The sequence below is a fragment of the Stegostoma tigrinum genome, chromosome 11 (assembly GCF_030684315.1).
Source record: "Stegostoma tigrinum isolate sSteTig4 chromosome 11, sSteTig4.hap1, whole genome shotgun sequence".
Taxonomy (NCBI): domain Eukaryota; kingdom Metazoa; phylum Chordata; class Chondrichthyes; order Orectolobiformes; family Stegostomatidae; genus Stegostoma; species Stegostoma tigrinum.
In genome coordinates, this window is record NC_081364.1 from 18,901,871 (window position 1) to 18,973,959 (window position 72,089).

The following is a 72,089-nucleotide window of genomic DNA, read 5'->3' on the forward strand; positions in this document are numbered from 1 at the left end:
CAATGTAGAGTGGAGAAGGGCATGCCAAGAGCAGAACCAGGAGTAACTAAAACTAAGGTGTCAACCTGGAGAAGCCACCAAAGAGGACCACATATAGTCCCAAAAGCATAAGCAGCAAGTGATTGAAAGAGCTCAGTGATTCTATAACCAGTGGATCAGATCTAAGCTCCGCAGTCCTGGCACATCCAGATGTGACAATTAAACACTCACTGGAGGAGGAAAATCCACAAATAGCCGTACAGTCAATGATGGCACAGCCCAGCAGTTCAGTGCAAAAGATAAGGCGAAAGTATTTGCAGCAATCTTCAGCCAGAAGGGCCAAGTCCACCTTGGCCTTCTCCAGTAGTCCCCAGCATTACAATTACCAGATTTTGGCCAATTCGAGTCACTCCACGTGATATCAAGAAATGGTTGGAGGCACTGGATATTGCAAAGGCTATGGGCCCTGACAACATTCCGCCATAGTACTGAAGACTTGTGCTCCAGAACTTGCTCTTTCCTAGCCAAGCTGTTCCAATACAGTTGTAACACTGGCATTTGTGCAACAACATGGAAAATTGCCCAGGTATGTCCTGTACTCAAAAGCTGAAATAAATCCAACCCAGCTAATTACCACCCTGTCAGTCTACTGTTGGTCACCTGTATAGTGATAGAAGTGTCTCCAATAGTGCTATCAAGCAGTACCTGCTCAGCAATAACCTCTCAGTGATGCCCAATTTGGGTTCTGCCAGGACCATTCAGCTCCTGATCTCATTACATAGACAAACAAGCTGAATTCCAGAAGTGCAGTCAGAGTGACAGCCCTTGACATTAAGACCACATTCAACTGAGTGTGGTATCAAGGTGCCCGACCAAAACTGGAATCAACAGGTATCAGGAGTCAAATTCTCCCTTGACTGGGGTCATACCTGTACGTAGGAAGATGGTTGTCGTTGTTGGAGATCAGTCATCTCAGCTCCAGGACATCTCTGCAGGAGTTCCACAGGGTAGTGTCCTAGGCCCAACCATCTTCTGCTGCTTCATCAATGACCATCCCTCCATCATAAAGCAGAAGTGGGGATGTTCACTGAAGACTGCACAATGTTCAGCACCATTCACAACTCTTCAGATACTGAAGCAGTCCGTGTCCAAATGCAATAAAGTCTGGATAATATGCTGGCTTGGACTGACAAGTGGCAAGAAACATTTGCACCATACAAATGCCCTGGCAATGACCATCTCCAATATGAAATTGTCCATCTACCATCCCTTGACATTCTATCTTGTTACCATCACTGAATCCCCTAATATCAACAACTTAGGGGTTATCATTGGCCAGAAACTCAACTGAACTCACCACATAAACACGATGGAAACAAAAGCAGGTCAGAATCTAGGAATACTGCAGCAAATAACTCACTTCCTGACTCTCCAAAGCCTATCCATTATCGGCAAGACACAAGTCAGGAGTGTGATAGAATACTCCCCAGTTGTCTGGATGACAGCAGCCCCAACAAGACTCAAGAAGCTTGACACCATCCAGGACAAAGCAGTCCACTTGATTGGCACTACATCCACAAATATCCACTCCCCCACCTCTGACGCTCAATAGCAATAGTGTGTACTATCTGCAAGACGCACTGCGGAAATTCACCACAATCCTTACACAGCACCTTTGAAGCTCACAACCACTTCCACCTAGAAGGACAACGGCAGAAGATACATGGGAACACCACCACTTGCTAGTTCCCTTTCATGCGACTCAACATCCTGACTTGGAAAGATATTGCTGTTCCTTCACTGGGTCAAAATCCTGGAATTTCCTCCTGAATAGCATTGTGGGTCAATTCACTGCAGAGGGACTGAAGCAGTTCAAAAAGGCTGCTCACTACCAACTACCACTTCTCAAGGGCAACTAGGGATTGGCAACAAATGCTGGCCAGCCAGAGATGCCCACATTCCGCGAATGAACAAAAACAACAGCATTCAAATCACACAACCCACTCACTTCTTTTGGTTTGTTTGGATTTAACTTCATTAGTCACTTGGATGTTCCAATGAGGTCCTTCACAAGCTGAGATAACACGACAAGCACCCATCAGATCAGGTGAAATGCATGAGAGGAGGCACAGACTGGTGCTTTTACTTTCCTTCTTCCCATGGTGACAGTATTCACCTTCATCAATATTTCCTTCAGATCACACAATCAAAACCAGAACCTCAGCATTTGAGGAATGGTAGTCCTGCCATCCTTCATATATTAGAGTGTCCAGTGTTACATCACTCCACTGTTGTTACCAATATCCTAACTTCCCTTCATTTAAGTTTTGATTTTGAATAAGAAAATAAAACCTTATAACTAAGAAACTAGAAAAGTTTTATTAATACAAGACCCTTTGGCTTATAATCAGTAACAAATCTACATTTCAGCATACACTGAGCTCACTTATTACATGTCAGTGACAAATCAGCATAGATTGTAACTAGTCAGTACATCAATGAAAATGCAAACATAATGGCACATTAGCCTTTGGAAAATAATCTTATTTCTAAGGATATTTTTTGCTGTAAAGGTTCATCAGGATGTTTCTGTTTATTTCATTGTTGTTGCACTGTAATTTTTGCCATTGTGTTTGTAATTAAATGAGAAGTTGGTTAACCATTTTCAAAGGGAGAGATGTGGTTGTACGATTCTCCCTTAAATTAACAGGAACTGACTCCTCTCAAATGAACTGAACAAGCCCAGAATATTTACCATTATTTAACATCTCCTGCAAGTTACTGAGTACAATCATTGTAATAAACGCCCTCTCCACAGAAAGTTATAAATTCAGTGATGATTCACTGCATGAGAATTCCTCCCAAGCATTACCGAGCTCCAGGAGAAATGGCTGCAATTTAAGAATACCACCAAACCCCACTACCATAGCTGCCAAAGTTGTCAAACTCCAGGAGAAAATACATGTACTTAAGCTGCAGTACTTTCCACTTACCTATGAATCTTTCAACAAAAATAAACTCAACCAGATAAATTTGTTCTAGCTAAGCACAGAAAATTAAAAAAAAAGCACTGTAAGTACAAAGAAGAAAAGTGGTTATGAAAGGAAGCAATCTACCTAATCTAGTCTAAATTAACCACACAGTCATCTGAATACTATCTAAATGGATCGCTGGCGATGGCAACTCAAGTTAAGCGGCCATATTTGGGCATAGTGAGCAGGAACAATAAGCTTCAAATGGACTTGAATATATTGCTTGGCTTGGAATTACCATTGCCATTAAAGTATATCAGTGAAGTCTTTCATGAGCAAGAGCTTTTCTTCCAAGATTAGAGCATTCTGGCAGGCTATATTCTCACTCATATAGTAAGATTTCAATTCACTTAAAACCCTTTAGTCAAAGTTAAAATCAGATCCATTGATTTTGATTACCCCTTCAAGTTCTACTGTGGGAAGTTACTCAAAAAATAACAAACATATAACGTGGTACTGTTTCGTGATATAATTTTCATGTATGTCATGTGTTCCCACTCATGAGGGAAGCATTACATCTCTTATGTTTAGTATATTACAAGCGAGCCTACAATGTTACAGTTTATGGCTGATTGGTTTCTTGACTGGTTTCTTTAGGGGTCGCTTGCCAGTGTCCTGTTTTACGTTCAACTTTCCTCTCTCCTTGTTCTGTTCCTTCTGTAGGATCTGCTTCATGAGTATTGCTTCTCTCTTGCTCTCTTTTTTCACCTGTCGAAGGGAGCGCTTAATCCTCTTCACCTTCTCACGCAGATGGTTGTTGGCTTTTTCAAGAGATTTCACTTTCTGGGAGAGCTTCCTCACACGATCTTCCTCCTCATAAAGGGCTTTCTGCACCGTTGAGCATAGGAGCTGAAGGAGACATTGAAGACATTTATTAGAATACAGAACATAAAGATGTTGCAAAAGACACTTTCCTTCCAACAATAAGATTATTAGGATACACAGATAAAAAAAAATGATGGCATAGATATCTACTTAATATTAAGACGATGAGACTCAGTACTTGATTTTAACATTAGCATTGCCCTTTTAAAATGAATGGTTTAATCTCCAATTTTAAAACATCACCAATTCAAACATTTTGGTAATCCGTAATGAGTTGATGCCTTTTCCAGCAGAGAGGTTTGTGATTTATGCTGCAGCCTATTGCCATGCCTAAGAATCTTCAAACAAAGCTATTTGGAAACATTTGCATGCTAAATTTCTGTGTGGTTAATTCAAAGCGCACATTCTCTCTCGCGACATAACTGCTTACTCAGGTCCAAATCTGAGCATTTTATGAGATTGAAGAGCAGAAAACTCAAAGCACTTGCAAGGTAATGATAGACTTAATTCAACTGAAAGTACACAGCTTCTTGAATTTAGAATACGAGTAATCTTCCATCTGCAAGTCAGGGCCACCTATCCTTTTAAATGCTGACTGATAGTTTATTCTTAAGCCAAACAGAATGAATTCCAGGCCCATTCCATTAGGTTTCATTCACAAACATTTGTCATTAACAGTGCCTGGAGTACTGCAGACTTGCATGCTTAAGATATTGGGTTCCAAGTTAACATCATTGGGTATATCATTTTGCAGAGTCCTCATTACCAAGTAGATCCTGCTTACATTTCCACTTCAACAACTAATATAAACTAAACACCCATGAAACTCAATCTTTAGAACCTGGAATTTGTGCATCAAAGCCGCTATTTCTGTGCCAAAATGGTGTAGTCACTGCCTGTATACTTGAGTCACAACCAGTGCTGGATGCCATTTTGAGGCAGTCAGTAATACGCATTAGGATATATAGACTAGGCAGGTCACACTGAGAACTGGTATATAATATTGATTTTACAGCAACACTGCCATTTAGAACCTCAGGAATCTGCCTAATACCTGCTTTGAAATATACGCAACTAAACATGTGACTAGCAGAAGCAAGGATTCTCCTCACTAACCCTATTCAAAGTGATCATTAACTATTAGGTTAGCTGGTGATTACTTTCCACTGACTGAATTTGGATAAGTGTTTGGTAGTTTGCCAAACAGTTGAAGGCTGGTGAAGTTGGCATGGAATGGTACTAGATGTTGAGAATACTCCAGGATTGTAGTTAGATCTCTTGCTCTCTTTAATGTACTATTTGTAGTTACCGTCTCTCATTGTCTGCAACATAACGGGAGATTGGGCGAAAACAGTGCAAATGGGAGCAAGCTACCCAGCTGCAAAGGGGAGAAACAGAGAGGGAGAAGAAGACCAGCTTCAACCAGGGTCTTTCAGGAGCCTCACCCTAAGCCAGAAACAGAATGTGCACTGTAACTGTTTGATGAAATGAATGCTCATGAAAATCGGGAAGCAGACATGCAGCTTCAAAGCAGGCAGCATAGATAGTGCTTTCTGTCATATGAAGGGGGCTGTGGATCTGAATTTCTTTGCATCAGGATCCCTCCATGCTTGAGCAGGCAACATCTGTAACACCTTCAGGTTTGCTGTCCACTGCTGTTTCAGGAAAGTTACTGACTCTGTTTATGCCAAGGCAGCTGAGTTCATTGCCTCTTCTCTTATCAAAGATAAACAGCATGAGCTTTGACAGGCCAGTGGGATTTCCATGGGATGCTATTAATCATGCACATATGACTTTGCAACTGTGCATTTGAATGCAGAGATATATTTCAACTGCAAGCCTCCACTCACTGTAGTGACCAGATGGGATATCATGCACTGGAATGTCCATAGACATGGCAGCCGTCATGATGCACTTACTCTGCTCCAGTGGACTATTCCCTCAATAATGGAGTCAACAAAGGATAGCTGCTGGATGAAAAGGGTTGTCCATGTGTCTTATGACTCTGCTGAGCAAGTTAACCAGATATGGCCAACATGTGTTGCGTTGACAGCCACATGACCATGTGAAACATCATGGGGTGTATTGGCAACTGTCCTGCTGTCCGGAATTAATTTTGTTTACTCAGGGGACGTGAATGTTGCTGGCAAGCCAGCATTTATTGCCCATCCCTAGCTGCCCTTTAAATGAGTGGCTTGGTGGGCCATTTCAGAGGGCAGTGGAGAGTCAACCACATTGCTGTGGCTCTGGAATCACATGTAGGCCAGGCCAGGCGAGGACGACAAATTTCCTTCCCTGAAGGACACTAGTGAACCAAATGTGTTTTTCTGACAATAGGCAATGGTTTCGTGCCCATCAGCAGATTCTTAATTCCAGTTTTTATTTTTTGTTGAATTCAAATTCCATCAATCAGCCATGGTGCAATTCAAACCTGGGTCCTCAGAACATTAGCTGAGTTTTGGGATTAATACTCTAGCAATAATGCCACTTGGCTATCAACTATTCCACTATCCTTTTGGAGACCTTGAATACTGGCCAGATCTTGTGCCTTGATCCATGCTGCTGCGTTTTGCCCTGCATAACTTTCCAATTGTGATGTCACATCCTATGGCAAGCAGCAAGAGCTGGAGAAACAACAGGAGAATGAAGAGGAAGGGCAGGAAGGATCCAAAAGGCAACCAGAGCATCCCCCTTTTGGCCAAAGTCTTCAAGATACTTCATTCAACAATGATTCTATGACAAATAAACCCCAATCCCTATTCTAAACCAAGCCACAACAACCTTCACTGAATATCACAGCAAGCATTCCAAAACAACTTTATCAAAAAAAATCTGCAAAATACTCATAGAATCACAGTCACACAACACAGAAATAGACCCTTTGGTCCAAATCAGCCATGCCGATCAGGGATCATCACCTTCTTTCTTCTATCATCAAGCCAATTTGGTATCTAGTTGTATCAGTGATAATGGGAACTGCAGATGCTGGAGAACCCAAGATAATAAAATGTGAGGCTGGATGAACACAGCAGGCCCAGCAGCATCTCAGGAGCACAAAAGCTGACATTTTGGGCCTAGATCCTTCATCAGAGAGGGGGTTGGGGTGAGGGTTCTGGAATAAATAGGGAGAGAGGGGGAGGCGGACCGAAGATGGAGAGAAAAGAAGATAGGTGGAGAGGAGAGTATAGGTGGGGAGGTAGGGAGGGGATAGATCAGTCCAGGGAAGACGGACAGGTCAAGGACGTGGGATGAGGTTAGTAGGTAGGAGATGGAGGTGCGGCTTGGGGTGGGAGGAAGGGATGGGTGAGAGGAAGAACAGGTTAGGGAGGCAGAGACAGGTTGGACTGGTTTTGGGATGCCATCTACAATCCACCATCTACAATCCGACCCCACCACCCAAGACATTTTTCCATCTCCACCCCTGTCTGCTTTCCGGAGAGACCACTCCCTCCGTGACTCCCTTGTTCGCTCCACACTGCCCTCCAACCCCACCACACCCGGCACCTTCCCCTGCAACCGCAGGAAATGCTACACTTGCCCCCACACCTCCTCCCTCACCCCTATCCCAGGCCCCAAGATGACTTTCCACATTAAGCAGAGGTTCACCTGCACATCTGCCAATGTGGTATACTGCATCCACTGTACCCAGTGTGGCTTCCTCTACATTGGGGAAACCAAGCGGAGGCTTGGGGACCGCTTTGCAGAACACCTCCGCTCGGTTCGTAATAAACAACTGCACCTCCCAGTCGCAAACCATTTCCACTCCCCCTCCCATTCTTTAGATGGCATGTCCATCATGGGCTTCCTGCAGTGCCACAATGATGCCACCCAAAGGTTGCAGGAACAGTAACTCATATTCCGCTTGGGAACCCTGCAGCCCAATGGTATCAATGTGGACTTCACCAGCTTCAAAATCTCCCCTTCCCCCACCGCATCCCACAACCAGCCCAGCTTTTCCCCTCCACCCACTGCATCCCAAAACCAGTCCAACCTGTCTCTGCCTCCCTAACCTGTTCTTCCTCTCACCCAGCCCTTCCTCCCACCCCGAGCCGCACCTCCATCTCCTACCTACTAACCTCATCCCACCTCCTTGACCTGTCCGTCTTCCCTGGACTGACCTATCCCCTCCCTACCTCCCCACCTATACTCTCCTCTCCACCTATCTTCTTTCCTCTCTATCTTCGGTCCGCCTCCCCCTCTCTCCCTATTTATTCCAGAACCCTCACCCCATCCCCCTCTCTGATGAAGGGTCTAGGCCCGAAACGTCAGCTTTTGTGCTCCTGAGATGGTGCTGGGCCTGCTGTGTTCATCCAGCCTCACATTTTATTATCTTGGTATCTAGTTGGCTTGCTCTCCCTGGATCCCATATGATCTAACCTTACTAATCAGTTTACCATGTAGGACTTTGTTGAAAGCCTTGCTAAAGTCCCTGTTGGCACTCTGCCTTCATCTATCTTCTTGCAAATCTCTTCAGAAAACTCATTGGTATCCAGAGCTGCATCAGAGAACCTTGAAACATACACTCTGCTCTGTAGCAGCATGTTCAATTTTCTACCAACACAGACTCTATTTCTAAAAACTGATCCGGTGCCTGATCCCCCTTAAGTAGTGCAGTCAGGCTTTAACTAATTCAATCAAGTTTTAATTGATGTTCGCACCACACAAGCATAGACTCTTAGTGAGTCATGTAGCCACTAAGTTGCATATTTAGAGTTAGTCTGAATTCTATTCTTGTCTTTCGCAGGCAGCATCCTGTTTGTATGCTGCTTGCATTACTTTGAGTTGACATGTGTATCATAATTCGTCTGCCACTGTTTTCAGTGGCAAGCAAATTATTCAATTTACATACAATTTTCTATTCTTCCGAAAATACCAAGTGATTTGCAACACACGCAACGCCACTCTGATAAACTTGATTCTCTCTGTTTGAATGGCCGATTCAGTTCTCCACACCCGCCAGACAAATTATATCAGATGATTAGCTTGTCATGTGACAACATTGATTCAGTCCTCCATATTGAAGTGACACATCAAAATTCCCCATGTTACCATTAATGAGTTCTCCCTCTGTTACAATGAAATATGCAGTCCTCTTACGTTGTAAGTTTTGGCTCAGTCCCATATGATAATGAATTGTTCTATCTCCTAGTAATTAGAACGGCTGATTTAATTCTTCAATATTTGCAAGTTGAATCTGATGCATTTCCAATTAATTATTCAATTGCTCCACTTTCCCCATATCAAAATGTTAATTTAGTTCTTTATGGTCAGAAACAAGAAAGTTGTAGCCACATTACTGTATGTTTTTCAAAGATTCTTGATAGTTTTGATAGGACTTTCTGGAGCTGAAATTAATTTATGAGCATCTATGTGCAACTGTGCTCGGTATTTAATAAATAGACAGTCAACGTTTTTAAGTAGGATGTGACCAACGCACATTCAGTCAAGCAAAGATAAAATCAAAGACAAATGTTTCCTCTTAAACATGTTGATCCTTATCAAAGAAGAAAACATTCTGTATGAACTGCACAGGATGCCTACGCTGCAGCCAAAAAAAACAGGATTGACATTTTCCATTTTCTTCACAGTATTTTCACATCTTTCACAGAGTCTGGCTTTTTATGAAACTATATGTATTTTTCCTGGCTTTTGGACTGTACTGCCGACACAGGTGTGACCCTCTATTCAATGTTCTTTATGAAGATAAATTTCAGAGTTCTAGACTGGAATCTTCAGAGAACATGGGGGTTGCTGGTTTGGGATTTGCATTCTCTCTGAGTGTAGATGTTTGCTGCAATCCAGACAATGACTGTAGCTGTCAATCCTACATTTTACATAAATTATGGTTTTGACAAATGAAACAACCTTTAGTTTTGAATGCTCAGTAGCTATGCCATTTTATACTTCATAAAGAGAAGGGTAGAGCCTGTGTGAAGGGGCGCAGCAGCAGAACATAAAAGCCTATCAGAGCCAAAGTGTGACGTCACAGGAAAACAGGTATTTCATCTGTCTCATAAATCAGGAGCGGGTAATACAGCTGCAGAATACAATCAGTAAATTACTTGTAAAGTATTTAACATCCACATTTTTTAATATTCTTGGGAATAAAATTGGTTCCCAGACATTCTTGTTTATTTGCAGTGATATTAATAAACCATAACGTTAATAAAATATATCTTGAATCAGTCTCACATTGGAAACATCACACAAACATGTGAGTGCAATGGCTTCAATTTTATGCCCAATTCTCACTTTGCCAAAGTGCTGGTGAGTTGGGGGAAATGGGTGTAAAGTTGAGTGGGATGCAGGAGGTGCTGTCACCATGGCCTGCTGGTATTTTGTTGAGGCCTTTAAGTGGCTAATTAAAGGCCTCTTAATGGATTTTCCTGATGTCACTGGTATCTTTCCTGTCAGCAGATAGACTTCGCCACCATGGAGCGGGGTGGGGTTAGGATCTTCCCCATAAACCCTAGCGACTTGTGGTACAAGAGCATCCCTCCCGATCAGACACCTTGTGGCACACAGAATGTCTCCTGCCTCAATATGGGCCACCTCTGCTGGATGAATCCTCGCTCCCACTGCGAAAGATCCCCTTTCTGCAGCTGGGTCTTGTCTGATGATCCCTGAGCCCAGATACCCGCATTCTGGATCTCTTCACTAGCAGCTGCTGGGGCGTCGGCTGCAGTCCCAGAAGTGGTAACCACAGGTGGTGGCACTGCTACAAGCGAATTGCCGCAGGCCCTCGCATTGACCAGCATATCTAGAAAGTGAGACATCTTGCTTTCGAGGGGTGGAAACAGAAGAGCATTGAGTAGTAAATTCCATGGGAGGACATGGTAGGCTCTCCCCTGACGTTGCAACCAATTGGTGAAGCCAGCACCTCCACGTGACACTGCAACTACTGTATCTTTGCTTACGACATCTGTATATCAAATTTCTTTTCAGTGTAAAGTTTACATTTATATAATGTTTCATGATGTCCCAATGGCATTCTTTTAAAGGGCAGTCAGTCATTTATGAGCTGAAGAGGCAGCCAATCTACACTGCAAAAACTGACAAGCAGCAATTGATAAATGACTAAATCATCTGCAGTTAGCACTGCAGCCTCATAGCACCAGGGAGCCGAGTTCGATTCCACCCTCAGGCGACTGTGTGGAGTTTGCACATTCTCCGTGTCCTTGTAGGTTTCCTCCAGGTGCTCCAGTTTCCTCCCACAGTCCAAAGATGTGCAAGGTAGTGAATGGCCATCCTAAATTGTACATAGATGTGCAGGCCCTGTGGGTTAGCCATGAGAAATGCAGGGATACAAGTACAGAGATAAAGTAGGGAGGGTGAATCTGGGTAGGATGCTCTTCAGGTGGTTGGATGTGGACTTGATGGGTTGAATGGCCTGATTCCCCAGTGTAGGGATTCTTTGATTCTATGTCTTGGAGAATGGACAAATTTGGGCCAATGTGCTGAGATAAAAATCTCCTGATCTTCTCTCAATATCATCTATATAGAATGGTTAAGGTGACTTAACCTGCAGGGGAGGCCACTTGCCCTATCAAGTCGACAACAAGTCTTTCAACAAGCAATCCAGGTTTACAGCCCTCACAACATATCTGTGCCCTGGTTTTTACCTCTTTCAAGTACTTAATCAACTCTTTAGAAAGGTACTGTTATACCTATGTCTACCACGCAACTAGGCAATTCCATCCAATCTCCAACCACCAATGTAACCACCAATGGTTTCAACAATTCAGCCATTGGAAGCAATTGCTCCCTATTTACTTTATTTACATGCCTATAATTTAAAACAGCTTTATAAAATTGCCTCTTGGCCTTCTCTGCTTTAAAGAGAACACCAACAAAGGATTATTTTGTTCTGGTTTTGCAAAATTTTCTGGCTTCTGAGCTCTGTTTCCAAAGCTTGGCAATTCTTCATAACATTTATAGACACTAAACAAGCAAGGAATATGGGAAGACAGCAGGAGTATGGCATTAAGATTGAGTATCAGCCAAGGTCATAATGAATGGTGGAGCATGCTCAATGGGTTGAATGGCCTACTAACGCACTTATTTCCTGTGTCCTAGGTTTTATTAACTACTTTGCAAGCTGATCATGTCACCTTCAAACTTTTTTATTGACAGACATCCTATTCCCTCTATTTTTCATTCTCTTTAAGATGGTTTAATTTAGCATGTATCGTCTGTCCTCAATCTTCCTGTCAAAAAGTGACAGCTCACACTTTCCTGTGTGGGATATGATCCATCCTAAAGGACCTAATGGTCTATTCCAGCTCCTACTTTCTATGTTCCATTCCATCATTGCATTAAATCTGCTTGAGGTCTCTTAGTACGTTCCTCAGTCTTTACTGCACTTTCGAGATTGGTATTACATACAAATTTTGTAATTGTCTCCTATATGCCAATCTCAAGTTGTCAATATATGTCAGAAACAAATTGGTTTTAGCACCAAATCCTTGGGGATATATCACTGAATGCCTGCTTACGGTCTGAAAAACTCATCTATTAACCACAACTCTATAGTTTCACTATCTTCACCATTTTGTCTGCTACCACCATTTTATCCCATGAACCTCAATATTGCTAACAATCCTAACATTTGGAACTGCGGGATCTTTAACATCAGGCTAAAATGGCAGTAATGAACTTAGATCATCGAATCCCCACAGTGTGGAAACAGGCCCTTTGGCCCAACAAGTCCACGCTACCCTCACAGCAACCCACCCAGACCCTCATAACCCACCAAACCTACACGTCCCTGAATACATGGCCAATCCACCTAGCCTGCACATCTTTGTACTGTGAGAAGAAACCAGGGCACACAGAGGAAACCGACATAGACACAGGGAGAATGTGCAAACTCCACACAGACAGTTGCCCGAAGGTGAAACTGAACCCAGGTCCCTGGCGCTGTGAGGCAGCAGTGCTAACCACTGAGCCACCTTGAACATCGGAAAGATGGTGCTTGTAAAGAGCCAAACTAGATGACATGGTTCAGTCGCGAGTGGGACTTGAATTTACAAAATCTGTCTTGTAAGCAGAGGAGAAACCATACAATGTGTTTCCATGGAGCCCCTGGGATTTGGCAAAGACTTTCGAAGGCTTTTGAAATAATTGTTGGCTTACAGGTGGTCTCTCCTGAAATGTGGGATTTAGTAGCCCATTAGCCTATTCTGTCAATCTAAAAGTATTGATTTTCTTTTTAAACCTCCTCCGTCTCCAGTTTTCAAGGATCTAGGCCACAACTACCAAGTGAGATCGCACTTCTCAGGCCTTTGTGTCTTTCAGTTAGTCAGTGTTATGATGCAAGGGAAGCAACATATTTAAGTTGACAGAAAAATACTATTTGGGCAGGGTGGCTACTACATGAGGACGATGTGTCATTTCCAAAGTAGCTGCCAACTTTTCCTGATTGACTTGCTAACAAATGCACCTGAAAGCGTACATAATTATATGATCTGTTTATTCATTTCCTCGAAATAAATCAAAGATCATTTTACCTGCTGGGGTCATGTTCTTTCTTTCTGTGTATGGCAGGTGAGTGGTGGGTGATACCGTCAGTCACAGGCTCAATCATTTTTCAAGCTCAGAAACGAGCTTGAAAAATGAGCTCAGGAACAGGAGTGAGCCATTCAGACCCTCAAGTCTGCACTGCCGTTCTATAACATCATAGCTGATCTGCCTCAGGTCTTAAATCCTCTTTAAGAGTAGCTCCTTATGGCTTCCCATTAACATTGAAAATGCATACTGTTATTTACAGCACTAACAGTTAGCTCACTATGTAGAAGAGCAGGAAATCCCCTCTGGCAAAAAATTCCAGAACTCCTGCTCTGTGTAACTGGAGTAAATAATCCTTCTAGGTGGCACTGTAGTTGGTTGCTCCATCTTTTTTAATTCTTCCAGGGGATATGAGTACATCTGCCAGCGTTTGTTACTAATACCTCAATGCCCTTGAAATGACTGGCTTATTCAGCTAGGACAGGTAAGAGACAACCTCCCACAGTCTCATTAAGGTCTGACCAAATAAGAATAGTAGATCCCCTTCTCTAATGGATGTTTGTGAGCTGGAGGGGACTTGACAACAGCCAATCATCGTTTCAAGGTCAGATTATTTTTCAATTCCGGATTTTTAATTGTTGAATTAAAAGTTCACCAGCTATGGTGGGATTTGAACGTGTTCCCAAAGAGATTAGCTCAGGCCTTTGGATTACTAACCCAATGATATTACCACCACACCACTTTATTCTGACCACAATGTGTGGATGGGTTGAGGAAATAGCAGTGACTCCTGATTTAAAAGAAAGTAGCGTTTGAGTTAAAATATTATCCTCATTGAAATATATTTAGCAGAATACTGCCAACTTTTGTCAACTGCTTGCGTACTTAGATTGAGGTCCACCTGAAAATTGGAGCAGGCAAAATTCAGAGGTAAGTCAGGGATTGCACATTCTTTTCTCAATTTCTGTCCACTTATCTCATGTTCAAATTGAAAAACAGGACAATAAAGAATAGTTTTTTAAAAACCCCAAAAAATTGTGGGTGATGGAAATCAGAAAGAATATTTTTTCTGTCCCTGGGAATATATTTCACTAATTTCTTTTGAAATATTTCTATTGCTGATGTACTCTCTCCCACATTTCCACCCTAAACCTTGACAGCAGAATAAGATCACGAGTGACATCCCAGCGCCCTTACATGGCTCCAAGTTTAAACTCAGTGCATCAACTGAAATTAATAGCTAGAAATGCTGAAAGTTGAGGTCAGCTGTACAGAGACGACGAGATGGAATCTAAAATAAGGCTCTTCACAAGCAAACCAATTGTTTTTTCAAAACGGAAGGCCATTCTGCACTTGAAGAACATTCTTTTGAAATTTGGTTTTAGCCCTTTGCTTTGTGAATGTATGAAAACCAGAGTTCCTGGTGCCAGATGACGAGTTTATTGAAATTCCACAGCGCTGTGGAGCAGCTTCACATGGTTCAGCTGCTGTCAGGGACCTTTTGTTTTGGCTGAGTTACTGCGCGGCCTGTGTTCAGCATGTCACGCACAGCATTGCAGTTTGGAGAGACAGACACTATGGAGATAATTATCGATTCCCCTCCCCTCAGTGTCTTTAAAATGCGTTTTAAAATAGTCTCTTACCTGTTTTAAAATAGTTAAAATAAAACACCACAATGCTTGCAGAAAACACCAATATTTCCTCTCCAAACCACCAATTCTCAGTAATATAAATTATACGTTTCTCTTCTTCTTCACTTCATGAGAAATTTGAATCATTTGGGTCATTTGCACATGCTGATTGTGTGCTTTTTATGCAAATGTCAGGAGTTCAATTGCTGAACTTTCTGCTGTTTGGTCACTTTTCACTGGTACCATTTGTTTGCAGTTTTTTAAATTTGTTAACATTGAAAGTCTGCTAATTTAGTCGCCAGCTGGTTGGCCAATTCAATTTCATACTTGTGACATTTTCAAGTTATGATATCATAAATGTAGCAAGTTATAGAAGACTGGGAAGTGTGACACAGTCAAGTTGGTGACAGGGGTGATCAGGATTGCAGGGAATGGGGATGTGTTGATAGTGGTGTTGGAGTCAGACCTTTTCTCCTCTTAGCTCCACAATCGGGTATGTCAAATAATGTTAGCCTTACATTTTGGATGACAGATTCTAGTGCTCATTCTAATGACAGCGTTAGGGGCGCCTGAAGAAACTGACCACAACATGCACATGGCTAGCTGAAGTTATTTGCACTGCAATTTGGAAAACAGATCTGAAGATACATTGAGCCCTTGATTTGAGCATGTCATAGTCCTAAAAAAAATTTCAGACCTTAGCTATCATCTGAACAGCCATAATGAACATAGGAGTAGCATAGCTTTAGCAAAGGATAAGCATGTGCTTAATACCAGCTACATTGGACCCTCAGCACAATTGAATTTCTAGGCCTAGGCATTGAATTATACAAATTGCTTAATAAAGCCTTACCCGATTATCCTCTTGCAGTTCCCACTCTGGCATGAAGGCATGATGATGGATGCCGCTGGTACAGTTAGAAAACTGGAACAGACTTGCAAACATACGCTTGTTCTCGGTAGTATCTGGAAAAATTGGATCCTGGAAATTTATTCCATGTGGCACAATATTGTAATTTTCATCCAACCTGAAACAGAATGAAATTTCATAATTCTATTCAAACACCACACCCTTTGCCATTTGTCAATGCTCTGTGATGCTCCAGCAGCTGTTAGTGTTCTTACTTATGAGTGCTTACAAAAATTGCACAGTCACATATTTAACTCCAGACTCCCTCCAACATGCACAAGATTTTGACTCCAAATATACCAATATATACCAAGACCACTGCCTGTTCACTCTCTCACCTCAGAATACCCTGCAGCCACTCCAAGACCTCTAAGACTTTGGCACACCAGGGAGACAACACAGAAATGCCTGTTTCTCCCTTACTGTTGAATCCCACGCCCACCTCCCCCAAAAATGTGGAAGTTAAGAATGATGACCATGAATTCACTGTTGATGAATAGAGAAAACCCCATCTGCTTCACTAATGTCCTTCAGAGAAAGAAATCTGCCAACCTCACCTGATCTGCCAACATGTGACTCCAGACCCTCAGCAACATGGTTGACTCTCAGTTGCCCCTTGAAATGGCCTAACCAACCATTCAATTCGACAAATAGGCACAAAGTCTAATTTTCTCCATAATGGCATTGTGGATCAACCCACAGCAGGTGGACTGCAGCAGTTCAAGAAGGCAGCACACCTTCTCAAGGGCAACTAGGGGTGGGCAAGAAATGCTGGCCCAGCCAGTGATGCCCACATCCCACAAATGAACAAAAGTAAAACACTATACCATCACCATGCTTCTTCCTCCCCATTTGTGCACCACAGCCACCATGGTATCTTGGATTTGGCTTCCCCAGCTATCCTCTCAGAGGTTGTCCCTCTGAACAGTGTCCACAATGGTACCTCTTTTAGACAGGAGGATGGGTGGCCATGTAGGACACCTGGAGTACCTGCCTTGTAAATACCGCTCTTGCTTATCTATACAGGGTGGGTGACCATGTAGGACACCTGGAGTACCTGTCTTCGTCCACTATGCCTGGTGGTCACTCATTCCCTTTCTGCCTGTTCAGTCTTGACCTGCTGTGTGATTACCTCATGGAATGTGTTAACTATGACAATCTCAGCATTGCCAATACTCCACAGTGAGTCCAGCCACCACTCCAACTCCAAAATGCCAATAACTGCAGCTGGCCACACTTCCTACACATGTGGTCACCAAGATCATTGGAACTGTCCATGACTTTCCACTTGAGGCAGGGGGAGCGCGTCACACTGTAACCTCCACTATGATAACTTTCCTTTAGACTAGGCTTTGTTATATATTGGTACCAACACCATAGGTATGAAGAAAGGTTGAGGACCCACAAACACATGTAAATTGAAAAGTAGGACCTCACAGCTAGTAATCTTAGGATTAAAACCAATGTCACATGCAAGCAAGAACAAAAATAACAGAATATGCCAGATGAGCACATGGCTAGAGAAATGGTGTGGGAGAGAGGGATTCTGATTCCTGGGATATAGGGACCAGATTTGGAAGGTGTGACCACTAAAGCAGGGTGAGAGATATCTGTGCAGGAACAGGGCCAATGCCCTTGAGGGGATGTTTGCTAGTGACTCAAAATTGAGTCAATCTTGAATCAATAAGCTTCCTCCCTATGCATCTAAACCTGTACATTAGTAGATCATTGGTAAACTGCTCTGAGAATGGCTTCTTCTATTTTGGAATATTATAGGAAGGATACCAAGGCAATGAAGATTGATGAGAAGAGATTCATTAAGATTATTGAAATAACTATGATGAAAAATAGATAAGCAAGAGCTGTATTTACAAGAACAAAGAACAGGCTATTGATAGATATTTATTCCTTTAAATAATATTAATTATGCTAGGGACTTTATTTCACTTCAAACACTTCCAGCAGGTCCTTGCCTTCAGTCTTTGGAGATCTTCCTTTAAGTCTCAACATTATTTCCCTTACTTTATTTTTATTACCTCAACATATTGGTCTACCTTTCTCAGTTGAGTCAAAGTAAATCTACTTGTTTAAAAATACACATTGTTCCAATTTACTGCAATTTTGTAGACAATCTTTAATAGCCGTCCAAATGATGAACTTACAGTTTTGCTGTGATGTCCCTATTTGCTTTCTCATTCTGTTTTGAACTCAGAGCTGCCCCCTCACAGGTCCCATCACCTCCAAAGTCAGCGGTATAGACTTTGAGCATTAATCTCGATTTATTTACTCTTGCTCTACACTGCTGCCTCACGGATCCTGCTGTGTCTCCAATGCCTTAGGTAATGGTTTAGCCTCCAGCCTCAAGCATGATTTGTACCCTCCCACTCCACACGAGAACCCTCAACTGCCTTCATGCTGCAGCGTTCTACTGTCCTTCTCATTTAAATAGTGTTCAGCTCCTTTATTCCTCTTGTCAAAGTGTATAACCTCACATTTTGCCACACCACATTTTTGACTACTCACTTGATCTCTCAATAAATCTTTGTGTTATCCTCAACACTTGCCTTTCCACCTATTTTTGTGATATCTGCAAACTTGTCTATAGTACATTCACTCCCCTCATCCGAGTCATTAATATATATTGCAGATAATTATGCCTCAACATTGATCTCTGTGGCAATCCACAGGTACAAGCTGCAATCCAAAAAACTTTCTAGTTCTCTATATTTTATTGGCTAGACAATCCTCTCTCCATGCTAACAGACGATTTCCAGCATTATGAGCTTCTTTCCCATTGAGTAGCCGAACATCCAGTACCTTATCAGATACATTTTGGAAATTCACATATATTAAATCCATTGGTTCTCCTTTATCCATCCTGCTTGTTATCTCTTCAAAGATTTTAATAAATTTGACAAGTATGATTTTCCCTTCATGAAGCCATGCTGTCTCTGCTTGATTGTATCACATATTTCAATTATGAGACAGTAGGAACTGCCAATGCTGGAGAATCTGAGATAACAATTTCTGAAATAAGATAACAAAGTGTGAAGCTGGATGAACACAGCAGGCCAAGCAGCATCTCAGGAGGACAAAAGCTGACGTTTCGGGCCTAGGCCCTTCATGAAGGGTCCCAGACCCAAAACATCAGCTTTCCTGCTCCTCTGATGCTGCTTGGCCTGTTGTGTTCATCTAGCTCTACACCTTGTTATCTTTCAATTATTATGAGTTTGGTGAGCAGTTTTGTAATTCAATTTAAAGTAAATATTTTAGATGTTTTAACTGGCATATGCTCAGGTCTTATGTTAAGTTTTTGGTCATTTCAGAAGAGTGCAAAATTAGGCTAACCCCGTATGCAGACAACAAATGGGTTGTTTGCAAGCTATTCTGATTATGTAAATACAGGCTACTAAAAGATACTGGATGGAATTTTGAATGGATGATACCTGTTGAAACAATGGGTGGCAGATCACAAAACCACTGAAAGCTTCAACTGCCCTCACCAAGGCTCTTTAGCTGAATTTCTCTCATCTGTCAAAATCCACTGCTTAACCTCAAAGTTTCTGAGTCATACCCCTTTATGCTCCTGACTGATGTTAATACTGGGAAAACACATGGTAAACACCACTCAAGGACTTCCAGAAATTTAGCCCTGAGAATTTAAACTGATGTATTTGGAAGCTTATCCCAAGGTTAAAACAAGGTTATTAGATTGCTGCAAAGAGACTTTTTAGCTGATGGCTAATCAATGTGATTCAGAAAAGTATGATTATCGAGTCAAATGATGTTGTTTGGTGCTTTATGCGCTATCCAGCAGTTTTGCTGTGTGATTAATGGCAATGGAGCAGCATATTTTACAGGTTGGTCTCACTGTTTGATTAATGCTCTATTCTTTACCCAGAGGTCTGACTGTATGATTGACGATTTTACCAAACTAAAGCAAAGTTCGACCAAATCTGTTGAGAAGTTTGATTAAAACAGGGGGACAGCCAATTCTCAAAATTTGGCTGCTTTGTTTAAAGTCTATACTCTAGAAATATCAAAACATAATTTATTAACAAGACGGTTCATTCAATGCAATTTGAGTCCATTCTATAATGGCATTTTTGGGGGGTGGAGAATGGTAGTGGTTTCTCTAAATGATTAGAAAAAGCACATTTTAGAGCATATGACAATAATTACTCCCATTTTCAAATAATAATGCTGAGTACACCAAATAATTCTTTTCAGACTCACGTTAGACTCTCCAGAGGAAAATCATGTACAATATTACCTTGTTTACTGCGGTACTGTCATATTGGAATTGTGTAGTGAGCCTTGCAATTACCTTTTGAAGATGTAAATAATTAAGTCACTTAAATGATCTTATTAATGATTATAATTATTATTATGCCATTAACATCAATATGACAATAACCAGCATTACTTGGTCATAAGTTCATAGACAGGTCTTTGACTGAATGTTTGATGTTGTAAAATGAACTGATTTAGGAGTATAATCTTACAGTGGTTGAATGATAGGATGTTGAATCGCTCAGACTCTCATGGTGTTGCGAAAGTTGGACTTACTGATGCTAGTTTTGTACAGCATTGTTCTATCATTCTGGCATAGAGATAACCCTTTGATAAACGTAAGAACAGCAAAGGCTGCAAATAGCAGCAATAAGCAGGTTTAGACATTCAGCTAGTCATGAACAGATGGATCAACCTGGCATAGTTGCATTATGCTGTTTTCCCGTGCCACTTGGCTGATGTTGCTTAGCTAGAATATATAATTGTGAAGCAATTCTGTAATAAGTTAGACCTGTGGCTGCTACTGCCTTGAGAAAAAGTAAGGGCATGTGGAAAGTAAAACTCAGGTCTGCAGAACCACGAGAGATGCAGACAGACACTAAGACAGAAGATGAAATGCAAGCTACAAAAAGCCCTGGGTACCAATGACCCTCTAGATTCTTCTCCTCCCCTCTTCTCTTCCGCTTTTCTCTTGACTCTATCTCTTCTTCCAAACCCATCCCTTGCTACGTATTCATCATAATCTTTGACCTTCCACTTTTTTGATGTGGGCAGAATGATCTAGTCTCAACAAAGGACTTAATTTTATCTCTTTATGCCCCCACCTCAATGAATTTCAGATATGACATGATCCTTATACACTCCTTGGGATGTGGGTGTTGTTGACTGGCCAGTATTTATTGCCTATCCCTAGCTGCTCTCGAGAAAGTGGTGGGGAGCTGCCATCTCGAACCACCATAGTCCGTGTGCTATAAGCAGATCCACAATGCCCTTAAGATGGGGATTCCAGGAATTTGATCCAGAAAAAGTGAAAGAGCAGCCATATGTTTCCAAAACAGGATGGTGAGTGGCTTAGTGGGTAGATTGCAGGTGGTAGTGTTCCCATATCTCTGTTGCCCTTGTTCTTCTAATTTGAAGTAGTTGTTGGTTTGGAAAGATCTTTGTCAAAAGATCTTTGATGAATTTCTGCAATGTATCTTACAGATAGTACATACTGCTACCACTGAGTGTCAATGATGGAGGGAGTGAATTCTTGTGATGTGGCACCAATCAAGCGTAGTTTACAGAACTGTCAATGACCTCATCTCCTCTGGTGACATCCCCATCCACAATTTCCCACCTCATAGATTTCCAACACAACACAGCCTGCTTCCACCTTCTCCCTAAAATCCACCAACAGGACTACCTGCAGTTACAGCCTATTAATACTCAACTGAACTATTCTTATCTTGACTTGACATTTTTTCTCTTTGTTCAGTCTCTTCCCCATTACATTTATGACTTTTCTGACATTTTACGTTGATTTCACAATTTCCCCTGACAATTTACCATGGATGTGTAATCTCTCTATACACCTGTCCCCATCAGGATAGTCTGAAGCCTCTCTGCTACTTCCTTGAAACAGGCCTGCACCATCCACCATCACCCTACTTCACCCAGCTGAGCTTGTTCTCACTGTGAACAACTTTTCTTTTAACTTGTTTCACATCCTCCTGTCAAACATGTGGCAATGGGTGCCTGCCTGATCCCAGTTATGGTTGTCTCTTTGTGGAGTACGTGGAGCATTCCTCGTTCCAGCAGGATTAAGGCCCCCAACCGTAACTTCTCCAACACAGTGCTGACATCACTGGTGCTGCTTTCTGCTCTGCAGAATTGAAAGAGTTCATCAGTTTTGATGCAATTTCCATTCTCTTATGTTCACTTGGTCCATGTTTGCCTCTTCATCTCCCTTTCTCGATTTCGCTGTTTCTATTTCTGGGAAAAGCTTGTCCACCAATATCCACCACAAACTCACTGATTCCCACAGAGCTACCTCAACTACACATCCTCACACCCTGCTTCCTGCAAGGATTCCATTCCGTTTCCCTACTTTCTACATTTATACCACATATGCTCCAGTGATGCCACCTTCTACCAGGTTGCCTCTGAAATGTTTTCCTTTCCCTTGAACTGGGGCTAACCCCACCTCCCTCAACACCATGGGCGATACGATCCATCAACCCTGTCTGGTTCATCTGCTCCATTTCTGTCCTCATCCTTCAAGCTAATACTTTATTGCTTGCCTTGCTCGCACAGGTCCCAGGTGTCCTAAAGAGGCCATTTCAGTATCCAATTCACAATAATTTGCCTGTGTTGTGTCTTACTGGGATAACGTGCTGAAAATCAAGCGCTCCTGTTCCTGGAGATGTCACAAAAGTTAAAGACTTTATAAACTGCAAAGTTCCCCAATTTACCTGGCCTTCAGGTCCAGATTGATAGAAAGCACAGACCACTTTACTGTACTTAATAAGAATGCCTAATTATTACAGGTAATTTGATTCTGGATACAGATATACAATTATATATCATTGGCATATAACATTACCAATTAAAACTCTAACCCACACAGAAACTCCCCCTCGCAAACATGCACACACACACATACACACACAAATAGACAGGGTAAAATAGTTTCTAGCAGAGGGGCAATTCAGGGAGACAGTTCAGTAATCTTCGTTCCCAAGTTCTGTTCCTCCTTTTGACTCTCCTATTGAACAGCATGTTGCCTCCTTTGCCTTTTCCCAGATGCTTCTACTGGTTGGTAAGAAACATAAGTTACTTAAAAAAATTCTCTGACTTATCAGTTAAAGGTCACACCTTAAAACTGTTGCTACAATGATAAGCTGTTTTTCTTCAGGTTTACAGTGAATTTTGAATGCAGGGAACAGACAGACTGCTCCAGAACTGAGGAAGAATTGAACAACTCTCTCTCTCTATAACTTGTCCCCAGCTCCAAGCAGTTCATTTATCAGAGGTACCAATCATGCAGTTATTAGCACATTAAATGTTCTCTGTCATCAATAATGATCACTAATCCATGGACAAACCAACTTCTTGTTGCCAGCAAAAACTGCATCTGTACGGCCCCTTGGCTCAAAAGTTTTTTGCAACTCAATCTTCAATTACTGTTTTTTCAAACAACTGTTTAGATGATGTCTGTAATGGGTATCAAATTACTTGCTTTCAAAACACCCAACCAAACTTTCAACCACTGATTTTAAAATACCTCTTTCTCATTTCAATCCAGGCTTCTTAAGGCAAACACAAAATTAAAAGACATAGTCCTTACCCTTGCAAAAGCTCCTGAAAACTAAATGTACAAAGCAAGTCAAGCAAAATGCAGACACTCCTGTTCACGAGTTGCAGTTAATCTGACTTCATGTAGGATTACATTCAGGGGTGCTTCCAAGTTGTCATCTTCTTTGTTAACTATTGCTGAAGTTTTCCTTGCTTCCCAGATTTGTTGATGTGTAGGTACAATATGCAGTAATCTAAAAGTCAATGACTTGTTAAAGTAATACAGGTTTGTGAAATTGATCTTAAAGTGGAAGATTGTTGCCAATTTGACAGTGAGCTAAACCTAGTGATGCATAACAGTTGATACCAGTTTACATGACAAAGAACAAAGAAACCTGCAGCACAGGAACAGGCCCTTCGGCCCTCCAAGCCTGCGCCGATCAAGATCCTCTGTCTAACCTGTCATGTATTTTCTAACGGTCTGTGTCCATTTGCTCCCTGCCCATCCATGTACCTGTCCAAATATATCTTAAACGACGCTAACGTGTCTGCGTCTACCACCTCCGCTGGCAATGCATTCCAGGCACCCACCACCCTCTGTGTAAAGAACTTTCCACGCTTATCTCTCCTGAACTTTCCTCCTCTCACTTTGAACTCATGACCCCTAGTAATTGAGTCCCCCACTCTGGGAAAAAGTTTTTTGCTATTCACCCTGTCCATACCCCTCATGATTTTGTAGACCTCAATTAGGACCCCCCTCAATCTCCATCTTTCTAATGAAAATAATCCTAATCTATTCAACCTCTCTTCATAGCTAGCACCCTCCATACCAGGCAACATCCTGGTGAACCTCCTCGGCACCCTCTCCAAAGCATCCACATCCTTTTTGTAATGTGGTGACCAGAACCGTACACAGTACTCCAAATGTGGCCGAACCAAAGTCCTATACAACTGCAACATGACATGCCAACTCTTGTACTCAATACCCCGTCCAATGAAGGAAAGCATGCCATACGCCTTCTTGACCACCCTATTGACCTGCGTTGTCACCTTCAGGGAACAATGGACCTGAACACCCAGACCTCTCTGTTCATCAATTTTCCCGAGGGCTTTTCCATTTACTGTATAGTTTGCCCTTGAATTTGATCGACCAAAATGCATCACCTCGCATTTGCCCGGATTGAACTCCATCTGCCATTTTTCTGCCCAACTCTCCAGTCTATCTATATTCTGCTGCCATTTATCTGCCCAACTCTCCAGTCTATCTATTTTCTGCTGTAATCTCTGACAGTCCCCTTCACTATCTGCTACTCCCCAATCTTAGTGTCATCTGCAAACTTTCTGATCAGACCACCTACACCTTCCTCCAAATCATTTACATATATCACAAACAACAGTGGTCCCAGCACAGATCCCTGTGGAACACCACTGGTCACAGGTCTCCAATTTGAGAAACTCCCTTCTACTACTACTCTCTGTCTCCTGTTGCCTAGCCAGTATTTTTATCCATCTAGCTAGCACACCCTGGACCCCATGTGACTTCACTTTCTCCATCAGCCTGCCATGGGGAACCTTATCAAACGCCTTACTGAAGTCCATGTAAATGACATCTACAGCCTTTCCCTCATCAACCAACTTTGTCACGTCCTCACAGAATTCTATTAAGTTGGTAAGACATGACCTTCCCTGCACAAAACCATGTTGCCTATCACTGATAAGCCCTTTTTCTTCCAAATGGGAATAGATCCTATCCCTCAGTATCTTCTCCAGTAGCTTCCCTACCACTGACATCAGGCTCACCAGTCGATAATTACCTGGATTATCCTTGCTGCCCTTCTTAAACAAGGGGACAACATTAGCAAGTCTCCAGTCCTCCGGGACCTCACCTGTGTCCAAGGATGCTGCAAAGATATCTGTTAAAGCCCTCGCTATTTCCTCTCTCGCTTCCCTCAGTACATGTTAACATTTTAGTTCAGAGTGACCCCCCACAACATTGATGGTGGGTGGTTCAATCAGAGTAATGCCCTCCTATGGCAAAGAAACTTGTGATTCTACAGTTAGGATAGTAATAGCCTTTAAAATATATCAACAGTGTGGTTTTAATTTTAAGCCATGATTGATTTAATCATTCAACAGTGTTGATATGTGTATTTATAAAAAAAAAGTGTAATCATGCTAATTATATGCTTCATTGAAATTCCTGAACAAACATACTTTACTGCATTTTCCCTTTAAACATGCCAAATCCTCTCAGGGGAGCTTTAACTTCTGAGGCAGTCATTTTACCACATGAGTCAACTGAGCATTACAGATTGTTATTAAAGTAATAACTATAAAAAGCATGCAAGGTGGCAGCTGGAAAAGTAAGTGCCTTGTTCATTAAGAGTACATTTAAAAAATCCAGTACATTGCAGCTGAAATTTCTCAAGACAGTCTTCCAGGCCCAAGCATCTTCAGCTGCTCTGTAAATAACTTTCGCTTCATCGTAAAATCAGAAATGGGAAGGTTCACTGATTATTGTCATGTTTTGATCCATTTGTGTTTTGTCAAACATTGAAGCAGTCCATGCCTGCATGCTGCAAGATCTGAACAACATCCAGGATTTGGTTAAGCGCTGAGGAGCCCATTCAAACCATACACTTGCCCGCAATGGTCATCACTTCCTTTGCCATAGGAGGGCATTACTCTGATTGAACCCCCCACCATCAACGTTGTGGGGGGTCGCTCTGAACTAAAATGTTAACATGTTTAGCCACATACGTACATTGTCTGTGTGAACAAGTCGGAGGCTGTAAATCTTGTGTTGAATAAGTCACCTTCTGACTCACCATAACAATTCCAGGATGAAAAAGTACAATGGAATACTTCTAACTTGTCTGGATGGATGTGATAAATTAAACACCACATTACCATCTATGCATATTGCAGCAGTGGATTTTTTTCATTAAATCAGGGAAGGTGGGCTTAGTTGGCAGGGCCTGTATTTATTGCCCATCTCTAAGTACACTTGAGTAGTGAATGATGAACTGGCCCTCCTTGAACTATTGCAGTCCATTTAGTGTAGATACACCCATATCCTGAGGCATGTTCCAAGATTTTGACCCAGCAACGGCAAAGGGACAGCAACATATTTCCAAGTCAGGGTGGTGAGAGGAACTTGCAGGTAATGTTTTTGCCTTGTATCTGTTCCCCTTGGCATTTTAGATGGTAGTATTGTGGGTTTGGAAGGTTTCTCCAAAGATCTTTGGTGAATTTCTGCAGTGCATCTTGTAGATAGTACACACTGCTTATACTGAGCATCACTGGTGCAGGTTGTGAATGTTTGTGGTGCCAGTCAAGCGGGTTGCTTTGCCTTTGATATTGAAAAACTTCTTCAGCGTTGTTGGAGTGGACTCATCCCAGCAAATGTGGAGTTCACATCGCACTCCTGACCTGTCCCTTACAGATGGTGGCCAGGCTTTCAGGAGTCAAGAGTTATTCACTGCAGGATTCCTAGCCTCTGATCTTCTTTGTAGTCACAAAAAGCTAACTTGGAAATATATAGCCATCCCCTCACTGTTGCTGAACCAAAATCCTACTGCCCTTTGCAAACAGCACTGTGAGTGTAACCACACCAAATGGACTGCAGTGGTCCAAGAAGACAACTCATCACCACCTTCTCAAGGCCAACTAGTGCTGGGCAATAAATAAGGACCCAGCCAGCAAAGCCCATACCCTTGAATGAATAATAAATGAAATAATGTTGTGAGGTTAGTCCAGTGCAGTTTCTGATCAATGGTAACTCCCAGGATGTTGACAGTGGGGGATCTAGTAATGGTAACACCATTGAATGTCAAGGGATGTTGGTTAGATTCTCTCTTGTTGGTCATTATCTGGTACTTGTCTTATGTGAATATTACTTACCACATGTCAGCCCAAGATCGGATATTGTCAAGGTCTTGCTGAATTTGGGCATTAACTGTGTGGCTATCTGAAGAGTCACAAATGGTGCTGAACACTGTGCAATCATCAGTGAACATCCTCGCCTTTGACCCTATGATGGAAGGGAGTTCACTGATGAAGCAGCTGAAAATGTTTGAGCTGTGACACTACCCTGAGGAATTCCTGCAGAGATGGACTGGAGTTGAGATGATCGGTCTCCGTTATTCACAATCACCTGGCACAAAGGAGTGTATGACTCCAACCAGCAGACAGTTTTCCTCCAGTTTCCCATTGATTCTTATTAGCGCGTATTGTTTACAAGCTTACTTACAGAGGCTTGTTCAACAACACTTCCATTCCAATGACCTCAGCCCACTAGAAGGACAAGTACAGCATGTGCATGAAAACACCATGTTACCTTCCCTCCAAATCACATATCACTCCTGACTTGGAAACATATTATTGTTCCCTTCTTATCACTGGGACAAATTTATGGATGCCCTACCTAACTGAACCATGCCTGTACATTTGCCACAGTAAACACAGTGACTGCAAATTACCTTTGTCCTAAAAGAGTTAGTGATAAGCAATAATGCAGGCCTTGCCAGTGAACACACAGCCAAAAAAAGGAATATTTTTCACTAAAAAAAAATATAATCAATACTGTGCCAGGTCCACAGCACTCACAGACCCCATAGTGGGATTGCATGGATGCCTGGGGCTTTAAAGGAAATCAATGCCAGGTAGGAGCACATTCTAACCAAACATTCACACACACTGCCGATATATAATTGTGACTGGGCTTGAATCACATCAAAGGTTTTCAATTAAAAAGCTGATAACGATTCATTTTCTGCTAATTACTGTTCGTCTTCAGAGGCAACTCCAGACTTATCATTTCATTTTTCCTGTCGTTTGAAAACCAAATGAAAGAATATCATCAAAAAACTTTCTGATAACTGTTTTTGCAAGTTACTTCCTGTAATTTTTCGCAAAAGCCCTGATTGATTTATTTATATTTATTTCTGGGAGATTCACTTGTTGGAGCATATCAACTTGCACCATTATTTTCCAAATGTACACAAATTTTAAATTACTGCTTAAAATCAATCATTGTGGAATGTATTCTAACAAAATCCAGTCCTTGTTGACTAGTCAATCATGTTTTGATCTTCTTAAAACCAAATAACTTCAAAATATCCTTATTGCCATCAGATCAATAAAAACACCTCCATCAAATGGTAGCAAATGCCCCTGCCCCACTCAGCCCAGTAACATCAAACGGACAAAAAGGTTCCATTTCCAGCAGATGAACAAAAAGCATTTCAATGAGACAGATGCATCTGTTTTAAATGAATCAGACAGGCTGGAACATCTCCATTATAGAGACAGATGTAGCCACAACTGCTGGGCAAAATATCTGTGTCCATCTCATTGTCAAAAAAAATCTGTAGCAGATAGATGTATCTGCATCTATTGAACTGGTGCATCTGCATCTGACGGAAACATCTGCATGGGATGGACAGAAACATCTCCATTCAGAATACGATTTGTATATGATGGACAGAAGCATCTGTGTCTGATCAGCAGAAACATTTCTACCAGATGTAAACATCTCCATCAGATAAACAGAAGCGCCTGCAACAAATGGAGCCAAACATCTGCATTAAATATAAATAGATCAGTCTGATGAACAGAAAATTGTCCATCAGACAGATAGAGACAGAGTAAAACATCTGCAATTAATGGACAAGAGGACACATCAAACAGGCAGAACCATTCCCATCCTAATCTGATAGCTGGATGCCTGTACTGTATTAGGTAGGCTGGAAGTGTCCCCATTGGAGAAACATTCCTTTCTCAACAGGAACAACTTCAGATCTCTCCAATCACCAGTAATGTTATGACTTTTTGGACAGATTAAGGAAACAGGGAGAAGTCTGCGACAATAAGAATTCAGATTTATAAGAATAAAGCTAATTCAATACAATTCTTCATTTAAGCTGTGCAGAAATATGTAACTGTGTACCCCATTATCTGGGCCATCTCAATCACTGTGTGTCTGGACATCTCTATAATTCATAAAAAGGCAACAGGAGTGTGGGCTTCTGGGCGAATGGTAGCGAGTCTGACTCCAGATCAGAAGGTTGTGTGTTCAAATCATGTCAGACTCACAGTGCTTAATGGAAGCTGAACTCCTTAGATTTGAGGGTGCCACAGTGGCTCAGTGTTTAGCACTGCTGCCTCACTGTGCCAGGAAGTCAGGTTTGATTCTGGCCTTGGATGACTGTGTGGAGTTTGCACGTTGTCCCCATGTCTGCATGGCCTTCCTCTGGCTGCTCTGGTTTCCCGCCACAGTCCAATGATGTGCAGGTTAAGTGGATTGGCTGTGTTAAATTGTCCATAGAGATCAGGGATGCCTAGATTATATAGGGGGATGGTCTAAGTGGGTTGCTGTGAGGATCAGTGTGGACTTGTTGGGCCAAAGGGCCTGTTTCCACACTGTAGGGATTCTATGAAGTATGTAAAAGACCAATTTTACCATTCAACAGAAATATTTTCACAAAAACAGACCGAGGATTTCCCAGCACCATTGTTGACAGGGCCCTCAACTGGGTCCAACCCATCTCCCGCACTTCCACTCTCACCTTCTCTTCTCCTTCCCTCAAAAGTGATAGGGTTCGCCTTGTCCTTACCTACGATCCCACCAGCATCCACATCCAGAAGATCATCAGTCACCATTTCCGCCACCTCCAGCGAGATGCCACCACCAGACACATATTCCCCTCCCCTCCCTTTTCCGCCTTCCACAGGGACTGTTCCCCCTGGGGCACCCTGGTCCACTCTTCCTTCTCCCCCAACAGCCCCACAGCCCCACGGCACCTTGCCCTGTAATGAGTGAAGGTGCAACACCTGCCCATTTACCTCCTCAATGGAGTCAAGTTAGGGAAAGGGGAAGCACAACGAGATCTAGGTGTTCTTGTACATCAGTCAATGAAAGCAAGCATGCAGGTACAGCAGGTAGTGAAGAAAGCTAATAGCATGCTGGCCTTCATCACAAGAGGAATTGAGTATAGGAGCAAAGAGGTCCTTCTGCAGCTGTACAGGGCCCTGGTGAGACCGCATCTGGAGTATTGTGTGCAGTTTTGGTCTCCCAATTTGAGGAAGGACATTCTTGCTATTGAGGGAGTGCAGCGTAGGTTCACGAGGTTAATTCCCGGAATGACGGGACTATCATATGTTGAAAGATTGGAGTGACTGGGCTTGTATGCACTTGAGTTTAGGAGGATGAGAGGGGATCTGATTGAGACGTGTAAGATTATTAAGGGATTGGACACTGTGAAGGCAAGAAGCATGTTTCCGCTGATGGTGAGTCCAGGACCAGAGGACAAAGTTTAAAAATAAGGGGTAGGCCATTTAGAACAGAGATGAGGAAAAACTTCTTCACCCAGAGAGTGGTGGATATATGGAATGCTCTGCCCCAGAAGGCAGTGGAGGCCAACTCTCTGGATGCTTTCAAGAAAGAGATAGACAGAGCTCTTAAAGATAGTGGAATCAAGGGTTATGGGGATAAGGCAGGAACAGGATACTGATTGTGGATGATCAGCCATGATCATAATGAATGGTGGTGCTGGCTCGAAGGGCCAAATGGCCTACTCCAGCACCTATTGACTATTGTCTATTGTCTCCCGCCCCAGTATCCAAAGTCAACACTTCACCTGCACGTCATACAATGTAGTCTACTGCATTCGCTGCTCATAATGTGGTCTCCTCTACATTGGGGAAACGAAGCATAGACTGGGTGACCGCTTCACAGAACATCTACGTTCTGCTCACAACAAAGACCCTGAACTTTCTGTTGCCTGCCACTTGTAACACACCACCCTGCTCCCTGGCCAACATCTGTGTCTCGGGCTTGCTGCAGTGTTTCAGCATAGCTCAGCAGAAGCTGGAACAACAGCACCTCATTTTCTGCTTGGGAACCCTGCAGCCCTCTGGCCTCAATATCAAGTTCAACAATTTTAGGGCCTAAACTCTCCAGTGTCCTAGACTCCACCCCACACACCAGGCCTTGTTATCACACAGCCAGCCATTATACACTACTCATTGTTAGTTACTAACAGTCCCCATTCACGACTATACATCTTCCTGGACAGATTGTTATCAACTCCTTGTCCTTTCTCCAATCATTTACTCCCTACCCCAAGCCCTTCCTTATTTTCTGCATATATAAACTAACGTTATCCCAGCTACCATCAATTCTGAGGAAGGGTTACCGGACCCGAAACGTTAACTCTGATTTTTTTTCTTCGCAGACGCTGGCAGACCGGCTGTGCTTTTACAGAAACTTCTGTTTTTGTTGCAGAAACATCTTCATCCCTTGCTTCCGATCAGCCCTTAGGTGATAACCACCCTAACACTCAATCAACTTCATTCAATGTAACAAATGGCTCAAACAGCAATAGTTAAAGACGATTCTGCAAGTTAGAGAGCTGCCTCTAACACTGGGACGGTTCAGACTCATCGAGTCAAACAGCGCAGAAAAAAAGCCCTTCAGCCCATCGAGTCCGCACCGACATCACATCGAAAAGTGCGCTAATCGCAAATTCCTCACATCCTATCTCCTGTCATCTCAGTTTGAGGAAGACGATATAACCCTCCCACAAACACAGGAATGAAACTGGAAGCTGGCATTTTCGCTCGTTTGCTGAATGTGTGGAGACAAACGGGAAACGGAGAGGGCTGGGGGGCGGGGGACAATCCCTGATGTTACTGTCCTTGCAACAAACACACCGCGTCCCCCGCGCCATCCAGAGCAAATGTATCAGTCATTTTCCAATAGAATTATGTTGGCGGGGAGGGGGGCGTCAGGCCATTCTGCCCATTCCGCAGCAACACTTCAGAGCTTGAGGCTGCGTCCGCTAACAGGATCCTGGGGTCTGAGAGAGACACCGCGGTGCGACCGGCGGAGGGGGGGCGATACAAGGAATTTAGCATCAATGCACAAAACATCAAGGGTGTTGGGAATGAAAGAGACGCAAAAATCAAAAACTGGAAACACTCAGCAGGTGAGGCAGGATCTGTGGGGGAGAAACATTGTGAACAATTCAGCTGATGAGCTGAAAGGTCAGCGTTGTTCACCCGGACCTTTCTGTGACCTTTCCAGTTCATCAATCAGGTCATTGAACTGCCGTCTGTTTCCCTCCTCGGATGACCGGCTGCCTGGTGTTTTTCCCCCCCCCTCCCCATTTCTGTTGTTTTCCCTCTTATAAAGGCAAAGTCATCTACTTTGTTAGACTAGCGAAGTGTCCACCCACTTACTCACTCTACCTCCCAACTCCCGCACGAGTTGCTGTGTTCTTACCTGACGAAGAAGTAGTAAATGTTGTTTTCCACGACCGTGTAAGAGTGGCAAGGGAAGTATCCCAGTCCAGTCAGGTTAAACCTGGCTCCAGCCGGCATCTCTAACATACTGCCCCAGGCCTGGTCACACAGCAGCTCGACCTCTGCCGAGTAGAAGAGGTCGGTGTCATATTGCCAGGGCAGGTAGTTATAGACACTGTAAGTGTCCTTGTAGACAGCCAGCACCTTCGCGTAGATAATGATTTCGGCCAGTTCAGCTCGACACGATTCACTTTGTGGTCTCCAGTCGTGAGGTAGCTGACATCCCCAGCCTCCTCCCAGGGCAGTGAGTAGCAGGATTGGGAATACCCAGCACATTCTGTCCCAATCCCAGTCCCGGTACCTTCTTCCCGGATAGTTGAGAACAGTCTGGTCGAGTGAGTGGAGTGGCGGATGGTTTAAACTCTTCCCGATGTGTGCAACTTCTGTTTGCTTCTGCCTTCACTAGTCCCAACCCATGCAGCCAGCATCTTTTAAAGAAACTTCATGAAATGCACGTAAAATCGCCCCCCCCATCCAAACGAGAGCCGTTGTGCAGAATTTGTGCGATTGCTCCGAATGTAAATCCCTTTTGTTTTTACAAAAGCTCTAAGCAGCAAGATCAGTTTTCAAGGGGTTTAAGATTTTCTTAAAGCGACAGTGCACCCGCACCAGCCTCTGGCATGCGTTCAAATCCTGCCTCATTTTCTCTTGAACTTTCAGAATAACTTTAAAGGCATCGAACTCCTGTCATTCTGGTCTGCTGGAGCTTCTAATGACTGCGTTCAACTCCTTTTTGTTGGGAGCTTTTATTTGGAATTCGTTACAGTAATTTACATCTCCAAAATTACCTTCTTGGATTCTCCAAGTAAACAATCATTTTGGCTGTTTATGATGGAAAAGAGTCAAGATGGGACTGTTGGAAAGCTGAAACAAACATTGAAAATGCTCCAAATTGACAACAGCCAGTTGATGTCTGCAAAGGGAAAGCACATGAATGGGTGAAAACGTTAAACATTTATGCAACCACAAAGCAATAATACAAGCCATGAGGCATGATGGCTTCACCCACAAGAGAACTTCTAGGCTTCTAGGTGACAATTATAATACTTTGGGCAAGCACATTAATGGTGGGGGTGCCTTCTGATTTACTGCATATTTTAGTTATGTTCCATTTACGAGCCTTTATAAAATTTGTTTATAAAATTTTCACATTTACTCCTCATTAAGTTTCAACTTCATCTGTTTACTCTAGTGCCTCAGCCCGTGTTGTGGTTGCAATTCACACATTATTTTACGATTAGACATGCATAAACGAAACAAGTTTATTTGTTTATTGATGTGATTCAGGCATACCTTGTTCCTGTCCCAGCCATAGGCTCACACCACCTTAAATCCACCATATACTTCATCTACATTATCTTCACCTTTATCTCAGTATTTCTGAGGTAAAGGTGAAGGGTCACAATTCATGGTAGGAAATATCCCTGTTATCTGCCAAATTCACCTACAACTAGCTGTAATGACCCGTTGAGGAAGGTTAACAAAAAAATCCCCAAGAGAACTGTGGATGTTGGAAATCAGATTCAAAAACAAAACCAGAGATTGCTGGACAGACGCAGCATGTCTTGCAGTATCTGAGGAGAGAAATCAACCAACATTCTGGAACGAGTGATCCTTCTTCCATTCTTTCTTTTCGAAATGATACAACGATCAAAATATCACCTGATAAACCAATTTGGTTTCATTAAAAACTTTGCTGTGTGGACAAGGGTGTTCTTGCCTTTCTCCTTTACTGCTTGCTACAGAGAGTTGTACTAAGCACTGGAATCAATCATTAATTATATCAGAGGGAGGTGCAGCCCAAGACTCCCTCCACTACCATTTAAACATCGGAACAATAGGGCCTATCATGCATACAAATCGTTCAGAGTTCAAAAGAAGATTGACAAGTGTGTTGGCGTTGGTCTTTCTTATTTTAAATGAATTTGCCTGTCGCTGCCCACAAGAGTAATTTGTAGTCCATTGGGCTCCATTCTGGAAAATGTTCATGAGGTGGAATGCAATACAATCCATCACATGGAACATTTCCAACTCACATTAGGGTTCTCAACCCCTGGGCTTGTCCTTGCAGCATTTAGTAACTAAACATTAATTTCTTAGATGCTGCTGTGAACAAATTTAGAAGAAAAATCACAATGATATTAAAATGTGGCGAGGAATTTATTTAAGAACCTTGTTATGAGTAGCAAAGATATTGGAGATTGGCTAGCAAACACTGTTTGACTGAACAGTTGGTTGGCAGTGGGAGATCAAATGAGGGAATCTCCACTCCCAGCCAGAGTTGGCGCCCTAACTGAGATCCATTTGAAATCTAACAAACTACAGAGCTGGAGCACCGAGGTCATGGTGGACACTGTATCAGTTTGGTTCAAGGTCACAAAGTTGTACCTTCAATTTTGTTGAGAATTGTGACATATAATGAATAGGAAAGATTTGGAGAGATATGGGCCATGAGCAAGCAGGTGGAACTAGTTTAGTTTGGGATTATGTTCAGCATGGACTGGTTGGACCAAAGGGTCTGTTACCTTGTTGTATAACTGTATAATCTAGAATGCTATTTAAATACAGCGTTGTTTCAGAGGTAAATTTTCATTGCTATTCAATCAAACTGGGGTTCTAGAAGTGTAACGCCAAGTGAATATTAAAGATCCCTTGGCACTGTTCAAAGGGGAACAATGTGTTGTCTTGTGGCCAAAATTCCTCATTCAACCAACAGAAACAGTAACTTTATTTATTTCATTGTTGGTTGTCGGACTTTGCTGTGCACAAAATTACTACTGTATTTACAGCACAACACTGTACAATATAATTTATTCAACGTGCATATTTTGGGACATTTCTGAGAGACATATTAAATTAATACATAAATAAAACTTTGGAAGCTTTCCTTAATTGCTACCAGAATGCCAATGTTGTGTATTGAAAGATTATATCACTTAGACCAATAAACATGAAGCTATTAAGAGATAATTAATCTGCAATGAGCAGTCTCCTTAGAGGCCAAAGCATGTTTACTTACTGCTTAATCCATGGAATCATTGGGAGATTCTTTAACTACTTCTACATTCTTATTTTACCACTTGATTACTCTCAATATCTGCTGCCATCTATTCTTTTTCAAATTCACTCACCCTGCTTTCTTATTAATTCTTGGTTTATATTGGATAAAGATCTATTAAAATTACTCATTTCAGAAAACAAAATACTTGCCTTGAGTGTAGTCAGAAAAATAATTCTTTCAATTTGCAATGCAGGGAGAAATGGAAATCATCAGAATTGTGAACCTCATGTGAGGAAAGTATATGGTCATAGTGCCTTTGTTTCTTGCTTTGCACAGACTAGTAAACAGGCCAGTTTTATCAAACTCTGACCTACTTTTCCTCCCCTTACAAAGGTTCACAACTTTTACAATAAACATTCATCTTTCTAAATTCCTCTTTGGTCTTTCTGCTCCCTTTCACTTGTAATCTCGTCCAGCACACTACATTCTCCTAGAATTTCTGTGCTCCTCCAATTCTGAGCTCTTGCGTATCCCTGCTTGATCAGTAGTGATCATACTTTCAGGTGGCAATGGCCCCAAGTTCTGGAATTCCCTGGCCCCTTCACCTCCTTATCCCTATTCTTTGGGATGGGGATACGGATAGGAAAGGTTCAGAGAGATATGGGCCAAATGCAGGAAAATGGGACTAGTTCAGTTTCGGAAACCTGGTCGGCATGGACAAGTTGGTCCAAAGGGCTTGATTCTGTGCTGTATGACTCTATGATTCTATGATTCTATTTAAAATGTTTCTTAAAACTAGCCCTTTCACTAGTTTTTAATAATATGTCATCATTATGGCCTGATGTCAAATTTATTTTCATAACATTGCTGTGAAGCATTTTGGGACATATTATTACATTAAAATTGCTAGATTAATTGCAAGTTGTTGTTGCAATTAGTGGTTGTATGTTTTCCCCTCTGTCACTAGAAACACATTTGCAATCTCTTATCCCTTTCTGCATAATAAAGTGACACTACTAACAATGACAGATGTTTCCTGCAAATTAAACATTCAGGACAGTTACAATAGCCACATTAGTTTGAAAAAATAAAGGCTCCTGCATTTAGTATTCGCAGACATTATTGCTTAATTGAATACTGACCAGACTTGAGCCTGATTAACTTTCAAAGATCAGACAAAAGCAGAACAGTGCAGACACAGAAACGGCTTACAGTATGCTAAGCAAGTACTAACTAATTTGGACTGCTTAATTTCACAGAACAAACAAGGTCAGACAAATTCAGTGGCTCATGATGTACTGAAACAAAATAGAATGGACATTTTAATTAACAAATTGTCCTAAGATTCACCGATAATCTTATCTCACTTTCAGGCTCACATTATTATCATACATTCAGGTTACATTGCATAGAGTGAGCAGTGCAGAAATTGGTGGATACTTATACTTCACACAATCCATCTCTCAATATCTAACCTGATTAGCATACCTTTCTTTTTCTTTCTTCAATATGTAAGGGGAAATGTTTCATAAATATCATTCTAACAACTCAGTTCAAAATATAGATCATTTATGACCCAGCGACTAGAAAGGGCCAGAGTTAAAAATCACAACCAGCAGTATCCTTATTTCATACAAATTAACCATTTAAACATTTGAAGAGATAGGGTTAAAACTCATGTTAGGTTGACTTCCTGAAAGCCGATCACATGCTTCAATACTTTACATTATTTAATTTGATTAGACAGGTTGTTTTTAAGGGACACCTAAGCAGATAATGACTCCTTGAAAGTATAGAAATTCTGAATAGGGCAAATTCAATGAAGTTTTAATTCAATTTCTTTTCGTTTAAGAAAACAGGAATGACAATATTAATACATTACTTCTGGTTAATTCTCAATAGAGCACTGTTTGAAGGACCTGAAGCAGAGAATATTTTAGGTGAATTATTCTGGTTGAGATATATGTGTTAGTTCAGCATTGTCCTCAAGTGATTTTCTCTCTCTTTTGAAGCCAGACCATTACAAAATTCCCATCGCGTTATAATTGGAAAGTTATTTTGTATCAAATAAGATGTTAGATCTTTTAAATTTAGTAGCAGCATTCTGGTTGGGGAGTGGGAGAAGTGGTTTTGGAGAACATGAATGGTAGAAGATGAAATATGATGGGAATTTTTGCTGCTTGACATCAAGATAGACATATGAAGACAACTTACCAACATTGCATGATGGTAAGATTTTAATCATGCTATAACTACTTTTCAAGATTGTCAGCCAGTGGCGGGGGTTGCAAGAAATAGGCACATCATCTTGGGAAAAAGATATTGGCCAAACCATCTGGTTCCATGACCGTCATGTTTAGTTCTTTTGCTATTGGTTGGCTTGCAGTTGAACAATTCTCACATCTAGCAGTACATCCTTGCTCATTGCAATTTTCTCCTCACTCACAATGTAAGACAGTCTGGATGCTAGAAAATCACCCCTCATTGTTTTACCACTCCTGAGAAGGATATCTGATTCTGGTGCAGTGTTTAAAAGCTACATTCAATTAAATAGCAGCATTCAATCTCATTAAAGTGGCAGAATGAGCAGCTGGTGCTTCTAATGTGTTTTTAAGGATGCTGTTGACAGGATTGAAGGCCAGGAAGGAGTACACGCTGATCTCTGAGAGGTCCCCTAAGAGACTCAAACCTGGACAGGAACAAAAACAAAGTTGCTGGAAAAGCTCAGCAGGTCTGGCAGCATCTGTGGAGGAGAAAATGGAGTTAATGTTTCGGGTCCGGTAGCCCTTCCTCAGAACCTGGACGGGGATGTCAGAAACAGTAAAAGCAACCTCTACCACCCCAAGGCCTTGGAAAGATGCTCAATAAAGTATCAATGGATACATCAAGCTCTCATGCGAAGCTATATTCTGTACTATTGCAACTTCATTCACCTCTTTATCTAATAAAGTCTAAATTGCTCAGCTCTTGGCTCCTTCGGAAAATAATTTCTGTCAAGGCCAGTCTCTGGAAACACTCCTTTCTTTAATCAAAGCCACTCTGTCAACTGACTTTTTCTCCTCCTACTATTTTTCAAGGCTATTTCTTTTAAAAGTAAAAAAAAGTCTTGATCTATCTTTATCGTGGCAAGAAAGACTTCCTACGAGCAATTCTTTATGAAAATTATAGGACTGTGTATTGTATTTTTGCCCTCCAAATATCTAAAGGAGACATTTGAGAAGCCACCCTATGCAAAAAAAATGTTGACGACAATAGCAATTTGTACTGACTTAGTGCTCTTAACGAGTCAAATGTCTCAAGGTGCTTTGCAAGAGCATTATGAGAAATATTTTGACATCAAGCCACAGTTAGAGAAATTACGGCAATTTAAATAATGAAGGAGAAGTAGAGAGTCAGAGTGGTTTAGTAGAGTCAAAGTATCTGAGAGCATACTTGTCAATGGTAGAGATACTGAAATCGAATCTGCACAAGGTCAACATTGAAGGAGCACAGAGATCATGGATAGTTGTAGGACTAAAGGAGGTGAGAGAGATAGGGAGGGGCAAGGACACAGAGAGGTTTGAACATAAGGATGAAAATGTTAAAATTTAGGCATAGCCCCATACCATCCCCCTGGACTGCTATTCAATGTAGGGCCAGCAATCCCAGGGATGATAGATGAATGAAACTCGTGTTTAGGCTATGGGTAGCAGACTTTTGATCAGATCAAGATGAGCAAGGAAAATGGGAAGCTATCCAGGACATCAGAATAGGCAAGACTAGGCTTAACAAGAGCGTGCGTGAGGAAGCCAACAACAAATTAACTGAGGAAGGGTCGGTATTCATTGTGACATTACAGAGTAATGACATAAATGCAACGTCTTGACAGGTTGGAGTTTTAATATATAATTTTTAATGTATGTTATATATTTGTAAGTTTGAATCTATGTAGCTAATATTCCTTCTTGATTCACTATGTTATTTCCATTTGGAATATTTGTAAAGTTTGCATTCCTCTTGAGAGACCCAACCTATCTGAGATGTTAGCTATCATCTCAATTTTAGACAATACCCATCTCATGATATTAATTAACAAAACAATCTTGGAAGACTTTGGGATACATATTAATTGCTTTAATACCAGTCTAAAGTTAAGGTATCATAATATCTCATGTGTGGGCACCATCAGGTAAGTTTCACTTTTTTGAATTGTTAGAGTTGCTGAGGTCCCAAATCTACTGACCTCTGATGGATAACTTCAGTTCCGCTTAGCTCTCTGGTCCCCATCAAAACAATGGTGATGGAGGGTCAAAACAAATTAAAGTTACTAGATTTGGATTAAACATCTGAATTTTTGGCCAGTTTAGATTTGGGCTACATTATATTTTCAGCCATTAACCAATATGAAATACATAATATTTTGGCAGATGGAAACATAATGTCAACGTCAGAAGTGTATGACTAGAGTACAGCAGATGCTATTGTGCTTTATCAGTGCGGTTAAGTGCACAAGTGGCGTGAAGAGATTGTAGGACCAATGCTCGTACAGTAATAGTTCCTCGTGCGTGAGTCATTGACTGTGTTCAATTCTAAAATCCGGTCCAAGTGACCAATTGTCACAGTCATTCCATCCAGCCGCTTCCCCCAGCATTCCAAAGGGACAAATTCCCTCAATAATCGTCCCATATATCAGTTCCCCTTCTGGCACCTTCTCATGCACCTCAGGAAAAGAAACCCTTCCTCTCTTGCCTTCTCACCACACAAACCCCAAACATGCTTTCCAAGGACGCATCTGTATCCTTTTGAAAGTGGAACACCTCTCCCTCTCCAGCCTTGCTGCGAGACCCGCGAACTTTGTATTGTCCTCAGAGCAGGAGGTTATCCAGCCGAAAAAACAGCAAAGTTCTTTTTCTAAAGTTTATTAAATGCAGCTGAGTACACTGTAAGGCACTGGATACATTTAAGACTCAAAAACAAAACGTCACTATCACAAAAATGGAGCCCTTTACTTAATTTGGTCTAAGTTTAATGAAGCAACAAGCCTGTGTCACAGAACAATCCAAAATATTTTAACAACGGGAACAAAAACAAAATTGCTGGAAATGCTCAGCGGGTCCGGCAGTATCTGTGAAGATAAAAACAGAGAAACGTTTCCGGACTGGTAGCCTGAAAAGAAATTTGCTGACGCAGGGTCACCGGACCCGAAACGTTAACTCCTGTTGTTTCTCCCCCTTCGTAGATGCCGCCAGACCTGCTGAGCTTTTCCATAACTTCCGTTTTAGTTCCGGATTTACAGCATCCGCAGTTCTTTCGTTTTCCAAAATGTTTTAACATGGCCTAAAGTGCATGGTGTTTACAAGCAGCTGGGATCTCATCTCGTCCGTTCTAGGCGAGAAATTATTTGAAAGCAGGACAGTTTTAGATTTGTTCCCAGTCTCTCGCGTCCTATTTCGTTATGGTGACAGTGTGGGAGATGCAATTTCCAGCTCCAGGGTCTGAGGGTTTGTGAGTCTTTCATCTCAATCAACAATCCATTGCAGTCCCCCAACCCCCCCCCCCCCCCAAGTAAAATCTCCAGACTCTGCAAATTCGCCAAAAGTCACAGGGGTGGCGGCTTGTTCTGGCCTCTTTGCTGGAGCTCCAGCAGTACGGAGGTGAATTCCAAACTGCGCACCGATTCCTGCAAACTGCACCTCCTAACACCGGTGTCTCCGGGCGGAGAGACGCCAGAGACGGCGGAGGTTCGAGCCAAGCGTCCCCCAGCCTTAGCCCCCTCGCTGGGTCCGGGGCCACTTCTCTTCAGGATGGGTTTGGGGAGCATGAGAATTGCCTGTTGCGGGACGGACAGCCTCCGCTGCGTGCTGGAGCCCCCTGAGTGCAGGTTGAAGGTAACGGTGGATCTCCTGAGAGACTGGGCAGCTCCAACGGGGTGTGTGTGAGGGAGAGTGCTTTCCAATTCCTCACCAGCCGCACACACTCCTGCTGAAGCCAAGCGGGATCGAAGGTGTCCTATGTCTGGAAGTTTGGACTGCATTGAGTTCCCGGTGCTTTTGATGGGTTGAAAAGTCCCAGTTTTCCATTCACGTCTTTCAGACTCGTGGCTCTGCTTTTGTGGCACGGGAGGGAAAAGTGTCCCTTTCTTCAGGCCCTCACTAACCATCACGAGGACTGTAACAATTCAGAAAGGGCCAACAGTCTGGGAACTCCCCAAATATCCTTTTCTGCGACGTGCATTTTTGAGAGACTATATTTAAGTACTCAGCGTTGACATTGAGCCAAACGAAACAATGCTGTACCTAATGCTGGTATTAATTAATAAAATGTATTATAGTAATGTATTAACGAAAATCAGAACTGATAAAACAACAGTTCAATCTCATTCATCAATCACCAGCTCTATCCTTTTGTTGTCAAATCAGTTTTAACACCACGGTTTAAGACAAGTCACCACTTGGCTCGCCGCTCTGCTGAAACGACCTGTTCATACAATAAAGCAATCAAAACAAGATGACATAAGTGTGGAATACAAATTGTTAAGAGTCCATCAGTTTCACAGTTTGTGTTTGTTTATGTCTAGTGATACATTGCAATGATTTGATAAAACTGCCCTTCATTTCAATGGAATTTTGAGGCAGATCTTATGAGTGGTCTGTTAAGAACATGGTAAGTTTAATCGACAATAACGGTCTTGACAGTGGCACTTCGATTTTATGAAGTGCTATATGACCGCAACGTATTTCACCCGTTCGCCATGGATAATTCAACAAAGAGGCTTTTCTAAAAGAAACATCTGGTTGAATTAAGCGAGCTTTTTTCTGTTGCCAGATGGGAGAAATTGCATTGGCCATTAGTTTGAGTTGGTTTTTAAAATGCTGAATCGTATAGAGGACAATCAGTCCTTGATTGTGAGAGAAGGTGTCATCTGTACAAGTAAACAGTGGGTACAGGGTAATAGCAGATAGTGATGGTGGATTCCTCCAAGTTGGGGAGGGCTCTATGTTATAGATCCACAGAGACAATAAGATGTGTGAGACTGAAGGTTGTTACATTTTGAGGACAATTGATTCTTTATCATTTGTCTTAGGACAGTGTCATGTTTCAAATGTTTGACCATCTCTTCAAAGAAAAAAGTTTTCATTTTTGGATTTTACGATATAGAGGTTAGTTCCAGGTCCCAACTCCACATGCCATCCTTTAGACACACTCACCACGATATTCAACACTGAGAGGTGAGGGAGCAGGCAAGGATCAAGGATTTGGGAAGTGGCCCGGCTCCTGAGGAAGTTTAACGTGAGACTGACCAGCACTCTCAAGGAGCAGCAACTTCACTGGCTGGGGTGAGAGCAGCCAATGAAGTGAGGGAAACACAGCTTTTAACAAGCAACAAAGAACTGCGAACTTGCGAAAATTGAAATTGCTGGAGAAATTCAGCAGTTCTGGCAGCATCTGTGCAGAGAAAACAGAGTTAAAATTGAGTCCAGTCACACTTCTTCGAAACTGTTCCCATGGACAAAGAATAGGTGTTATACATATTATGGATTTATGACTATATCCCCAAATTGTGTTAGTTTACGAATATATAAATGGCAATATAACTTGTTTCTCTTAAAAGTTTTTTTTTCTATTCATTTACAGATATTGCCAAGACTAGCATTTAATGTCTGTCCCAAATTTCATCATAAAACTTATACAAATGTGAATGATACTGAATTCCTACTGCAAAGATCCATCCACTTCATGGCTCAGAATGGACACTAAGATCTGTGGAAGAAAATAGAGGCCTTTGAAATGAAGATGCTAAGATGCGTGGTAAAAATTCCATACTCACACCATAAGGAAAAGGCACTTGAAATAGTAAGACCAAAGACAACTCTCAAAAATGATGCCAAGAAAATAAAATGTCAGTATTTCAGCCATTTGATCAGTTAAAATGCTACTGAGATAGAGGGCAAAGTAGAAGGAGAAAGGGAGTGACCTCGGTGTATTTGGATAACTGACATCACAGAGTGGCTGTACGTGAGTTATAGTAGATGTGTGAGGGTGAAGCAAGACGGATAAATATGGAATACCATGATAGCAGAACCCCCACAAGAGGAGTCACAGCAGCAGAAATTCCTCTGAAGAGGGTGGTGAGAACTTCTTTATAACCGAGAGGCCAGAAAGTAGTTAAGAGTGAATCACATTATTGTGGGTCTGGAGTTACACACATAAGCCAGAACAGCCAATGGATTTCTTTTCCTAATGACTTTGGTGTATCAGGTGGATTTTAATAACATTCCAGCCCCTGTATGTTCAACATATTTTGTGGATCCTATACATAAAATTTCCAATTAGTGATGAATTAAGAAAAAAATTGAGGCTTAGGCCTATTTCCATATGAAGTAGATTGAGTCTGCCAAATGCCAGACGATGTCAGAATGCGTCTCAAAGAGGAAGTCTTCATCCTACCAGCCTAGCCTGGATTTAAACCTAGAAACCACTGTATCAATCATAACCTTTATAGTATAAATATTTGTGTAAGAACTGAAATAAATCATGCTTTTACATTGTGTTAATTATTTAGAATATATTCAACACTGTTCTTGATTTCTGTGACAAAATCCTGAATTTCTGATAAAACATAATTGATATTCATCCTAGTATTCTAAATCTCCCATGTTCATAATTGTTAACAGTGATGGTTCCATTATCTTCTGTGTAACAATCTGTCAATATGTTCTCTTCCACTGTATTCTTTTTCGGGTTTGTAGCAGTAAGCTTGCTGCTTCCAACTAGAATCACAGTGGGAGGGTATTGTTGGCAGACGCAAAACAGTGAAGATAAAATAGTGATATCTCATAATCCACATTTACTTGTTGCTCCTTTCTGAAGGGAAAGATTCAGTAATAATAACATCTTGTAAAGAACTGTGGCAGTGTACTGTGTACTACTGTGTAGTAACATTCAGAAAAAAATGAGATACTGAAAGCTAACATTGACCATATATCATAAAACCAATGTATCAGTAAGTCAATATTGACACAGAGGAAAGATAATTTCAGAATGCCTGACAGTTTAATTAGAACATGCCTGCTTGAGATGACTGTGGAGACTTCTTGTACACAGACATCTGTTTTGTTTAACTTATTTATAAATTGGTTGTTATGGAGCTGTTAACAATGCAGTTTGAATTTGATTTTGTGCCTTAGTTAAGGTTGGTAAATGTGTACAGTGATTGTTTCATGAAACATATTAGTGTTTGACATTCATAGGCTCCGAACAGAAAATAGGAACCCTCCCTTTTTCAAGTGAAGCTTTCCTCCCTTCTTAGGCCTGTCTTAGCACAAGTTCTAATCAAGGTAGTAGGTCTGCTGCCAGACCTTGTGGAACTTTCTTCTGCTGGCATGCTGGCAGTTTCACTTCTGCCATCCAGGAATGCATTTCGATTCTGCTTAGAGTTGTTTTTCATTGATCTTAACCAGATTCTGAATTGACCACGTTGAAAGATCGAGCAGACCAGACCTATATTCCCTGGATTTCAGAAAAACGATAGGTGACCTCACTGAAAACACAAATATCTTAAGGACTTCATAGAATCCCTACAGTGTGGAAACAGGCCCTTTGACACAACAAGTCCACACCAACCCTTGGAGCATCTCACCCAGACCCATCCCCCTATCACCCACCTAATCTATAGACCCCTGACCACTACAGGCGATTTAGCTTAGCCAATCCACTTAACCCGCACACCTTTGGACTGTGGGAGGAGACTGGAACATCCAGAGGAAACCCACGCAGACACGGGGAGAATGTGCAAACTCCACACAGACAGCTGCCCAAGAGTGGAATTGAACCCGGGTCCCTGGCGCTGTGAGCCACTGTGCCGCCACTTGATAGTTTAGATGCCGGAAAATGTTTCCTCATCTGGGGAACCTGAAACATGAAGTCTTAAAATGGGAGATTAGCGATTTAGGACTAAGATGAGGAGAAATCCTTCATTCAAAGCATTGCGAATCTTTGGAATTCTCGGGCAAGAGAGCAGTAGATCCTGCCTCATATATTCAGTTGGAAGGGTGTGCTGATGGCATAGTGTGGGAAGTTGGAATTGAGATAGAAGATCTGTGAAGAAGATCATAATCTGTAGCAGAAGAGAGCCTGATTACTCCAGCTCCTATTTTTTATATTCTTATGATAGTATTTTCCTGTCACTACCACCAGTGGAGTCAGCAAAACAAATGGACACAAAACTGGGGAAAGAAGTTGTAACATCATCAGCAGCAAGTTTTTTTTTAACTCTTCCCAACTTCATGAACTGTATAATTATTTTCTGGGTGTTCAGTCTGCACCATTTACTTCTGACTGTGAAGTTTATTATAGAATTCTGAAGCAGATAATTGTTATTCTTAATTGTGGAAATCATAAGCACTGTCATGGTCCATTCTAGTCAACAGTTGGCCACGAGATACTTCTCCCAGGGGCTAGCTTCCGGTAGCAGATTTGAGATTTCATTTTTGACTTGACCTTGTCATACATTTCACAAACATGAATTCTGCAGTCTTTATGGGAGCCGAGTTTGTAGTAACTATTAATATGATAGAAATTAGCCATTTCATGTCCAACACAAGAATTGTTAAAGCATTTAACCTCAGATTATAGAAACTGATCATTGTACAGTAATTTCAAGGGTATCTGCATCTTTAATTAAGGTTCTAAAATGAGCCATTTTGTGCCCTCTACAGCAAACCAAGGGATTTAACCAGAGAATGGATATCACTTACAAAGATAAGAAAAAATAACAAAAGTTGCTGGAAAAGCTCAGGTGGTCTGGCAGCATCTGTAAAGAAAAAAATAGAGTTAATGTTTCAGGTCCGGTGACCCTTCCTCAGAACTCTGATCTTTTCTTCACAGATGCTGCCAGACCTGCTGAGCTTTTCTAGCGACTTCTGTTTTTGTTCCTGATTTACAGCATCCACAGTTCTTTCAGTTTTTACTTACAGAAACAATATCATATCAAGTCTAATTTCAATACAGTTAATGAATTTTATAGTTTACAATATGATTTTCAATTCTGAAATGAATAGAGTGTATCATTGCCAATCCAGTGAATAGTCATTATTATGTACAGTATCCATGTCTCACAATTACCCAATCCTTACAATGTTAAATTGAAAAAGGCTTCAGCTTAAGGCTGGATTTGGCACTGTTTGAATGGAAGTGCTTCAGGAGGTGGACAGGTCAATTAGTCTGGCTGGTTGAGAAGTGAACAGAGAAAGGAATGAAATTCTTTCCAGCTGGCTTTATGCAGGTTTGGTCTTGGATGAGATAGAACATTATTTTATAACTTATATCTTCATTTAGGGCTGAAAGGGTAAATGTCAAACTATTCTTTCTCAAAGAGCAAAAATAGAAATAATAAATAATTCCAAAATCAAATTTCTAGTGCCGTGGAGATGGGATAGGAGCATGGAATTAATTGGATAGCTCTTTCTAAGAATTGCCAGGTGTCCAGTCTGGCCTCCCACTGTGAAGTATGACTCTATGTATTAATTTCCAACTAGATTGGTTAACCTATTGGCACCAATAAATTAAGCAGTTGGTCAGAATATTCAGCAAAATATGTTGATATTTAACTAACATGGGTAATAATTGCTGACTGTACTACCCTTATTTTTAAAATCCAATACTAGGTTCCTTGCTGTTTTACTGCCATTATGTCTCTTATTGTCAATACTCTGTTACAAATTCCGCTCAGTTATTTATTATACATAGTCAGCTAGATATCTGAAGGGATTCTCCTTAATTAACTGTCATGTACTCTATAGCCTGCCAGTGCTTTCACAGCTGGCTGCCTGAGTTCAGACAGTAAATGTGTAGTATTACATATTACTGGACTGGATGGTTTATTCTTAGAAGACACTGTTTCTGTTGGCTTTTTATAGATGTTGAATTTCAAACTAGTCATCAGTGAAATGTACACAGTGTTCTGCTGGATCACACTCCTTAAGCAGATTAAGCAGCATTAAAATTAAATATTGTCCTTTGAAATCTGCCCCAAGACTTCAAACGTGTTTAATATAATATCATTCTGTACAAATACCATATTGAGCTGTTGACTTAAGGTATGGATCAACTTGGATTGATCATTAGAATCTGATGTAGTAAAGGTTACCATCTCATTCCTGTTGACCAATATTTCTTTTGCTTGTCAAAGCACAGACTTTTGCTGAGGTGCAATTATCTCAGTTCACCCTAACTATTACATTTATGAGCCCACACAGTGACGGAGGAAGCATAATCAGACCTGAAACGTTAACTCTGTTTTGTCATTCACAGATGCTGCCAGACCTGCTGAGCTTTTCCAGCAAACTTTGTTTTTGTCCCAAATATCATTCCAACATGGTTTAAGGTGAGAGGGGAAGAGATGTAAAAGGGACCTAAGGGGCAACTTTTTCACACAGAGAGTGGCACATATATGGAATGAGCTGCCAGGGAAAGTGGTGGAGACTGTACAATTACAACATTTCAAAAGGCATCTTGATGGGTATATGAATAGGAAGGGTTTAGAGGGATATGGACCAAATGTTAGCAAATGGGACTGGATTAATTTAGGATATCTGGTCAGCCTGGATGCGTTGGACCAAAGGGTCTGTGTCTGTGCAGAACAACACTATCACTCTAAAACATCACAAAACATCCATTGTTTTTCTTTTCAAGTGGCCACTGGAAAGGGGTCACAGTAAATGAGACAAACATTTTCTTTACATGTCCCTTTACTACTCTCTTTGCAGCACCTCTTTAAACCGTTTGTCATTTAATATCTCTAGTGCTGCACCTGATGTATCAAATTTCCCTTTTGCTATTTCTAGTGTCCTCTTTCCTTTCCAATTCACAAAATCGTACCTTCTTCCAGTCTTGCAAGATCACAGGGTCAAAACATTAACTCTGTTTCCTCAGTCCACGGATGTTGCAAGATCTATTGAGCATTTCCAGGATTCACTGTTTTTATTATTGGAAAACTTTCCCAAGTTAAAATTGGAGCACATTGGTCTTAGTTTCAAGGTGGAATATTATAGAGTTTGCTTAGAAATTTATTGTTGAACATAAGATTAGAATTGCCTGAGGTTTCTGGTTGGATTAATGACTAGTGTTGAATTAGATCTGGGATTTAGGGTTGGACATAAACTGGATTTGTTTCAGGGAATAGTCGGTTCAAATGAAAGGATGTGCTTGTTTAGATTGGCAAAGTGACTATTAAATTCATTCATTACGGAATGAGGCATGAATGGTGCAAAGCAGTTGGATTTTGTGAAATCAGTCTTTATGCTGCACAGCCAGTCATACACCATCAGTTCTGAGGAAGGGCCACCGGACCTGAAACGTTAACTCTGTTTTTACCTTCACACACGCTGCCAGACCTGCTGAGCTTCTCCAGCAACTTTGTTTTTGTTACAGCATCCGCATTTCTTTCAGTTTTTATACTGCTAAGGTTATTTTCCTGGGTAATGGCAAACCTGCTCCTGTTCACCTGTCTGGTTTGTGTTGAGGTAGAGTGGGGGTCATGTCAAATCTTGGGGGTAGCAACAATACCATGGTTAAATGAGCAAATGCAACAGAGTTAGGGGAAGATGTCACAGTGAATATCCCTATCTAACAAATATTTTCTAACGAGCTGTAACCATAGCTTTTGTGCTGTAAGCTGTGTCATGTGCATTTTACCCTGTGTTCTGTGCGGAATGTGATTGTGAGATACTTTATGCTGGACAAACCACTTTCTCCTCTTAGCACCAGTTTCAACAGCATTAGTGTGACAATTTTGAATCATTAATGCAATATGTCAGTAAGATTTCATTAATATTACCCATATAGGCCCTGCAAGATATTGCATGGTCCAGTTAGACTGGGGCATACCATTATCAGGAGAGCATTTGTTTAGCTTTGTAATTCACTGTGAGCAGCATGGCTTTCAGAATGCTCCATTATTATATAACACTGAATAAAACTGGACAATATAATTATGTTTTCTCAGTGGACTTTCAATTCTGGGATCATGTGAGAAACTGGCCTCAGCTCACGTAATAATGATGATAATTAGGAACAACTCCATTTACTTGCCTTTTTTCCACATCCCTGTGATTTGTCTTTTAGCTATTTCTGTTTGATACAGCAGTAACAAAACTGCAAGTACACAGATCTTTTAAAGGGAATTTATTTCCCTTCCTGATCTTCTGTGCTATCTATGATTGCAGTTTTTCTTTCGGCATAGAAATGCTTCGATGTAATTTTGGACCTGATCATTTACTCTTGCTTTGTGGTCCCAAAACAGGCCATGGCATGTCTAGACTTACTCATATACCAACCACAAAGGATCAGATGAGTTTTACATTCCTTTCTCATCTGGATCTGTGCAAATATTTAAACATTGAAGCCATTTCTTTCTCTATAGCTTTGTCACATTTTGTTAGTAAGTTTCATTCTCAACAGTCTGGTAGCTGTGTTCCTTCATTAATTTGCATTGTAAATTTAGGTAATTCAGAAGGTTAACAGGATCTTTATAAGAGGGTGAGCTTTCCTTTTTAAAGCTCAGTGGCAAGCAAATCATGGGGGAGATGATGTGGAAATTGAATATCCAAATTCCTGATGTGTACTCCAAAGTTTGGAAGATCAGTACTTGTGCAAACATTTCTCATGTTATCTCATGAATGTGCATACCTCAGCAGGGTAAAGTAATTAGCCTTAGCCTGTGAGAGAAGATAGACATCTTGCTGTCTGTTTTGGACAGAGAGCAGTGGTTACATAGATTTAAGGACATCACGCTGCATCAAGCATGGGACATGGAAAGGAAGAAAATCTCTTTGATTTAGTTTTATCATTAGCCATGACAGTGATTGAACCTGCAGCATTGTTGTTATTCTACTCTTCACACTAATCATTTAGCCATTCTCACCCTCTCACCCCGTGCATGCTTCAGCAGAGTAAACAATCATGGTGCAACTCAGAACTCTGAACTTTCTTATCTTTTAAAGGTTTTGTACATCAACTCATTGCAGCTCATCATAGTTTTAAGATTTTTATGCACATTGAGTCAATAGAGATGACCTGTAGGATGTGTGTCACAATACATATGGTCAGTCTGCATGTGACCTACGGTTACTTAGTTTGCTCAACAAGAAGGCATGAAACACAGAGCCTGTCAAGGCTAGCAAAGATACCTATGTAATAACGGTTGCACAGTGAGTGAACATACGCAGATAGATCACTGACTATTTTTAATAGTGAGGCTATATCACTTCCATTAGGAATATACATTTCATTTTCAGATACTTACAAATAGGCTTATTGTAAAGAGTAAACAAAATGTTTCTAAAAAGTTCAATTTTGTAAAAAAAATTAATCATTTCAAAAATATAAATTTGTATTCCCAAAAGTTCTATCACTGAAATTGCCTTGATTGCATTCTAAACTATGTTTGAACACAAAAACCCACAATCCAGCTATGAAAGCTGAAATATTGTGTCAGGTATTCAATCAAATGTCTCTACTTGTGATCTGTGGCGCAGAATATTTTATTGTGTTAAAATCCTCTGGCCAGAAAATTGCAGGCAAAATAACCTGGAATCTGCAAATACCTACTTTCTCAATCTCCTCACCTGGCTGCAAGCTGTACAGCTCATTGGAAAACTCACCCTGTTAGCTCCATGCTGTGCTAACAAACTTAGTGGATCTGAGCAGACTATAATAGCTAATTGTCTGTAGATTAAAAGAGAAATGTGCGGCAACACTGTCATTACATATTGGAGAGTACAAATATGAAATGTTGCTACTTGTGAACATTCATCATGGAAACTGCAGGGGAGAACTTGCTTATATTTGCCAATATAACTTAAAACCTACGCAAGTATTCCTGAAAAAAGACAATGAAGCAATCCACCCCCAACCCCATTACCTCATGTTGAGTGACTCAGTGGTATACCAGGCATCACCATAAGATGTGCTTCTGATATGATGCCCATTAGCACCTGGCATGAGGAATAGGTTATTGGTTTGAAATCAGCCACGGCATCCATCTGAGAATGAAGGCAAGGCATTGTCTCCTAACAGTGTTGTAGGAGGCATAAAATCAATTCCTGCAGCTTCATATTCAAAATACACACTTTTAAAATTCAGATGATGGAAAACGGTCAACCAGGCATTCTATGTAGTTAAATTACCTTTATTTAAAGTTATTTAACTTCATAAATAGATGTTCATAAGTAGTGCAAATTTTTCACTTCTTAATTTACTATTAGCACCAAGCTCTGCTGTTGTGGTTGGTCACAGAACTCACCTGAACCAAGCTTTATAAACACTTAGATTTAGTGTGATTCTTGATGAGAGGAATATTTATTGATATTGAATTGATGGGGCAGTGAAAAAAAACCTATCATTTCAAGAATAGTCTCAAGAGGAGACAGCCAGTAATTACCTCTTTCTAAAATTTGCATTTATTGTTTAAGCACAATCTATTATGGACTTAGGCACAAATGAGTGGGGAGTAGTATTTTCTTCATGTTTACCAAATAAACAAAAGGCATATATTGCATTGTTTCTCTTGCACAGAGGATACGATACTAACAAATTCAGCCACTGAGACTGAGATGAGCAAATTCTAATTCTAAACCATTAAACAATTTGATTATATTTGTTAAAGGTGCTGAACTGTGTTTTCATCCCTAATGCTGCAGATTGAGACTGATGGACAGCAGACCCATTGAGAGTCTTAGGACCATCTTAGATTACCAGAAGAGAGAGTTGAATTGAGAATGACACAAAGGTGAACAGTAATGAAAAGCAGCTGCGCTCTGCTGTCAACTGTTTCCTGCCCATAAACCAGAGCTGGGTAATAAAGAGAACCCAGCAGAGAGAAAGTGGGGCAGGAAGAAGCAGGAAATTCCGTTCTGTAACGGGAAATGGAAGAATGGAAAATACCATGAATGTCAGTTAACACTATGAGGTTGACAGAGGCTGGGACGGGATAAAGCCTCAGCAATAATATTATTCTTTCCTGTGATACCTATATTACATCCTGGATGCCATACCTTGAAATGTGTTACATTGGATAATATATTGGATATGTTTACACAGAAAATATCAAGCAACCAGAAGTCTGTTACATTGATATGTAAGATTGCTAGAGCAATTGAACTCAAGACTCTTGGCCGAGCATCAAAATAAATATGTGTAATCTGCAAAATACAATATTGTAACAACTCACCTTGTTGTATCGATCATCATCAATATACGTCAAAATGCTAGGCCAATTTTCAGATTGAGGGACAAAAATAAAGTTGCTGGAAAAGCTCAGCAGGTCCGGCAGCATCTGTGGAGGAGAAAACAGAGTTAATGTTTCGGGTCTGGTGACCCTTCCTCAGAACTGGATACACGAGAAGGAATACTGTTTATATGTTCCCCAGATCTGAAGAAGGGACATGCAACCTGAGAAGTTAACTCTGATTTCTGTCTATAGATGCTGCTGGATCTGCTGAGCTTTTCCAGCAATTTCTGTTTTTGTTACCAAATGGAGTTGGATTTTGGCTGCTTTGTCACCTGTCTGCAAACTCATGCCTGTACCTGCTCATTACTTTTTACTTCCCAGATTTAAATTCTATCTCTGCAGCTTTGACAACTTTCAAAGTGGTTTTTATTTCAAAACATCAATTTGTGTAAAAATTGAACTTTGTTATAAAATGACAAATGTGAAACCAGGCTATTATGCTTCTTCATGTTTTGTTAATTTTTTTTATATCTTCCATATCTGCTGACATGGATTTCCACCTTCATATGATTGAGAAAGAATTCAGTATCATTGTAATTCTCTCCTGAATGAAACAAAAGTGAACATTTCACTACTGTGTTATTTACCGTGCCTTTGATTCCATGACAAATGATGGGTTCTGTTAAATATACACATTGAGTGGATACACTTTTATACACCAGATTGTGTGTGACTCTAAATGCTTCTGCACTGTTACAGGGTTGTCTGATCTGAATGAAAAATTGTGTGCACAACAAGATGGACAACTTTAAAATTCAGACGATGTAGCTCTGCAGAGGAGGTAGTGTCTGCTTAATCACTGCAAATCTCTGCCACCCACTGCTACTTACTAATGAAGAGATCTTGCTACTGAATCATTCACATTTAACACTTTTAACTGTTGCCATGTTGCTTTGCCCTGGATTTCCTGTGCTGTTGCTGCTTAATTTTTATGAAGAATTGTATGTAAATGACAACCAATTTGTGGGAACTTTTGTAAGAAGAATAATGTGTTTTTGTGTGGATGGCCTGGGAATTACTGACAACCTGATGGATTCAACAGCTTGATTCCCAACAGTATTGCATCATGGATACTTGAAAAAGAATGCTGATTGTATGGTCCCCCAGAAAATAGTAGGAAGGATCAGAGGCTAATGTACCTAGCAGTAGCCTTGTGAATCTCTGAGCAACTAGAGCAAAAGGGAGCGTGATGGCCTAATGGAATTATCACAGGACTATTAATCCCAGAGTCTGGGGACCTGGGTTTAACTCCTGCTATGGCAGATGGTGGAATTTGAAATCAATAGCAAATCTGAAATTAAGAGTCTAATGATGACCATGAAACCAGTATCAATTGGCAGGAAAACCCATCTGTTCACTTATGTTGTTTAGGAAAGGAAACTGTTTGTCCTTCCCTGATTTGGCCTATTTGTGATTCAAGACCCACAATAATGTAGTTGACTTTTAATTTGCTTCTGTGCAATTAGGGATGAGCAATAAACGGTGGCCTAGTCAGTGATGCCCTGTGAACTGGACTTAGACTGTTCAGGAACATGATTATAAGTCCATGTTCTCAAATAATGTGTATGGAGCAAGGTCTTGAATTGTAGGTTAGGACATCTGCTGAATGCAGTAACCCCAATCCATTTCCAGGATAGTAATGAATTAGGAAGAGGGAATTTGCATTTACATAACACCTTTAATGAGCACTACCTATCTCAAAAAAACTATAAATTACTTTTGAGTATTTCAATTGCTAACAAATTGCCATTGAAGCATAGAATCATAGAATTGACACAATACAGAAGGGGGTCATTTGCCCCATTGTGTTCCTGCCAGCTCTCTGCAACAACAATTTAGATAAGTCCCAATTCTCAAGCCTTTCTCTGTAGCCTTGGAAGGTATCGAATTCTCCTTTTAAAGCAATTGAAATTGCCTCAATCACCCTCGTGCAGGTCTTAACAACTCACGAGTAAAAATATTTTCATTTGACTTCATTGTTCCTTTTTCCATAAATAGATGTTCCTGCATCACAGTCCTTTTGCCACCAGTGGAAACAACTTTTCCCCATCTATCCTGTCCGGGCCACTTAGGGTTTTGAATACCTCTATCCTTTCTCCTGATCTTCTCTTCTGTAAGGAAAAGTCCCAGTTTTTCCAATTTATCCATCAACTGAAGACCTTTATCCTTAGAACCATTCTTTTGCATCTTTTCTCCACTCTCCCAGATGCTTTCATATTCTTCCTAATCTGTGGTGCCAAGAATTGAATGCAATACTCCAGTTGAAGCTGAACCAGTGTCTTATAAAGATTTGACAGAACTTCTTCACTCTTGTATTCTGCACCCAGTTGATAAAGTGTAGGATCCAGTATTATTAATTACTTCTTCAACCTGACCTGCCACCTTCAATCATTTGTGCACCTATACATCGAGGTCCCTCTACTTCTGCATCCAGTTTAAAACAAACTTTATTTTATGTTGCCACTCTTCATTCCTCCTGCCAAAATGGATCACTTTGAACTTTGCTATCTCTTATATCAACGTGAGAAATCAGATTAGCGTCATCTTAACATTTCATCTGAAATCTGATACCTCAATAATGCAGGACTCTCTTAATACTGCAACAAATTATCAGACTATAATATGAACTGAAATGGGTGCCCCAACACCCAAGGGTGGTAGCAGTTCATGAAGGCAACTTATGATGGCCTTCTGAAGTGCATTGAGCAACAAATACTGGTCAGCAAATATCAGATATGGCTCTGTGGAGCACCTACACTCAGTTTGTGACAAACGACAACACCTCACAGTCATGAACCACTTCAACTCCCCCTCCCACTCCCGGGAGAACAAGGCCATCCTGGGTCTCCTCCAGTGTCACAATGATGCTGCCTGGAAACTGGAGGAACAGCACCTCATTCTGTCTTGGAAGCCTACAACCCAATGGTCTCAATGTGGACTTTAGTAGCTTCAAAATCTCCCCACCACCGACCTCATCCCAAGACCAGCACCCCCATCCCCGCATCCTTGATCTGTTCGTCTTCTCTCCCACCTATCTGCTCCTCCCACCTCACTGACCAACCCCCACCCCACTTCTTACCTACACTCACCATTACTAGCTTCATCCCCGCCTCCTTGACCTGTCTGTCTTCTGTCCCACCAATGTGCTCTGCTATCCACTTTCTATCACCGCCTCCCCCTCTCTCTATTTATTTCAGAGACCTCTTCCCCTCTCCCATTTCTGAAGAAGGGTCCAGACCCGAAACTTCAGCTTTCCTGCTCCTCTGATGCTGCCTGGCCTGCTGTGTTCCTCCAGCTCCACACCGTGTTATCCACATCCCACAACTGAACAAAAAGTGTCTTGTAAGGTCTTAAACAATTGGCTTTCCAATGGCAGCAAGAGTGTAATTGCCAAGCCATTGGTGACATCAGACATTCAGGATACTTTCACTTGGAAGAAGCTCCTCCTCACTTACTCCCATTAAATGGTAATAAGTAGGATCATGTTGGGGAAATTCAAAGAGAGGCAGAATAGCACTGAAATCAAGGGAGTTGCAGATTTTAAGCTTTAAACAGAGCTAAGCCTTTCAGTATATGAGGCTTAAAGAAAGATGGTGATGGTGAAGGACTCACTGCCTCCAATGAAGCATGAGTGGGCCTTCAGCTTCTACCCATTCAACTAATACCACGCTTCCTGAAACTGAGGGTGTCACATGGCAAGGAAAGGGAGCAATTTTGCCCAGTGTATTTACATGTGGCAGGCAGGAAAGGGGGAACCAATGCAATGAGAGGAGCAAATAGGGAATCAGGATGTGAGGAGGACAGTAGGCCTCAAAAGTCCAATTTCACTGCCTTTTGCCCTTCTGTTAGCACCCAATTTTAGGACCATATAGGAATAGTAAGACAGAAGAATCGAAAGAGGTGGAAAAGAGAGTGTCCTTTAATCGGGGTTAAAATGTAATTAAAGCTAATTAAGAATGTGCCTGGCAAAAATATTTCAAAACTGCCTAACTAAAGTTGGATTTCTTGCTTTGAACTAAAGTTGTCAAAACATTTGGAAATTTTCCACAATGCTCAAGGTATTCAAAAGTTTGATGAGCAAAAGATACGCTTCCTGGTGTGGGAGCTATGTGTAAAGTGAAGAATACTAATACTGAAGTGCTGTTAAATGTGTGATGTACTGTGAGGAGAATAAAGCAAGAGAGTTGGGGTCACCACTAACAAAGAGAAGGGTTAGAAAGAGCTGACAGTGATTTAGTTAACTTGCAGCTGCTGTGTGTTCCAGTCCTTTATTGCATAAAAGCAGAATGTCCCATCTGTTAGTGAAAAGGGTTTGCAAACTTTACCCTCTTCTCCAGAATAAAAGGGATGATATAAAACCTGAAAAAATGTTGACTGTAGACTAAAACAGAGACTCACTGTGTGGGCCTGTTCTGTGGTGATAGTTATTTCCAGTGAAGGGAACGTCAGATGCAAAACCGTGCTGTTTTCTTTAGAATAAGGTTTTCCTTTAATGCAATGGATCAGGGTGGATAGAAAGCAACAGTCGCATGCCAGCTGCAAGAGGACTAATTGTATCCATCACCCCATTACTGCTAGTGCTTGTAACTAAACTCACTGTCCTACTGATATCTGTGGCTTGGAAAATCCTTAGAATGCAACCTTCGTAACTACTCTTGTTGGCTCTCACCTTGGACATCTCTGACTGAATATTGCAAGATCAGTGGCAGATCAAGTAATCTGCATTTAGGGAATACACAATCCCATCACTAGAATCGAAGAATCTTAGAGCCTAGGAGGAGGTTTCTCGGCCCTCTGTTCCTGAACTGGTTCTTTCCAAGCAACAAGCCTCAATTCTTTATGTTTATTCAATAGTCATGTGTACATGTCCTTCTTAAGCTTACATCCAAGATTTGATTTATTATTGTCACATGTACCTAGGTACAATGAAAAGTTTTGCATGCAGTACAGGCAGATCATACTTTACAAAGTGCATTAGGGCAACAGAATAGAGTGAATCCAGTTCCTTTTTGAAAATTTACTGTTGAATCACCTTCCTCCAATCTTTCAGGCTGGCGTCCCATGTTGTAAGAAGTTGCTCTGTTAAAAAATTGTTTTTATCTCTCCTCTCGTCTCTTGCCACTCAGGGTATACATGAAGTGCCTAGGGCCCGAGAGTTGCTTTGAAATGTGGGTTAATGTGGCAATTCTTCAGGAAGGCAATAAGCTTTTCAGTGTAAAGCATGTGTAACTTTTCTTAAAATTGCCTTCATACTGTTTCCCTTGCTGGATTCTGAAAAATAGCCCTCATTCCTTCAGAGAAGGAGGCCAATATACTTCACTGGAGACTGTAACTTCCATAAATGCCGAAACTTCTGTAAAGTCATACTGAAACTGGAAGATTTATTCCAATAGGTCTGTGTCTCAGAATTAACTATTGTCATAGATTGACTTTATCAATGCTTGAAATACAATTTAGTCACCCTTTGTTGCTCAGTGTTGGTCATTCCATTTAACTAAAAGGATTAAGTAAAAGTGATTTTAAAATTTAGACCCGAAGCTGTGACAATAGCCCAAGATGATGGATAACTTATAGTGTGACATTTTAAAACCTACATTTTGGATTAGTACATCAAAATTTAATAATATAATTGTGATGAATGAACATTTATCATGAGGAGGGTACTTTAATCTCATTAATACTAATGGGATGAAACAAAGCAATCATTTAGAAATGACAACTTTAGCGGTAGGATCAGTATTTGGGCCAAGGTTGAAATGCCAGGGACAGTAAGGTCACTCTGCAGTGTTTAGGTCCATCTGGGGCAATGTTAAAGTATGAGAGCCATTTTCTCTAGTTTTAAGGTTATCATCCTGATTATATTTACCTCTGTCTAGGTGTTTCTATTTTGGCTTTAAAACAAAATGCCTCTTTTGAGTCAAATAAATCATGTTGCAACCTATTCCATAGATTCCTTTGAGATTTTAGTACTTAACTCCGTTTGCAATTCTTCACATGCAATCCCTAGGCAGTGAATGTTGTCTGGTTGTTCAACTGTATGAAACATAGTAACCATATCTGATCTTATTCTCACACATTTTCCGAACATGCACTTTCAGCAAGTGTCATTTCATAGCAATCAGGGTAGGAAAACCTACCTGTATGTCCCTTCTCAGTTGTAATATTCACTTGGGGTTCTGGTTGTGCTTATCATTCCTAGTGTGCATAACTGAATGAACACAAGATGCACTACATTAATCTAGTGAGACATTTTTGAAGCTACCAGAACATTTATCTGTAGAGAGACACTCCGCATATATATCTCTTGCGATGAAATGTAACTACAGTCTGTGCAGAACATAATCCGTTGGTGGTTGAAGCCTTGGCTTGTTGAAACTTGTCTGTGTGTACCTACAGTAATTACAGCTTGTAATATTAGCTGTTTATCAGCAGACGCATCAAATATTGCAAAGCCTCCATGTCGCAGCAATGTACCCAATAAATTATCTTCTCTTGCAAAATAAACTAAAGAAATCTTGAATCCTACCTCAGTGTAGCACAGTGAAATTGGTCAAATATCTGAACTTCTGTTGGTGTCAATTTGTGAAATTGATCCAAAAGGCAAAATATGTAACTGGCTCTAGGGAAGGGATTGCCAAGGCAGAGCAGGGAGACTCTATGGGCTCTATATGCTCACAAGGAGGAATATCTACATCTCCTGGGTAGAACTGAAAAATTCCTCAGGCTTTCATTGATCTGCTTTCTAGAGTTTGCTTTTTGCCCTTTGTAACCTCTGTTCTTCTGTGCTTGAATGTTTCAGCCTTAGGACCTCAATTTGCTTAATTATGTCAACTTAGATCTGTTTCATTTAGCCATTTTGGTCAATATAAGTACCCTGACCCAATATATTCGTGCGCATGCAGATCACAATGTGAAATTTGGAGATGCAATGGGAGTTTTGCACCAGAGAAGGAGTGACCCTGAGCTGAATTTGCCCAAATGTCTCTTAATCCTAAGAGTTGTCTAAATGGTCTTCTTTCCAACAATATGAATCACTGAGCAAATCTCATTGACAGTAAAGTGTAAGTTATCAAAATGCCCATTTTATGGTACATGTTGGATAGATGACAAGTTCTCACTGATGTCACAAGACCTGAAATGTTTTAACTCTGTTTTTTCCTTCACAGATGCTGCCAGACCATGAGCATTGTCAAGTCTGAGGCTCGATCAATTCCTTTACCTTTTGCATGGAGAATTATCACAGCTGCAGCTGGGGTCTGTTGATCATAGTACAGCCACCATCTCATTTTATATGTAACTGCAAGTACAAACATATAACCTGCATAATCAGAATCATTTTCATTTGCTGGCAAATGGCTAAAATAATGTTGGCATAATCCTATGTTAGGGATAACCTTACAGACATGGTGTCTTTTATGTTCATGTATGTTTTGATAAATTTAACAGTGCAAGGAGGCTGTGGAAACAGATATCTGGGTTTACATTTTCAACATAAAAAAAACAGCGCCTTGTCTTGAGTCTCAATAATTGCTGCAATGACTGACACAACTAAAACATCTGTTATTACCAAAGGGCAGCAGGTAGTGTTTCAATTTATATCATAACAGGTCCCTGTGCTGTTGCACAGATCCAATTTCACCCACAGTTTGCTGTTCACACAATCCCTCGGTAATTGCCAACCGAATAATTAAACTTCTTCCGTCGGGTCAAGCCAGACAGTGCAAGTTTTGAGAAGGAAAGGACTTTCACAAGTAATTGTTGAGCTTACTCAACACCACTAGCTGTTGTTTAAATTAGGCACTGTAATTTATACCTGCCCTTTAGCACCCTACTTCACCCTGTTAATTGGCAAAGACATCCGGTTCAGATATCACCACAGCACTCAAATTGTTTCCACTTGTCTCAGGCTCATAATGTTTCAGATAAACCGGAAAACAAATCCTTTTAATCGTATAGCATATTTTTTACAAGTTCAGACAGTCACAGATTTCTGTTCATTTGCATAGCAAAATCAATCAAAGGTGCCAAACTAATATTAGCTTACATGTGACGCCAAGGTCTGGTTTGTCCATTATTCCTGCGATGCTTAAAACTGTGGGTGACATAAATGAGAAAAGTACATAATTGTGCATCAGCTGCAAAAACACCGTATGGATGCATCTTGTATATGTTTCATAGTTCGGTGGCATTTTGCTCGCAGTCACACAGGTCAAGTCATTGGAGACAGTGAAGTCTGGGTATTGATTCATTGGCATTCAGTATTTGCAAGTAGCTATTAACCACAATGATGAAAAGGAATGACGTGGAACCTCGCACAGCCATTTCTTTATGTTTGCATTGGACCACCATGGACCCATGCTGACAAGTGGATTCATCTCTCCATGTTTTGGGCTTCTGAGCCTTTGCTGTGCTATGCTGAGAAACACCAAGCAACATTCCTACAAAACCAAGAAGGAAAACCGAGGCACTGTCTTCATCAGTGTTCCTAAAAGCCTCCAGAGAGAAATCTGTGTCAGCGGTGGCTCATTCGGCAGCAGTCTTTTCTCTGAGTAAGAAGGTCAATGCTGCCCATTCAGGCCTGAGTTAAAATTAAGTGGATGTGGTCCCAGTTTTTCTAAACACATGAAGCCCTTTCCAAGAGGATACTCAACTAAACCAATTCTAGTGAGCAGTTAAGATTTCAACTGGAATGAGACAGTGAGGTTATTTTAATCACCCATCCCCAAACTACCTGCTCACACTGGACAGGGTAAGTTAAAATGTTAAATTGAGTTCCAACTCATTTATTCAGTTTTCCATGACCAAATATAAACTGGCAACACATACGGACACAGAAATGGAGTTATCATTTTGAATCCCATGTGACTTTTCTTTGAAACCCAAACTAAGTGTGATTCTGTCTTCAAAGATGCTGCCAGACGTAGTGTGTTCCTTCAGCATTTTCTGTTTTTTTTTCAGATTTCTAGCATTTGAGGTTATACAGGCCGTTGCTGAGGCCTCTTCTGGAAACCTGTGTCCAGTTCATGCCATAGGAAGGGTATTATCAAACTGGAAACGGTTCAGAAAAGATTTACCAAGATGTTGAGATAACACAGTGTGGAGCCGGAGGAGTATAGCAGGCCAGGCAGCATCAGAGCAGCAGGAAAGTTGACGTTTCGGATTGAAATTTCTGAAGAAGGGTCCCGACCCGAAACGTCAACTTTCCTGCTCCCCTGATGTTGCCTGGCCTGCTGTACTCTTCCAGCTCCACACTATGTTATCTCTGACTCCAGAATCAGCAGTTCTTACTATCTCTTTACCAAGATGTTGCGGGAAATGGAACATCTCAGTTATAGGGAGAGGCTGGATAGGCTGGGACTTTTTTCACAAAAGCGTAGGAGGTTTTAAAAGTCATAAGGGATATAGATAAGGTGAATGGCAGGTGTCTTTTCCCAATGGTGAGGGATTTCAAGACTAGAGTCGTATTTTTAAGGGGAGAGGCGAAAGACACAAGGGGCAACATTTTTACAGAGAGTGTGGTTCGTGTGTGGAAAGAACTTCCAGAGGATTGGGCAGATGTGGGTACAGTTACAATGTTTAAAAGTCATTCAGATAAGTACTGAGAAAAGTTTGGAGGGATACGGGCCAAGCACAGGTAGGTGGGACTAGTTTAGTTTGGGATTATGGTCAGCATGGACTGGCTGGAGCGAAAGATCTGCTTCCATGCTGGATGACTCTGACTCTATTTGCTTTTGTTTTACTAACAACAACAGCAACCTACAAATATAACATCCTTAACATAATAAAAAGATTCAAGTGATTTCACTAAAGCAGTAAAAATCAAAGTCTAACACGAAACCACATATGGTACATTGGGTCAGATGAGTCAAAACGTGATCAAAAAAAAATTAAGGAGTGTCGTAAAGGAGGAAAGAAACGGTAGGAGGTTCTGGGTTTTGGAAGGGAATTCCAGAACTTTGGGACAAGCTAACTATAGGTGGAAACTTGTTGTATCAATGGGAAAGGAAAACATTAAATGCTGGAAAGACATAAGAGGTAAGTCAGATTCTCAGATTAAGAAATCAGACAAATGATTTTGCTGATCAGAAACCCAAGTTTTAATAAAGGTAACAGGGTGTTGAGCTGGATGAACACAGCAGGTCAAGCAGCATCTTAGCAGCAGGAAAGCTGATGTTTCTGGCCTAGACCCTTCATCAGAAAATTTCTGATGAAGGGTCTAGGCCTGAGACGTCAGCTTTCCTGCTCCTAAGATGCTGCTTGGCCTGCTGTGTTCATCCTGCTCAACACCTTGTTATCTCGGATTCTCCAGCATTAGCAGTTCCTATGATCTCTGTTAATAAAGGTATCTAGTTGATTCATTGATCTCTCCTCACGCTCATGTGTATTTAGTGATATTCATTTCTGCAGCTTCCACGTGGGGCAACTAGTTAATTTCCATGGAACTAAGCAACACTAACTATATAGGACTCGATCTCAAATGTTATCAAGATTAAGTTGTTTATAAACAAATACAGCAAGTACTCTACAGGGCAGTTCTAGTCCACTGATACACAAACCTGTCTGGGCATGTTTACAGCTATCACTTATGAGCACAACTCACTCCTACTGCGTGTCAATGATCCAGGCTTTGCAGTGATGGGGAGAACTGATCAAAGCGGCAATTTGGAATGGTGGCATGAATACATAAATTCAAAGTTGTCGTTATTTGGATTGGAAAAGGTGAAAATAAATTGCTTAAACAGCTGCAGTTTGAGTTTTTTTTCATCAGAATTAGATTGTCCACTTCATACATAATCGTAAGAATATTTAGAATACTGACTCTGAGACAAGCAAAATCTTGAGTAGGGGGAAACCAGGAGCTCTGTCCTGAGCATGTCCATTCGCTGCACAGATGCTGAATGGTTAGTTCAACCTTTCCAGAAGTTTCTGGCTCCTTTTTCAGATTTCCATCTTTTTAAGTTTGTTGCTTTTTATTTATGTTAAGGATTTTGAAGCCTCTTATTCATTTGCTTGTTTGACATAGACAAATACATGATAGAAAAGGGACTAAAATTATATAAGAAGATGAAGATCAGTTACATGGAATGGGAGGAGATGAGGAGGATAAAGGCCAACACAATCACGTTGGGCCGAATGGTCAGTTTCTGAGCTTTAACTACTATGTAGTTCCGCACAAGCAGAGACCTGAGATGATAATTGAGTAAAGTGATTGCAAGGTATCTCTTTGTGGTGCTGAAAGAACAAAATCACGAGCTTATGCCCAAAAATTGCCTTTTTTTTATTTGGCTAGGTGACTTATCCACAGTATGTTGATTGTCCTTTCAAAGGAACAATGCAATGGGCTTTTTGGAAGATATTCCTTAGATGTGCTTGCAAGTTAAGCAGAATCAGTATCAGATGAGACGCAGTTGATTCTACAGTCCACATAAAGTAAACCTTAGAGTTCAGCTTCTTACCACTGTAACTAAATGTCCATCAGATACTTCTCAAGCACAACAGGCAAATATTATGATCAATCAAGATATGGAAGGGCAGTAATCAAGTACTTTAAACCGGAGATTCAAGTTGTTGATGACTTTAGTGCTTTTAGAATAAGCAAGAGGAAAATTAGAAAGGCTGACGACTTGAAAAGAATGCAGTTTCAGGAGGTTTTTAACAATGGAGAAGTTCTGAGGGACTTTCAAAAAATAGAATAAGGTAGCAGAAGGCACTTCCATCAATAGCAACAACATGAAACAGCTAGTTGCTCAAATTTATGAGATGCCTTCCTCTTCCAGGGAAATTTATGTAAACTGAACATTTGTCATGACCAATCACTGCTCCTTTAGGCAAATTCATGAACTTGAGCAATTTTAAACAAGAGAAGACCTACTGAGGGTAACTGTTAACGTGCAGGATAACTTCGATGTGTCCTATTTTGCCAACACTGCCAGACCTGCTGAGTGATTCCAGTAATTTTGGTTTTAATCAGTAGGATAATCAAGGCTGGGATTTTAGCAATGGGCCAAGAAAAGTGAGGGGCTATGGTCTGAAAATAGCATTCTCGAATAGCAGGGTAATGTCCCAATGCCTCCAAATGTGGTGGAATTTTCAAAGTAAGGGGCAGAGAGTGGGGAATGTTGGAAATCTGCTCACCTACAATAAGTTAGGATAGGCCAGAAAGTGATTTTCAACTTGCAAATCAACAAGCCCGATCATTCTAGTGTACATCAAAGCACAGCTGTCAAGCTCATTGAGGGGAGCAATTAAGTCATTTATTTTATGATGAAAAGTTGCCACTCAGTTGCTTTTTCAGATTGGGCACAATATCTTTCAGAGAGACATTTGGTCATGTTCCTGCCCAGTGAGACTGCTGACTTTCCAATGACCTGTCATTTCTCTCTTTCGAGACAATGGTAGACCCCATCATGGCTGCTGTCTGCCTGTGACAGACATGTTCTGCAGACTGCTCCCATCTCATGGCAGAGCCCAGTGTTGCTAATCACACACCATGTTCGCCACCAACTGAATTGAACATCTATCGCTGAAGAAAGCATGCAAGGGAAACAGATACAGCTTGGAGTCTTCTCCTGGGAATTATCCAAGTGCCTGGTTCCCAAACCCCATCTAAAAGTCAAGCCCCGATAACAAGGCTGTATGTAAGGGCATCAACAGGAATGAATTTGAGGCATGGACAACTGCAAACAATATTCGAAGATGTATTTAAATGGTTTTCATGACAGATAGAATACAAGGTTTATTGCTCAGCTCAGAGTCAAACGAGATGTCAAGATTGTAAATCATTTTGTACAGTTTAAGAGATTGGAATCAGAGGAAAGGAAATGTTGTTTTGGGAGAGGATAAAAGTGATAACAGAAACGTCGCTCTGCTGAGCACCTGGTGCACTTGGATTTATATTCCAGCTCCAGCTAATTGCTCACTAGGACAAAATCTCTAGATTTTTAAATACAATGTAGCACAATATCTATTAACGTCCACAGCCCTTTTAGGAATAAAGAATTTAGAACTCAAGATGGGCCATTAAGACCCCTGAGTCTGATCCACCTTTCAATCAGATCATGATTAATCTCGTTTTGGCCTATCAGTCCTCCTTTCTTCATCACTCTCTTGTCTATTAATATCTATCAAACTCAGCATTGAATAAATTCAATGAGGCAGTCTTCACTGTTTTCAAGGGAACAGAATTCCATAGATTAATGCCCCTCAGAGGAAATATTTTTCCTCATCTTTATCCTGAAAACAAGACCTTTTATTCCTAAACTGTGCCCCTTGGTTCCAATCTCTCCAAAGTAACATTCACATTCACAAAGCAGCTCAGGATCTTACATACTTCAACTGGATTGTCTCTCATTCTTCTAAATTCCAATCCAAACACTCAACCTGTTCAGACTTTCCTTGTAAGATAAGCCATCATCTCAGGAATGAGTTGAGGGAACATTCAGTGAACCTGATCAAGGGAGGGCAGCAGGCAAGCTATTTCACAAAGGCAGCATGTTTATGTTTGTATCATGGACTGTCACTTAATACCATGCAAGGCAAACCTACAAACTGCGAATTATATGGTAAATAGAAAAGTCCTGGGGAAAATTGATGCACAGAGAGATCTGGGTGTTCAGTTCCTTTGTACCCTGAAGTTGGCAGCGCAGGTCAGTAGGGTGGTCAAGAAGGCATACGGCATGTTTTCATTCATCAGACGGGGTATTGAGTACAAGTTTTGGCAGGTCATGTTACAGTTGTATAGGACTTTGGTTCGACCACATTTCGAGTGCTGCGTACAGTTCTGGTCCCACATTACCAAATGATGTGGATGCTTTGGAAAGGGTGCAGAGGAGGTTCACCAGGATGTTGCCTGGTATGGAGGGCGCTAGCTATGAAGAGAGGTTGAGTAGATTAGGATTATTTTCATTAGAAAGATGGAGATTGAGGGGGGACCTGATTGAGGTCTACAAAATCATGAGGGGTATAGACAGGGTGGATAGCAAGAAGTTTTTTCCCAGAGTGGGAGACTCAGTTACTAGGGGTCATGAGTTCAAAGTGAGAGGGGGAAAGTTTAAGGGAGATATGTGTGGAAAGTTCTTTAGGCAGAGGGTGGTGGGTGCCTGGAACGTGTTGCCAGCGGAGGTGGGAGAGGCGGGCATGATAGCGTTATTTAAGATGTATCTAGACAGATACATGAATGGGCAGGTAACAGACGGATTCAGATCCTTGTAAAATAGGTGACAGGTTTAGATAGAGGATCTGGATTGGTGCAGGCTTGGAGGGCTGAAGCACCTGTTCCTGTGCCGTAATTTTCTTTGTTCTTCCTTTGTTCTATTTTAGTTTGCCATTGAAATACAGCTGGATGGAACTTTATGTGGTGTTTAAAGTCGCAAGGTGGAGTTGATATCTGCCCCAGTTTTACAAAGAACTAACTGATATTAATTTCATCAAGGATGACATCTGAAACAGTAATATCTATCTGCCTTAATTGATCCCACATAACGGTTTAAGTGTACTAAGCAGAACAACAAATCGCACTTACAGTTGGTCAACCGATCAGATATATGTGGATGATGGGTATTAAAGTTTTAGCCCTTGCCTACAGGAACCTTCCCGTTTGTTACCTGCACTGTTTTCCATGTCGCCAAGGAAGTAGGAATCTTGAGACATGTGAACATTCATGGTCGGATCATTCCAGTTGCTTCCCTTTCATTACCACAGGTTTCAATCTGCTCAAAGCACCTGCACCCTCTCAATCATTTCTTAACAATATGACAAAGCTTTCTAAAGAACTGTTCACTGCTTGGAGTAAAGGAGTTAATCTAATTGCAATGCTCCAGAGAGCATTTAACAAACTGAGAAACAAACCCACACATTCAAGGCGGTTCCCTGTTTATCAGTAAAGTACATCAACCTAAGGTGGAGTGGAATGAACTGTCCTATACAACTGTTAAGGGAAAGTAGATGTTTTGCTGATAAATAGTCAAAGCTGCTTTAAAGACAGTGAATATTAGACTTTGATAAGCGACAGTTAAATGCCATGGGTGCTGGAAAAGAGAAACAAAAATTGTACAGAAATAACTGGCAGGTTTTTAAAAAATTATTTGCAGGATTTGGGTGTTGCTGGCTAGGCAAATATTCATTGCCCATTTCTAATTGCCTGTGAAACTTCTTGAACTGCTGCAGTCCGTGTGGTGTAGGTACACTTACAGTGCTGTTAGGGAGGTGAGGCAGGTTCTGTGGTTGAAGTTGATGGTCTTCAAAAATATTGATGACCAATTTGCTTGTACTATCCCCATCTTGCAATCAGAGATGCATGAACTATCCTTAAGGAACCATTCCTGCCTGTCCACTGTGGGTGGTAAAGCAGCCTACCTTGAGAATCCCTCCCTCCTGCCAGTTAGATGAACAGATCATCTTAAACTGCTCACACTCCATATTGAAGGAGGATCGTCAATCTGTGGGAATCCTTCCACAGGCCTAGCAAGTAAGAATTGCAAAGGGAAAATCCCATGGCAGTTCACATCTTACAATAACATCTGTCAGTCCTTTCATGCTCTTCAAGGTCGTACATATCACAGCAATAAAGTTGCCTCCTATGTGCTGCATAAGTCAGTTAAGGATCCCTTTCAATAGCAAATAAACAACGAAAGAATTGCAGATGCTGTAAATCAGGAGCAAAAACAAAGTTGCTGGAAAATCTCAGCAGGTAGGACAGCATCTGTGAAGGAAAAAACTTGGGACCAAAAACGTTAACTCTGTTTGTTCCTTCACAGATGCTGCCAGACCTGTTAAGCTTTTCCAGTAATAAGAGATTAGGAACTGCAGATGCTGGAGAATCTCTGATGAAGGGTCTAGGCCCGAAACGTCAGCTTTTGTGCTCCTGAAATGCTGCTTGTCCTGCTGTGCTCATCCAGCCTCACATTTTATTAAGCTTTTCCAGTAACTTTGTTTTTGTCTTTTTCAATTGCACTTGAAATGGCCATCTTAGAATGTGATTTTATTTTCAGTCATTCATGGGATGACAGCATTTATTACCCATCCCCAATTGCCCAGAGGGCAGTTAAGAGTCAAGCACATTGCTGTTGGACTGGAGTCACATGCAGGTCAGACCAGGTAAGGTTGAAAGTTTCCTTACCTAAAAGACATTAGTGAACCAGATGGGTTTTCCTGACAATTGACACTGGCCAGCATGAGACTCGTTATTTCCAAATTTTGTTGGGTTGAAATTCTGCCATCTGCTGTGACAGGATTTGAGCCCAGATCCCCAGAACATTCCAACTTGGGTCCCTGGATAAATAGTCCAGTGATAGTAACACTTGGCCATCACCTGCCCATGCAACACACGGCTGCTGAGTGGAAACTGGAGCTGGTGGTATTCAGGTTGTGGGAGTATGAACAGACTCGCAATGATGTCCTTGACTTTAATTTTAATGCATCATAAGCCTGCCCATGTTTGCAGACAGGAGCTTTGAAATGCCCCCTGGAATATCAGACCAGCTTTAAAATCAGCAGTGGTCAGGAAGAAGAAACATTTTTACTTTCAGTTCACTGATGCCTGTTCTTGAATACAAACTTGCAGCAACATGATGAAAACTGACCCTGTTGGATCTTCAGTAACTTCGTTACACTGTGCACACCCCAGGGCTATCAGCCCAAATAGAAGCCCATGCAGTCCGTTCTTCATGCTACCAACGTGTATCACTGGAGCACAAGTCCCTCCTGTATCCCCATACACAGCTGTACAAAACTGTAAAAAATAAAAGCAGTTAAACTGAATCAACAACATATCCAATTTTAAGCAACATTATGCTGTGGAATCGTATCTCCCCTGCCTCACTAAAGTGTTTGCATATGTCATGCTGCAGGGCTGTTTCCACCCTGGTTGAGGAATTGGACACCAGTAGGCTATTGTATGCCTATAGAACACTAAGTTAGTTTTTTCATTCTCTCCCAGGGAGTGACACACAAGCAGGCCATCTCATTAGCAGCTTCCTCTGACAAACTAGCTCGCATTGCATTGCTTTTAAACTATATCAGCTTTTCCATAGCAGTAAAAATTCATTCCCTTGACACATTCACAAGCCAATGTTTAAATTGATAATGATATCACATACTTACTGGCTTTGTTTGTCTCTATAAGGCTCTGAGCTGATATTCTGAGCACGATGTCATGTACATGGACCAGGAAAGATTAAATTGGAGATCACACAACATGACATTCTTGTAGGACTGAAAATAATTTGAGATCAGAGTGGATCCTTATTAGAGATAATGGGAACTGCAGATGCTGGAGATTCCAAGATAATAAAATGTGAGGCTGGATGAACACAGCAGGCCAAGCAGCATCTCAGGAGCACAAAAGCTGACGTTTCGGGCCTAGACCCTTCATCAGAGAGGGGGATGGGGGGAGGGAACTGGAATAAATAGGGAGAGAGGGGGAGGCGGACCGAAGATGGAGAGTAAAGAAGATAGGTGGAGAAGGTGTGGGTGGGGAGGTAGGGAGGGGATAGGTCAGTCCAGGGAAGACGGACAGGTCAAGGAGGTGGGATGAGGTTAGTAGGTAGCTGGGGGTGCGGCTTGGGGTGGGAGGAAGGGATGGGTGAGAGGAAGAACCGGTTAGGGAGGCAGAGACAGGTTGGACTGGTTTTGGGATGCAGTGGGTGGGGGGGAAGAGCTGGGCTGGTTGTGTGGTGCAGTGGGGGGAGGGGATGAACTGGGCTGGTTTAGGGATGCAGTGGGGGAAGGGGAGATTTTGAAACTGGTGAAGTCCACATTGATACCATATGGCTGCAGGGTTCCCAGGCGGAATATGAGTTGCTGTTCCTGCAACCTTCGGGTGGCATCATTGTGGCAGTGCAGGAGGCCCATGATGGACATGTCATCAAGAGAATGGGAGGGGGAGTGGAAATGGTTTGCGACTGGGAGGTGCAGTTGTTTGTTGCGAACTGAGCGGAGGTGTTCTGCAAAGCGGTCCCCAAGCCTCCGCTTGGTTTCCCCAATGTAGAGAAAGCCGCACCGGGTACAGTGGATGCAGTATACCACATTGGCAGATGTGCAGGTGAACCTCTGCTTAATGTGGAATGTCATCTTGGGGCCTGGGATGGGGGTGAGGGAGGAGGTGTGGGGACAAGTGTAGCATTTCCTGCGGTTGCAGGGGAAGGTGCCGGGTGTGGTGGGGTTGGAGGGCAGTGTGGAGCGAACAAGGGAGTCACGGAGAGAGTGGTCTCTCCGGAAAGCAGACAGGGGTGGGGATGGAAAAATGTCTTGGGTGGTGGGGTCGGATTGTAAATGGCGGAAGTGTCGGAGGATAATGCGTTGTATCCGGAGGTTGGTAGGGTGGTGTGTGAGAACGAGGGGGATCCTCTTGGGGCGGTTGTGGCGGGGGCGGGGTGTGAGGGATGTGTCGCGGGAAATGCGGGAGACGCGGTCAAGGGCGTTCTCAATCACCGTGGGGGGGAAGTTGCGGTCCTTAAAGAACTTGGACATCTGGGATGTGCGGGAGTGGAATGTCTTATCGTGGGAGCAGATGCTCCAGCCCCATCCAGCCCCGCTCCTTGGAGCTGGTGAGGAATTTATAGGGAAGAGCAAACAATTAGAAAAGTTGGCTCCTTGGAGCTGACTGTGTCCTTCCTGGCACCTCAACACTTAAATGTCAGACAAGTAGGTCAAGGAGTGACCAACTTGACATGTTACCAATGGTAAATTAATGACCACTTAAGAGTATCAACCCACCTCTTTCTCAATGAGCCACCTTCCAGGCAGGTGAGCAAAAAGGATTGCTTTTCCGATAAGGAAACCAGGGTCTCCCACCTGAGGGTGTCCATTTTTTCTGCTCTAGAGTCAGGATAGGAAATGGGGAAGAGTGGCTGCTGAAATCTACACCCCTGCCCTTGCTTCTGACCAGCCTGATTTCCGCCTCTTATCCAACCAGACTCCATGAGCTCCAACAATGGCCAGCAATAATGATGTTGTTGACTTGCTGGCCGAGTTGGCTTGTTTTTGTTCAGATGTTTCGACA

General features: G+C 41.5%; 1 protein-coding gene across 1 annotated transcript; it reads right to left on the bottom strand.

Moving 5' to 3' along the window:
• Window positions 1–2,332: 2,332 nt before the first annotated feature.
• ccdc3b (coiled-coil domain containing 3b) lies at window positions 2,333–33,521 on the bottom strand. The gene is made up of 3 exons (XM_048547701.2): window positions 32,740–33,521; window positions 15,828–16,002; window positions 2,333–3,860 (listed from the first exon to the last, which is right to left on the bottom strand). The coding sequence occupies exons 1-3, from the start codon at window positions 33,093–33,095 to the stop codon at window positions 3,567–3,569; spliced, it is 825 nt and encodes a 274-aa protein (XP_048403658.2). The 5' UTR covers window positions 33,096–33,521; the 3' UTR covers window positions 2,333–3,566.
• Window positions 33,522–72,089: the final 38,568 nt, after the last annotated feature.

Coding starts and splice junctions, on each gene's coding strand:
- ccdc3b (XM_048547701.2), bottom strand. CDS start 33,095: ATGTGCTGGGTATTCCCAATCCTGCTACTCACTGCCCTGGGAGGAGGC. Junction 16,003..32,739: donor ATTTACTACTTCTTCGTCAG/GTAAGAACACAG, acceptor ATTCTGTTTCAG/GTTGGATGAAAATTACAATA. Junction 3,861..15,827: donor AACTGCAAGAGGATAATCGG/GTAAGGCTTTAT, acceptor TGTCTCCTTCAG/CTCCTATGCTCAACGGTGCA.